General features: G+C 45.5%; 1 protein-coding gene across 1 annotated transcript; it reads left to right on the top strand.

Moving 5' to 3' along the window:
* Positions 1-15,197: 15,197 nt before the first annotated feature.
* On the top strand, positions 15,198-51,154 carry LOC149874105 (cell surface glycoprotein CD200 receptor 1-A-like). Its single transcript, XM_090056367.1, has 7 exons — positions 15,198-15,429; positions 31,835-31,942; positions 37,053-37,361; positions 39,102-39,356; positions 41,071-41,176; positions 43,889-43,940; positions 45,405-51,154. The coding sequence occupies exons 1-7, from the start codon at positions 15,360-15,362 to the stop codon at positions 45,516-45,518; spliced, it is 1,014 nt and encodes a 337-aa protein (XP_089912493.1). The 5' UTR covers positions 15,198-15,359; the 3' UTR covers positions 45,519-51,154.
* Positions 51,155-72,089: the final 20,935 nt, after the last annotated feature.

The following is a 72,089-nucleotide window of genomic DNA, read 5'->3' as shown; positions in this document are numbered from 1 at the left end:
ATTAGCTTCTCTGCTTAAGACTTACCCCAGTTTTGGGGGGCTAATTTTGTGGGAAAGGTGTGTGGTATGAGTAAATACAGTATTCACCAGGGGTGGGGAAAACCATATACTCCCAAATTCCATCAGAAGAAACTTCATTATAACAGACAGCAAAGAACTGTGAGCTTGTACGTTGGAGTCCTTCATTAGCCACTTCTAAAAATCCCTTCAGTAATAAAACAGTGGTTTCCACCTTGCAGCCCACAATGAAGTCTGTCTAGAAACTCTGCATCCAGTACTCCTTAAATCTGAGGGAACCTACCTGCAACCCTTGTCCCTATGCTCGCCAAGGCTTTATCCAGCCTTATTTCCAGGTAGCAGTGACTTATCTAATATTTATTTCAGATAGTTCAAATAATCTCTTAATACTCCTGCATATGACCCTCTGTGCCTGCAATGCTCCCAACAGTCTCTCTTTGGAATGGTACCCCGCAATCAACAGTATCCCAAAACATGTTCATGTCTTCTTCTGCAGTCCCCCACTTAATTCAACCTCATCTTGTCATTCAGCTGTATTCTCTTCCTGCTTAGGAGATGTGCTCCAGACCTCCCCATACCCATTGTGCATGTTTCAGCCCAGTGCCCATACTTCATCAGAGTCAGACTCTACCGACCCCTAAGCCACATCCTCAGTGAAGGGAGGCAGGTATGGGAGTGCTTCCTCAGAGTTGCTCTTATTTTATTTGGTTTCTACTGGTCTTGCCAGTTCCTTGTACCATTTCAGAGGTCTTGGCACCCTGCTACACTAGGCACAGGGTACAGGGCCTTGTGTGTTACCTGTTCCCTACAAGGTTAAAAGGAGGGGTTTACACCTCACTGGAGATCCTCCTTGACAAATGGACTACACAGGCTCTGCACCCACCAGTTAGTGGCTGAGTGTGCTACAGGGGCTGAGGAACACTTCCCCTACAAATTGCTCCTCCAAGCTGTTGGGACACCAGGAAACAGAATGGAGAGCAAGAAGCTAATCTCTCCCTAACTATTGTGGGAGTTCAGGAGGTTAGGAAGTGTAGATGGGAGCAGGAGTGGACCAGAGACTCTGAGAATATCAGAATACATAGGTGGGCAATGGAAGAGCCTGGTAAAATGGAAGACAGAAGCAAGAAAAAGTATTTTGATACCAGATCCCCACTCCTTGCAGAACACAGGATGGACCCACTCTGAACATGCATCAGAGCTGGGCAGGGAAGGCAGCTGTTATCTGTAGGATTCCTGCCTCCTTTGTGGCATGGGGATGTAGGTAAGTACTAAATGAGGCAGAGGCCTGAAGAAAAAGGAAATTCTCCTGGTTGTGGCAGGTGACTACTGCTCCTAGAGCAGTGGTTCCCATCCTTTTTAGATTTCAGGCACTCCTCATCAGACTCAAAGGCCCCCGTTCTGGAAAATGCCAGCTCTTAGTTTTCACTCCTTTTTTGACCACGGAAACATAATAGCACAGGTCTTCTGTTGCAAAGAACTCAGAAAGAGCACAGTGGGACAGAATATTTCTAACACTGTGGATTGTTATTTGAAATTTCTTGGTTTATCTTGTGAATCATGACTGCATACATAACAGTGCCAACATTGTATGGTACCCTGTGGCACCCTGAAAGGATCTCAGGGCACCTCAGGGTAAAGTATTCACCTGTGACTACCAGTGGTATATTCTCCATTTACTGTCCATTGGATTTGAGACTCAGAGCTTTAAGTGGCAGAAGTGCTAAATACTAACTGCAGCTACCGGAGGCAGTCATGGAAATACGTGGGGGCCTCTGTGATGCAAACGGTTCTGAAAAATCAGGCCTCAGGGTCACAGGTTGGCCACTGAATACTGCAGTCCAGTTCTGACCAATTTAAAAATCACATTAAGGCTTAAAAGCACTTAGAGCCCCAGGAATCTTCTATGGTAAGAAAGTTTTGTGATACCTGATTCAATGGCAGATTTGTATGGTGCAGGGGGCCAGTTTCAAGGAGACAGATAAAAAAGGTAGCAGTGTTCAACATGTGCACAGGAAGAGACAGCGGGGGGGGGCATGGAAATAGTAGAAAGTGATCATGAAACTAAAGATGATATCATGAAGCAGACACACAAGGGCAGTATGGATTCAGACATCACCTAATGTTTGAGTACCTGACTTTGCAACCTTTTAACATAGTTGGTTTTGGAGGTTTGCAGGTGGTTTAAGTATTGTAATATCTTAATAGTAATGAGTCAAATAAGCAATCCAAGAAGGGCCTTGTAACCAAATGCTTGCATTGCCTCCAGCTCTCCCACACTGAAAAGCAGCGAGCATAAATTCAAGCCTCTCCCCTACACCCTCCCCCCTGCCAACTTTCCCCTCTCCACACATCTTCAGCTATGAAATGGCAGATGTGAAACCACAGACTTTGTCACCTTGTATAAGCAATCTTGGACAGGTTCACCAAAATGCGTCCACATCCTGCTAGTGGGTAGGACTTTAGCCCTTGAAGACTAGCAAGCTGTCCAGCTGAGGTTGCTTATATACCCTGTTACCTCAGTGTCTAATGACCTCACCATCTTTACAGCATTTACCCTCACCACACTGAAACTGCTTGAGCCCCTCACAGTGTCCCCCCGCCCCTCCCCATTCAAAACAGCGAATGCACATGATACAGCCCTGAAGTTTGTGGCAGTGGGAGCTCAGAAGGATTCTCCCTGTAATGGCTGCTCTCCTAGGGTGGGGCCAATTACTGGTTGTAAGAACAGGCAGCCTCTTTTGCCAACTCTCTGTACCCCCCGGTTGACACCAAATAAACAAGGAGGAAACCTGATTGATTTGAATGCAGAGGGCAGAAAAATGCAGAGGCTAGAATGGAAAAGTCTGGGACAAGCAGTCTGGTGAGCCTAGGTCTGGGGGCAGGTTGGAAAGAAGCATGGACAAACAGGCCAGTGCAACTGTTAGGTGCCCAAGGGCCTTTATGATGCCCCCTGCAGGGCTCTTCATCCCTGCTAGGCTCGCTCTCAAAGACCTTGCCTTCTCACCTGGACAGAAGTTTTATGAAAAGGAGGCTGCCCGTAGAGACTGGCAAGCCAAAGGTGCTCACATCTCTTTCTGGCAGTCAACTCTCCAGACTGAGCTGGCCTTAAGAGCTAATTGCATAACTCCATCTGCCCAAACATCATGCCCCATGCCTCACAGGTGTTTGGGGTCACCAGTCAGGTGGGACACTTGTCCCCAAGTCTCCAGGCCACCTCAGTCCTTCCTTCCCTTGTTGGGGTTTCAGCCTTCCCAGCTTCCACCCTTCTACTCTGGGTGGTCCCTTAGCCAAGGCCCACTGTGCTAGATCTGGCTTTTGGGCCCTGGGGCCCTCATGCTCCACCCCTAGCTGGGCAACTGGATCTCTAAGCAGGCCTTGAGCCTGCCATAGGCAGGGCTCAAGAATAAACCACTGGTGCAGGGCTGCAGGGCTCAAGAATAAACCAAAAACATCTCAGCCCTCTGGAAGACACCCAACTCTTCGCAAGGTTTAACATAAAATAAAGGTCACCTGTCTACCTAACTGAGCCTCCCTCTGCCCCAGGTAACACTCCCTTATTCTAAGGCCTGCAGATCAGCTTCCTTCCTTCTCCACTGCCATCTCAGGAGACCTGCCATCAAGACCTCCTCACTCCATATGTTCAAGGCTAGACTGAGCAGCTCAAGCTTTGGTATTATATAGCTCAAGGCCAGCCCTTCTTTGATCATGTGACTCCCTTGTCAGCTGATCTGACTCTAGGGCTGTTCCTTAACCCCTGATCTGCTGGCTGCCTGTGCTACAGGGATCCTGCCCTTAGAAGGGCCACGCAGCTTTTCAGTAACAGGGCAACATTTCCCTGTTCCAGGCAGTTGTGTGGTCACCCTCTCACAGCTGCAGCAGTTGGCTGAGCATTGTAGCTTGTGCTTCACCTAGCAAGCAAGCTGCTGCTAGTGTCTTATGATGTGGAAATGATACTTTTGTAACCTGGGCGGTACTCCAAGAGGTCCCCCCCTCTCCAACTGAAGGGCTCAAAGCAGGTGCACAAGCACTGTGGGAGGTGTATGGACTCTCCTCCCCTATAGAGCAGAGCCAGACCACCAATGGGGACTTAACCATATACCTTTTAATACTGGGAACAGAACAGGCATAAATCAGAGGGTATAGTGGACACTGCAATGCCCCAAAGGGGCAGGATTCAACAAAGGTTAGACACTTATAATCATTGACAAAAAACAGGGTTAACAAAATATAAGACACAAACAGCAGAACAAACAATACGGGTTGGTGAAACATAAAAAGGCACAAAATGCCAAATGACATAGGGCCTTGGTACCTGGAGGGGGAGAAAGGGGGGTGGGGAACACAATGGCCCTTTTCCACTGCAAAAAGATTTGCTTCTTGTTACCTCACTCACCCCAAGTCACCTCAGCTGGGACTTGAACCCCAATCTTCCATGTGGCAGGAAGGGACAGGGCCACACAGCCACCACTGGTAGCACTGCTCCAGCCTGCTAGGGGACTTGACCTTCCCAGAGCCCCGGCCTCACATCGAGCTGCCTGGCATCTGATTGGAGGAGCTGGAGGCAGAGCTGGGACCCTCTCAGGTCGCTGCTCAGATCCTTCCTGGAGCAGGGGGAGCCTCTCCTGCTGGCTGCAGCCTCTCCCGGGGGATCCTGGAGCCCAGTAGGGAGCCCACGCTGCCCCTTTTATCCCCCTCCAGGTGACCCAAGGGGCCAATCAGGGGACATGGGGGGGAGAGGGGGAGTCTCTGGGGCCTGACTGGTACAGCAAGGGAATCCCAAGTCCTCCAATCATCTTTTGCCCTTTCAAAACCCCTGGGCTAGGTCACTGCCAGCCAGCCCGTCACACTTTCTTTACAGGAACTTATATAAAGAGCTACTTACAGTAAAGAACAAAGAGTCTTTCTAGTGCCCTTGCGAGGGTCTGACCTTGTGTGACACACGGTAAGTCCTCTTGGAAACAGAGTGTCCGGAGAATGTGGCATTCCAGGAGATGGTTTGTTATACCCAGAAGTTCCTGCCTTTGACCTCACCCAGAATGTCTCATGCTGTGATGCCACGCTTCCTAGGTACTCTGGATTTACAGGACTTCCTCTTTGTCATACAGTTAGTCACAACTTTGGAAAAATCTTTTTTTTTTTTTACATTCTGCTTACCAAAAACAAGGCACAAGTTTTATTTGGGAGTGTGTTGCATGCAAGAAGATAAGTTATTTCCTTTTGTCAACTTTGAAGTTGCCACAGAACAACCTGGAGTGTCCCCTTTTTATCTTATCAGATAAGGAGAGCAGGCACTCCAGGGGCTATTCAGTTCCTTTCCTAAACTGGTTTGGTTTTTAGTATTAGTTGCTTTCAATCTGGGCAGAGATGGAACAGGTGAACTTTGTTTAGTCCGACCGTTTAACCATTTGAACAGGCTAAAAATGCTATGTCTGCTGTAGCTTCTTGGGCTTTCTTTTGGATTGTGGCTTTTGGAATTAGTTTTAAGCTGGAATTAAGCTCTTGTCTGCTAGTGCAAATCCAGAATCACTCTACTTCAGTCAATGGAGTTCATCTGGGTTTTCTATAGCTGAATTGTGAGCAGCAATGCAACATACTTCAGTTACTGTTGCTGGGGCAACCTTAATTTTGCATTTCCTGACCTGTGTTCTCTGATTAAAATCTCACCTTGTAGACTATATTTGCATTTTTTATTTGTTTGTTTGCACAGAGAATACATTTCTCCAAAGGGGCTAATGAGCAAAATAAGCAGTGTGAAGCCTAGAGGGAGAATGTGACTGTGCCCTTCCAAAACAGCTAGCAGACATCATTCACCACACATTGAGTGGGCGAAATCTCACTGTGGTGCAGCGCATGAATGCAAGAATTTTTATGCAAGCACATGCAAGACTCTAGTCTTGTGCTTTTAATCAGCAAAAAAAAAGAAAAAAGGAAAAGATTTTTAATGAAGGTATCCTATTGCAAGCATGGGATGAGTCCCCCACTTTGCTGAGCATTGAGGTCCTACAGTGAGAAAGAAAAAAGGAGAACAGTTGTAGAGGTAGAAAAGCCAACCAATGAGCAGAGGCAAGAGTTATGCTCTCTGATGGCAGGGCCAGCCAGAAACCAGTTGCCCCAAATATTGGAAGAAAAGAGAGGGGGTTGTGCAGATGTTTTGGGTGAATCTTCTTTCTGAGCAAAGACTTTTCAATTGCAAGTTACTCTGTACAGGTCAAGTGAGGAGAGAGGGATGTTATGTGCAGGGAGAAGTGATTCAGAAGAGAAGTACCCTTCTTGTGCAAGTGTGCATGATAGCAAGGAGTAACCCCAGCAGGAGAGAGAATGCTGAAGAAAAGTTCATATGCTTTTCCCCCTTAAAACTCCTTGTTTTATTTGGTCACGTGACTCTTTCTTGTTTCATGGGCAATTGACCTTTGAATCTTGATGGCCTCTGATGCACAAAGAGAGGAAACCATTTTGTGTTCAGCTCCACATCTGGTGTCACAGAGGTGGGAAACACTAAGACACTTTACCTTTGTTCTCTTTTTTATTTCAAGTAAGTCATTCAGCCCTGAAGAATCAGTTTGTACTTCATGCCCAAAGAGACAGAGCCAGCAAGCTCCTGGGTCTCTGGTGCCTACAAGTTTGTGTCTTCACTTGAGCCATACAAAGTGGGTATAAAGAGTTCACATCTACTTTGCACTAGAATAAAGAACCTGGCATGTCAGAGATTTGGTTCCCTTCTCACCTTGCTCTTCTGGTGGATCTTGGATGCATTCCAGTCCCATCACTACCAGCTCTTTCTCTTGAAGCACCAACAACAAAACAGAGTGTTTTAATCTTTGCCAGTCTGCCACATGAGCCTCCTGGAAAGAGTGACCGGACAACTCACTCTGTCTTGAACTTCTTTTAGGATACTTGAGTTATCCTTTTTTTTCCATTTAAGCCAGCACTCAGACTAGACCTCTAGGTTGTGATACAGCACATTGGGAAAGCTGCTGACTTGTTCTCTAGAGCAGTGGTCTCCAACCCTTTTAAGTAGGAGATCACCTTTGGCATTTAAAAGCAACCTAATATCTACCATGTGTTGCTGCCACCCCCTCACCCGCTCCCAGCAGGTAAGTCTGTAGGGAGGGAAACAGGGGACAGATCAAGGCAGAGGGAGAAAGAGTTATTTGGGGGTGTGCCTCCCCAGCAGGTAAGTCCCACCTGGCCGAGGCCCCATTCAGCTTACCACTGCTCCTGCCTCTGCAACACTGTCCCTCACTGCAGGGGCCTCAATCTAGCTCCTACCCTTCTCTCCCCCACGGACTGACCTGCTGGGCTGAGGCATGTGCGTGCAAGTATGCGGGCACTCAGGCCCCCAACCCAGCCTTGGATCAACTCCAAGAGGCTCTGAGATCTACTGGTGGATCGAGATCCATTAGTTGGTGACCACTGCTCTAGAGGCTCAGGTTTCCTTTGGAAGAAGAGAACATCTCTAGCATTTAAGGTTGTACAGGAAGCCTCATAGATATGAGCCAAGTGAAAGCAATGGAGAGGTGCTGATGGAGGCTGTAGAGAGTTTGGCACAAGTGCTGTGGGAGTGGTGAGGCAACCCCTACTTAACGCAGTTTTGCTTACCGTGGTTTTGCTATAGCGCTCATTTAAAATATATACCTGGTTTCACCTAGCGTGCAGAGCATTTCATTATAACACTCAGCACAGTGGGGAGAAGCAGTGGTGGTAGTGTCGTCATCAAGTGAATTGGTGAGTGGCAGCCAGCGGGGCCAGGGCAGGGTGGCAGGAGCCCGGGGTCTGCTCTGGCACATGGTGCTGGAGCGAGTGGGGAGGAGCGACAGTGGGAAGGGGCTGATGGGGGCTGGGTAGCATAAGCATGGAGCCCAAGCCAGCAGGGCCCAGGGTGAGGTGGCAGAAGCCCGGGGTCTGCTCCGGCATGTGGTGTTGGAGTGGCTGGCAGGTGGGGAGGAGTGGCAGCAGTGGCAAGAAGGGCAGGCAGGGGCATGAGCACAGGGCCCAGGCCGGCACTCGGGGCCTGAGCCGGCAGGGTGGCAGGAGCATGGGGCCTGGGCCAGTGCAAGCCAGAACTCAAGTACATGTGCGCAGTGTCCCTCACCCCAGGCCACAGTGGGGCCAAGTCTGTGGAGCCCTGCAACCCTGGGCTGCAGCCCATTACCTGTTCTGCTCCAGGTACGCACTCACTCACGGGGCAGGGACACCATCCTGAGCTTCCCCCCACCCTGGCCAGAGCCCCACTGCCTTCTTGCCATTAATCCCTGGGTGGGTGGGTCCTCGACTCATGCCCCACAGGCGGGGCAGCTGGGGCCGTGCACGTCTGCTGGTGGCCGGTGGGTGCGGGCCAGCAGGGGCCATTGCAGCAGTGGAACAATGAGGCTGGGAGGAGCCCGCGCAGTGCTTTGCTGGGAGTGGCAGGGCCAGGGCTGGCAGGTGGTGCAGAACCAATGGTATTTATTTACATGAAACCCTGAGATTTGGTTTTGGCTGACCTTGAAAAAATCAACTGAGCATGCCAGCTAAGAGTCTCACCTGATCATGTGACTTCAGGACCTGGAAAAACAGTAAATGATGTGAGATTAAAGGTAAATCCATGAGACATGGCATGCTGAGTATGCATGGTGCATTGCACAGAGGATGTAGGCATGGTCTGTATTCTGAGGAATTTTCCAGCTGAGAAACTGAACTCCCTTTTGGTTCCTCTGCTCCTGGCCTGGGATGAGTCTATCGAGAGCAAAGTGAGGAACAGGCCCTTTGAGTAACCATTCTCTGAAAAGACATGTAGAGATCATGAAACTGAAGGAGGGAAGTAAAAGACTGTCTGAGGTGCTGATGACCAAGTGGGGAACCCATCTCAAGATCCGCAGTTCTCTAGTAAGTTTTTTATTCACACCTCTCAACATGTGAAAATGTAGCTGTAATCCTGCTGGGGTGATGAGTTTAATTTACCGAGTGGTTAAAAAATTAAGATAAAAGGCCGGAAGATAGACTGTGAGTAAAAGAAAAAAGAGGCAAATGAAAAGACCAGGTAATGGAGGGAGAAAACATGTATGAAATAGAGCAGTACATAGGGCTGTGGTACTTCACAGCACTTTTCTGAAGCGTTGGGATCCCAGTCTGCTCGCCAGCTCTGCCTTCTGCCTTCTGACTCTCCATCTGATTTGTCTCTCTCCTTCCGCAGCCAGGGGATTTTCACATTTTTCTCCAGGTTAAAAGAAACTGGAAACTTCACTAATAAGTAGGGATCTAGAGCTATATTATGCACTTTAAGACTGAAGAAAAAAAATATTGGAATGCGCATGCATTCGCTATATCATGTATTATATATAACGTAACAACAAATTAGGCAAAAATAATTCAAAGATGTTATTTCATTAGTCCTGGAGTCAGTTTAGGAGTTAAAAAAACAGTCTGCAGGGCTGTGAAATGGGACATAGGTGACTAGGAGCAGTGAACAAACAGCAGCAAAGAAGGATAGCTGGAATAGTGGAACCATAAAAGACCATTTAAAAGGGAAATGGGTCATTAACACCTATGCAATGAAGGGTTTAGAAGGAATCAAGCAAACTAAAATGAGCCATTAAGTCAACTGACTCTGTCACTGCTGCCTGAATAGAAATACTGCTGCCACTGCCAGGCAGTTGGCTTTAAACTTTAGGTGGAGCAGGAATCAAAGGAGAGCGCAAGTGTACCAATACTGTGCCCTGCTGCCCCAGATCCTTCCCCACTTCCATCAGACAGCATGCTTGTCCCTCCTAAAGAGATGCAAGAGAGGCAGAGAGATCACTTCCTGCCTTTTGTCTGTTCAAAAGCATCAGAGTTTGCCATCTGTCCTAGTACACGGCTCCTGCACGATTCTCCCCAGACTCAATGAAAGATGAGGTTGGTTCCAGTTGCCTTAAAGTCCCAGATGAGACACGAGCTAGCGCCCTCCCAGAGGCAGCAGCTTGCTTCCTCCCCCACCCGCTGCCTAAAAAAACCCCAGCTTGGCAGCTCAGCTCATCCTCTGTGACTCATTTCCTCCCCTCAGAGGGATTCAATGGCAGTTTTCTCCTGTTGGCACCCTTCTTCCAAATGGGCCCAGATTCTGTTGCCCAGCCTGCAGCAGTCTCCATTGGATGCCTTTCTAAAAGACAAGCTTTCATCCCATTAGGAGTTACGTTACCACTGGGTGAAACCCCCTGGCCTGAATGATACAGAACAGACTGAGTGAACATGATTAGTCCCTTCTAGCCTTTAGAGTGGCAGGAGTGCAGCTCTGGCAGTTTATACCAGTTCAGAAACTGTCCTTGTGAATCAGCGAGTCTTTGAGACAGCACGTATTTTCATCAGGAGGCACGAAGATTGGAAGAGGCAGGGCTTCAACACCTGATAGCCAAGAAGTGTCCAGAGATACTGACAGATCATTGCACCACACCAGAATTGCTCTGACATGTCTGCAGGGATATCTCAACCTGCACATGTGTGTATATACAGAGTAGGAAAATGAATGTAGTCCTCTACATTGTAGCTTAGAGCAATCCGAACCTTTAGTTGGAAAAAAAAGAAACGGGTTTGAGTGTTTCACTAATTTCAGTTGTGATATTACCTAAAAACTTCTTTGAAATGTGAGGGACTCTGGGAATGTGGACTCCCACCTGTGCCTCTCCTAGCCTCCACTGGAAGTCCCAGATGAAAGGAACCACATTCTCATCAGGACTTTCAGGTGCGTGGGCGTTTCCAGAAATAAACAATATCAACTAACCACGCAGAACAACCAGGAAGCTGCTTCTGAAGCAGCCCCTTACCTTGGTGAAGCTTACTATACTGTGTCACCATCCCATTTCCTTACAGCACAGGGCAGTCAGAACTCACTGTTGTTTTGTAGAACTGAAAAGATAGGAAATGACTGCAGCAAAATATCCTGAAGAGCTGAAGTTGAAATGTTAGGAGGTTTGGGAAGAGGTGCAGGACTGGAATAGCAGGGGCACTTCAGGGCAGAAGTGAGAGGTACTGGTAGAGGTGCTTGGGGAGCCCAGTGCTGGAGGAGCAGGGGAGGCTGTAGGAGTTGGCAGAGTTCTGCGTAGGAGGAGGGAGCACTGCACCTGCCCACACACAAAAAAGGGCTCTACCCAATGCTTTTGCTTTCATTTTCATGACCATGAACAGCACAACTTCAGCATATTCATTTCTTTCTTTCCACAGTGGGAAAAGAAGCTCCTGATGAACTTTTCACATTTGAAAACAAGAAATAATGTTAAGGCTATGTTGCAAAGCATCCACAAACAGGAAATGCATTGCTAAGTACAACTGTCCCGACTCTCTCACCTCTGGCAGGGGAGTGAAAGGTTCTTTCAGTATAGGGTGTATTGTGGGAGTGACTCACCGTACCCTTGTACGTACAGCCTCCTTGCCAAATTCCTAGGCAAAACCTGCATTTCACTGATGGGGTGGTATGTGGACTCTGTGCTGTGAAACCAATGTGGCAATAGCACAGAAACAACTCCAGTGAGTGATGACTCTCTTCACGCATTCATCTTGCTTGTAGACATGACTCCTCCCCGGGTTTTGAGACTCAAGATATGGAAGACAACAGTGAGCCAGATGCTCAGTAGGAATAAGTGAGGATAGCTCTGCTGAAGTCAATGGTGTCAGGGCACCCTTGGCGACACATAGGGGGTGCATGTGCACCGCCTGAGTGTGGCAGTGCACCCCCTGCAAAAAGGCGCTGCCAACAGTACTGGCGGCGCCCGCAGGCGGCCACCACTCGCCCCCTCCCCGCCCAACATCGCCAGCAGTGTCTGCGGGTGGTCACCAACCACTGGTCAGTGCTCGCCACCCGCCCCACTGCCAAGAGCACCATGGCTGCCTGCAGAAGCTCCACATTTACCACCGCCACGCTCCTACCATTGCCAGCGCTGCGACTGGCTGCTGGAGCTCTCCATACCCTGCCAGCTGCTGGGGGTACGTAGTGTTCATGGAAGGCACTTCACTTCAGTTGAGGATTTAGCCAGCTGCTGTTCATGGCATATTCAGAAATATTGTTACTCACAGAAGCTTACTTTCCACCTACACCCTGAGAGCTGAAACCCAGCTTCACATCTGTCACGTTGCAGTAGTTCTCAGGAGTTAGTAGAATAGGTTCTGCTGTCAGTCAGGACTTAACACTGAGCAAAACCACTTCAATCAAGCAGATCAGAGACTGTGCATGGGCCAAATAATATCTGATAAAATAATATGTGATTATGAAAAGACAATGGATCTTATAACCACGATAAAAACCACAGGATAGATCCCAGACTTCTGCTACCAGAACAAACGAGTTGGAAAGGGCTGAGGTAGCAGCACGTAACAATTCTGTTGCCTAGTCAGCAGCTGTCTCCACTGGGAGCCTTTCTTTCTTGAGGGGACTCTTTGCTGCTGTGCCAGGGTAGAAATGTGTGAACTAACACAGTCTGTCTCTTCTGGTGTAGTTTTAAGCCTCACAGCACTATAGGGCACATAGGATTGCAGGGGAGCCAAGGCTGTCCTGATGTCTGAAGAAATGCTATGACAGGGAACATTGCTCTGTTACCTTGAAGAGGCATGTGTTACATAATGCAGAGGCACATGGAACAGACCCTGAATGAAATAGTTCCCTGTCAAGCAACTTGCCTCAGAGTGATCCTGACCTCCATGTCTTCTCTTGCCCTTGGAGACTTCCTCTTCCCCTGGCCTCAATCTTTGTCCGCTTTTCCAGTTCTTCTTCCCTCTCCAACTGCTTCTTCTGTTTTATCACAGGGGATCTTCCTCTTCTTTTCTGCTGTCTTCCCTTCTCCATAACTCCGTCCATCTAATCTAGCTCTATCTCCCTTTGCCCAACCTTAGAGATAATTATGTTATTTGTTCACATACATTACTGATTCCTAGATTAAATGTAACTGCTCAGAAGATCAGTGGCATGTCCTTACGACATGGTGGAAACCTAAGATCAGGGCACACAGGCAGATAAAAGGCAAGCCGCATGTTAAAATGTACATTGGGTGGAATAGAAAATCATTCTAAAACACTGGCATACCCTTCCAGGTTGCGCTGTGCTCAGTTTTTGTTACCCTAAGATACAGCAGGGATACAAGAAGGTCAGAGACAGGTGATAGAAATGGTTAGAAACATTCTTTAATACTATATTAACATGAATATAATATGACCCAGAATATAAGACAACCCCCAATAATTAGAGTCCATATATGAAAAATGTATAAATTTAACATAACTTTACAGGTAAAACTGGAATTGGGTGTTCTTGTCATGTGTCTCTGGATCCTCCAAAATGTATATGCAGATGAGGCACAGGGCAACTTGGTCTGGCTCCACCTTATGGAGAGTAGGGCCACACTAGTCACAGGCAACAGGCTGAGAGAGATGGTGAGAGAAGGATTCTGGGTAAACTGTTTGAAGCCCTGTTTCTTGATGTCTGCCAGACATTTAAGACTGGTAAAGAAACAGGAATCTTTGGAAATGGAAAAGAAAGGCACAACTCAGCTGTAGGAGTAAAGAGGAAGTTAAAAGTTACTTGGTGGAGTGGCTCACTATGACTTTGGGGAAAAAAGTCAGTGCTAAGGGGATCTGAGTGCAATCGGCTTTGCCATTCCTCTTATTTAGAAAGGCTGCACTAATCTGTTCTTGCGGTAAGGTCGCATCAGTATGTTTGCCCAATAGGGACCGTACGTCTTGCTCAGTGTTGGCTGCATTTAATCAGTGTCATTGTTAGTTTCTATTACTAAGCCCATACTGCTTCTGGCAGCAGTTCAATGATAGACAATAGCGCTATCCTTGTATGCAAATATAAGATGAGAAGCTTTTTTCCTATGCTGACTGGTGAAAAAAATTCTTGTCTTATATGTGAGTAAATGCAGTATATACTTTAATACAGCCTGTAAATGACTGTGGAATTCATTGCTATGTGAAATTATGAAGGCCAATTGCTGAGGAGGAGTCAAAGAGCATTAGACACTCATATGGGTGCTGAAAACATGCATTGTAATGTTGGACAGAATAAAAAGAAGTGTTATACATTCTCATGCTTTTGACCATATGCTGCCTTTAACTAGGAGTTGTTATTTCTTCTAGAAGCATATTAACCCACAATGGTCCATTATGGGGTTTCTAGTACCTTCCCCTAAATATTTCATAAAGGCAAATCTCAGAATGTTGGCTTAAGGGGTCATGGACTGTGGAGATCAGTGCTCACCCTCCCATTCAGCCTCTGACAGCTGGGATCCAATCCAGCCTGACTGGTCCTGTCCCCACCTCATCTTCTTTCAAGATGACTTTAAATATGTTGGGTGTGAGGTCTCCATAATCAATTCCTGCTATCTGAGCAAGAAGTATTAAAATAGCAACACAAATTAAATAAACACATCAAAATAAATAAACATGAGGCTAACAAAAGCCAGTTAGTGACGCACAAGACTGCAGCGGCTCAGAGCAATGTCTTGCAACCTGCAAATGGCTAAATAGGCTGCACGTCCCCAGTTCCTTAAGTGACCTGAAAAGTTTCATTTCCTCAGGCAACTCTGAATGTGATGTGAAGGGCAGTGAGGTGGAGGAGAAGAAATGAGTCCTATAGTATAGCTCAAAGATGACCATCTCTCAGCAAGAGGGGCCAGAAATTGTGCTGATGGGGGAGAAATGGCTGCTAGTCCTCAAAGTCTGGATCACTTGAGTCCAAAGCTAGATGAAAAACATGAGAAATCCTTGCTTCTTCCTCATTGTTCAATCTCAGCCCTGAAGACTGGGGTTGGGGGAACCTGTATGTTTAAAAGCAGGATTAAGACCATGGTCCTGGCAGTAGCCAAACAGTTCCTAAGGTAAAAATTGTTCAAAAAATGCATTAATGAGAAGGTGTGAGCTTGTTAGTGCCTCTGGGAAAGCTCTTCTCATCTGAAGTCTTGAGCTCTCTGCCAACACTGGATGAGGAAGATGTCTTCCCAACATCCCAAAGTTTAAATTTGATTGTGACCCAGGCTTGGAGACTCCCTTCTCTTTACCTCATGCTGAGCTCTGCCGTGGAGTTTATCTTCACACTTCAGCCTTGTGAGGAGAGCCAATAAACGGAAGGCAGAGCTGTTCAATCTGTTTCCTCAGTGTAGCGTTCGCTCTCAGCACAGGAAGCCCAGTGCGGTGAAGAGGCAGGAGGAGGAACTTCTCCTGAGCTAATCAGTCAGGAGCACCCAGAGTCCGGGCAGAGCGGTGGGGAGGTGGATGAGGGAACGGCGTCGCTGCCCGGGTAGGACAGGCTGCACAGAGGGAAGCTCCTGGGATCGCAGCTGGGCTCCCACAGGATGGATGGCGTGAAAGAGCTGCATCAGCCCTGAAAAGCAAGAGCTGCCATGCATTTGGTTGGGAAGTGGCGTTGTGCCTTCCTGCTGCTCACCACTGTCGTGTCTATGGTGATGCTGGGTGAGTCTCATTGCTCTTGGGAGCTGTGTTGCTGTGAGGGGTGGAGGGGATGGGAACACGTGAGGGCAGTTTTTTCCGTCATTGTCATCCCACTTTGTGTGGCTTTCAGGAAAAGATAATGCAGACCCTGCAGTAGCAGCAGCATTTCTATCTGTTCTTCTTCCATCCTGCTGCCTGTGATAACAGGCCTGTGGTCAAAAGGGATCTGCCATAATAATAGTGGCTCTTGTGGTTCCCATCAAAGAAGCCGATTTATTTAGCAAGCCAGGGAGAATGCAAAGGAGGGGTCTGTGAACTTAGACGTTTAGCTGGGGGTCTGTTCAGGGTTTTATGCTGAAGGATGGAGTAATTCCCATGGGGTAGGGCTGATGTCTCATGTTTGCTTCTGGGCATGGGTGGGAGACCCATATGGGCAGTGTGAAGCATATTCCTGGGGGCTGGTGGAAGCTGTTACCATCTGGAGTATCTATGTTGATTTTGACCTAAAACTTCTCAAATGACAGTAACGGGCCACCTGACACTGAGCTCCCTAACCATTTAGGGCCACAGTCTTACATGTATTAGACCAGCGCTCTTCTGGTTCGTGTCCGTGGGTACTAGCAGAACCCGTGTCCTTTGCCCAGGAGCTTAGCACAGGGACTCTCATAGTACTGGAGGGAGCCAGTTTTGAACACCACTTACAAAAGCTCAAAGTCCCCGTGATAAATACAACTTACCGGCTGTGAGAGATCATGGGTCTAATGTACCCAGCTGGTCAAACACAGGCTTCAAAGTTGGGTCTTGCTTCTCCAAGGTCAAAACACTTCCCACAGGCCAACCTCAGCAACCTAGTGAGGTTGTCCCCGTTTTGCAGGCCCAGAGAAGAGCTTGGTGACTTGGTTCATGTCATACAGTGAGCTCATTTATGTACTTGTTAGATTCATAGGCTGCCCTTCCTACATATCAGTGGCAGGGACAAGGTCCCTGGGTAGAACTGGTCAGAAATCAAGGATTTTTTTCTCTCTCTTTTTCTGTTTAAATGGACAATCTTGGCCAAAGTGTAAGAAAACCACATTTGGTGACATTCGTACAGAGTAGCTGGACTTTTTGTTGAAAGATCAAAAATGCTAAAACAAACCATTTCTAGCTGCATGCAGAAAGATTTTCATCTGCAATAAATTCTTTTTATGTTTTGCCTTTTAATGCAAGGGCAACCTTTTCTGTGGAGGCAGGTTTTCAGTCCAATTCCTTTTTTCCACTGAAAAAATCGTTGGATGAAAATTTTCTCTCCTGCCTTATTCTCAAATGCATAACCCTCCAGTGTGGAAGGGTAGGGGCAGGGGTCTACTCTGGGCTGCTTATCTTTGGAATCCATGAGCTCAGTGGACCACCCAGCTCCAGCACATGTGCACCTATCCCAGCTACTTCTGCCCCTAGGGAGCTCCGCGGTGATAAGATGCCCAGAGAGAATGAAGGTCGGAAGGAGAGGCTGCAAATACAGGTTTCCCTTAATTTATGCAGGTTCAGTATAGGCAAATTTGTTCTTATGCAATGACCCTTTTTATACCCCAAGTTCATTGTATGTGAGGTATATTCACTCTTATGCGATTGGCATAGGTGTGCTCCCCCTTTCCCCAAGCAGGTAAGTCTGGGCGGGGAAGGGAAAGGGCCATGGGGTTGGGGCCCCACTCACCCCAGCCCCTGCTGCAGCTGCTCTGGGAGTGGCCAATGCCAGCTGCCTGCAGCCACTGGGCTGCATCGTGCCCTGAACCCCTTCCAGCTCTTCGCTTGTCCCTGCACACCCCATCCCCTGGGCTGCGCCGTGCTGTGGTGAAGGCAGGTGGTGTCGGCTGCTTCCAGGTCTGCTGCAGCAGGGGCTAGTGTGAGTAGGGAGAAGCAGAGCCCTGGGGTGTGGCACAGCTTGCCTCCACTCCCCAGCCCCTGCTGCAGCAGCCCCAGGAGTGGCCAATGCCAGCTGTCTGCAGCTGCTGGGCTGCACCATGCCCCAAACCCCCAGGGGCTCCACTTTTCCCCACGGGCAGGTGGTGTTGGCCGCTTTCCATGGCAGCTACAGGAGGAGGCCTGGGGGGCATGGGGCACAGTGAATTTTGGGGTGCCTGTGGCCTGCCCCCAGTGCCGGGAAGAGCCTGGTGCCACTGCTGGCCCCAGCCTGTAGTGGCAGCCTGCTCTCATCGTGCACGCAGATCCAGGTGCACAGTGCAACCCCCCAGCCCTCCTGGGATGTGTGTTGCAGCAAGAGCTGCACCCCACCACCCCACACCCTGCACCCACTGACAGTTCCCTCTGCTCTGCTCCCTGCTGCAGCCCCAGGAGTGGTGGATGGGCTGCGCAGCACACCTCCCCCACCCCTTCTCTAGTCCCAGCCTTACTCACCGCCCCCCCCACAGGAATATATCCCTATTTGTTACTTTATAAGCTGGGTTCCCTTTCTGCAAATTTGATTATGCACAGTTTTCTGGGAACACGCATGTACCATATTAAGCGAGGGAAGCCTGTATTAATTTAGCATATTTTAAATTAGTGCATGGCACAGGCTCAGCCAGTCTTATCTTGCTTTGCATTTGTCTTAATATTTCCTAGTGTCACCAGGGCAGCTCTGCTAGACTTAGCAATAGCAGAAGCACTAGCTTAGATGCAGCAGGCCATTTAACCACCATGGTGTCTATGTCTCCCCACAAGCGCTACAGGATGACGCATTATACAAAGTGCTGGTGGCTGATCTAAAATAGGGATCCCACTGGTTCATCCACTGAGCTGTAATGGGGGGAAATGTTAAAGCATATGTCTGTATAGAAGCTGCCTCAGTGACATCTCTTACTGCATGAAGTGTGGTGGCAGGCACCCAAAATGTTTGCACATGCACCTCCTGGAGAGAGTGAGCATGGAGGGGAAGTGCCCCATGTCGGGTGTTGTAGAGTTATGTAGTAAGTTTCTCCTTTTGTTGGAAAAGACCTTGCCCCACTAGACCATGCTGGTGGTCCCTCTGGAGGACTCTCCCACCTGGCAGGGGCCAAAACCCAGCTTCTCTGGAGGAAACTGCAAGAAAATCTATCAGTGGTAGTCAAGGAGAGCAAGTCACCCTCATGCTCTTGCAGTTTTGCAGACAGAAGGTACTCAAAGCAGTGTAGACCTGGAGTAGCATGGAGGTGAATGAAGCTCCTGGAGTAGACTGCCTCCTGTGGAAATTTATTTGTGTCCACAGCTCCTGCCTGTACCCAGCTCCTCTCTGCAGTCTTCTCTCCTTAAAACAGGCAGTGAATTCTCATTCCCCAGAGTTTGCCAAACTTTCCCCTGCCACACCTGCAGTCCTTCTCTCCTAGCTGACTCCTGCGCTCAGTAAGCCTTGAACTACCTCCTCAGTTAAGACGCTGTGGGAAAAGATTTTGCTAAACCTGCCTCTGTCTGCATTGCACTCCTGCTCTAGTGCCCTTCTCCTGACTGGGCTGGACTCCTGGCTTTGCTCACATTGATAACACAAACACTAACAGCGAGGAAGTCAGATAATGGCTTTTCCTAGGCCATCATTGAATCTGTGTTCTGTAGTATTCTGTCAGCGAAGACTTATTCAGATGATTCCCTACACTCACAGATATATTCTTTAAAGGAAGATCATGGTTTAGAACTTCAGCGTTCACATTTACATTGCCTGGACCAAGGACCGCTGTGCTTCAGTGAGTCGAGTTTTGAAACCCCAGAGGCAGACAGCTTAGAAAATACTGTGCTGACCACAGCACACAAGCTATTCAGTGATGCACACACAGATAAACACGCTCTTGAAACTGATAGCTCCTTCGTCGTCTTCTTCTTTGGAAGCTCTGAGCATTCACGAATTCCAGAAATATGTGATTGTACCAGTCTTGGCATGTTTCTAGACAGTAGCTTTATCACTGAGTGTATTTACTAAGAACATAAACAAAGGGAATATTATGGACAATAAAATAATTGTGACTGATATTTTAATTGCACAGAAGTAGGTCACAAAGAACCATGGTTATCATAGCAACACTTACTCTCTTGAAAACGTGAAACACAAAGGAATCTTTCTTTACGTGGTGATTGAATCTGCTGCATCTAGTCAGACTTACCACCCTCTGCATTTGCATCTAAGTTTCCAGTAGAAGGTGGCACTTTAACAGAAGTAAACAGGACAAAATCCGTGTTGCTCCTCTTTGTGGGGGGCAGAACTAAAACTCTGGTTCAGAACACAAGGGATAATAAAAAAGTGTTCCTTATCTGCTTCTCCAGTCAAAAAGACTGAAGCTCTTTATAGTCTGCTCTGCTGTAAGTTGCTTTTATGCTACCTGAGGATTCTCCTCAGCAGGAGGAAAGACTCACTTTTCTGCTTTAGGGCCCTTTCTACCACTGGAGCTCTGGAGCTGTCAGTCTGATCTTCTGGATGTTTGTCTGATGAAAATGTCAGCCTTGGTGGATATTTTATTTTTTCCTTATAAAATAAAAAGCCAACATCATTTGAAGTAGAAATTTCAAGTAGCATTCATGCAGCTTACCCAGAGAGCACTGCTTCCGTGCACATGGCTAGATCCAGAAATGAATGGAATAGTTCTATTTTTAAAGCTTTGCAGATTGAGTTAATCTCTGCATGGAGGGCAAACATGAGAGATTTCAGCCTTCAAAAGCATTGTCTCATAACAGTGCAAGACAATGAAAGCCGGGGCTGTGAGAAATGGCTGTGTCAGGCCCAACAAAAATAGGAACTGTCACAATGAGATTCACCATCATGTGGGGAGTGGGTTAGCAAGAAAGAAGTTTGCATTCTGTAGACAGCATTTTTGTGTAGTTAATTTTCCTCTCCTGCACAAAGCCTGGTTAGAAGCAGTGTTAGTGCAACAGTAAAAACATACACTCATATTGCACAACTTTATGCAGGCAGAATATGAAAGGCAGCTAAGCAAGTGAACATCACCTCACACCTTACATACTGTCAATGTGCTTGGTTTGTGGCCAGAGCTTCAGCTGGTGCAAAAGGACCTCTCTCACTAAATTCAGCTGAGCAATAGTGATTTTCAGCAGTCATGGATCTGTCCGTAAAAGTGACAGGCAAAACAATTCCATCACTTTTTCTCTGAAGCTATACCTTGATTAAACACAGCCCCAGGCCCATGTTAGATGCTTTTTAATAGAAGTAGATGTCTCAAAATAGGTAAATCTTAAGGAGAGAGTGCAAGTTCCCGGCAGACTGGGCGAGAGGGTAGAAAGGATGAAGGCAGAAGAGGACTGATTAGAAGGGATGCTCAGGTGAGAAAAAGGGATCAGGGTTGTTGGCGGAATAACAGCTGAGAAGGGGGCAGCTGCAGATCTGTGCTGAGCCTGAAGAACGAGCACCAAGACCACGGTGTTATTCTTGGAGTCTGTTGCAGTTCTCAGCATTCTAACATTGGAAAAGCCTAAGTCTGTCTGTCTGCAATGCTTTATTCACACTCTGATTGGTTAATGGAAACAGCCAATCAGAGTGCTCCAAGCATGGGGGATCACTGCCATGATTCTAAAGCAGCATCAAGGAATGAACAGGGAGTGTTCATTGAACAAGGAATGCACCCTGCTCCCTGCAAGAGGGAGAACAGTGTCAGCATGGGCTGTTAGGTGGTAGCACTCCATCCCAGCCCCCTCCCCCACCCGTCATTCTTGATGGGCAATTGGTTAGTGGTATCACATGTACCAGGTCATTCCCATGATCATGCTGCCATGATAGGAAAGTCATGGACAAGGCACAGGAGAAAACCAGCAGTGGGGATGGCTTGGTATAACAGTAATTTCTGGGGACAGATGAGAAGGAGCTGTATGGAGTGAGGGAAGGATTGACAGGAGGTGATAGTCAGGATGGAATTAGAGCAGAAGTGGGCAAAATATGGCCCACAAGCCAGATCCAGCCTGTCAACTGGTTGTATCTAACCTGTAGCTGTCCCCATGGCACTCTGCATGGGGCTGAACCCTGCCCCTCCTGCCCAGGGCATTCTCTGCTGCGCTGCTGCCTGCACCTACCGACAGCACTGCCCCAGCCCCAGCCCCAGCCCTCACCTCAACTGGCATGCACAGCTTTCCAGTGCAGCTGTTCCTGCTGCTGTTGCAGCTTCCCAGATACCATTCAGCTCCCCCTGCCTCCAACTCATCCTCCTCTTCCTCATGCCCCTTCTGCCCTGCTCTGGGCAGCAGGCAGAGTGGGGAAGCCATGGAAATATGTGTCAGGCATCACACACCTAGCCAGGCTGGGGGGAAGCTGCCTGCTCCTGCCCCAGTGCATGGGGCTGCAGCTCCCCACTGCCTTCCACCCACTTGATCACTCAGTGCAATGAGCAGCCACTTGAAGGATGGCTGAGTGGGTGGAAGGCAGGCAGGAGCTGGAGCCCTGTGTACTGGGGCAGGAGCTGCCCAGCACAGGGTAGGTGTAGGCAGGAGCAAGTGGGTTCAGCCCCATGTGGAGTGCTGTGGAGACAGCCCTGGGCCGGATGGGGCAGGCCGGACCACACTTGCATCTGGATCTGCACTGCAGCCCTGGCAAGCTCTGCTTCACATGCCTGTGGGCCTGCCTTTCTTCCCTTCCCCTACCCCTGACTGGCTCTCAGGAGCTAGCTCACAGGCAGCCCCCTCAAACACACATGCACACTCCTCCCACATACCCATCCTACACCCCCCCCACCAATCCCACATTCCCCCCCCCACACAACTCACAGCTTCCCACACACCCACTCCACACACCCCTGCACACACTGCCACATACCCCAAAAACACAATATACAAGAGCAAGACTTATTTTGTGTTTTTATGCAATCCCGTCTAGGTACACTAAAACATAAACCAGTTTTGTATGGTTTATGATTGTTTTTTTATCTATAATTTGTTAAAATGATAACTTCTGAAACATTTTTGTGTATGGGCCTCAACAGCTCACCAAAACTCATTAAGTGGTTCACAAGTCAAAACAATTGCCTGGCCCTGTTTTGGAGGAAGATGGCTGCAGGAGAACAAAAGAATAACTCCAAAACCAGAAAGCTCCTGTCTGTAAGGGACAGGAGCCAAAGCTGACTCAGGATTTGTCCTTATTACAAGCCTCCCAGAGGCAGAGAGCTGCTGCCACAGGGAAGCCACCAAGCAGGTCCCCACCCATGCAGCTCCTGCTAGCAATGTATAGCTCCACTACAGCAGCTGTGCCAGTGAGGGCTGCAGCTGCTGGCAGGTAGTGTTACAGCCTTTACACACTCTTTATGGGAGCTTCCCTGTGGGACAGAAAGCTTCTGTTACTGGCAGAGTAGGCATTGAGCTGTCAGCAGCCACGAGCATGGAGACAGTCACACTTTCATCGGTGAAGCCAGAGTTCTGCTGCCAATCCTACATGGCATATATCCAAGCCTCAAGTGATAGTGAGAGAGATGTAGTAGGTAAAACAGGACTTAGAGAACTTGGCAAGGAATAAGCAAGAGCTTGGATATAAGGATAAGAGTGGGGAGCTGAAGACAACATTAGCATGAGTTTGCTCATGTGTCCTGTCTATGGCTTGTCTATCCTGGCCGTGTGACTTTTGGAATAACCCTGCACATGTTCTCCAACACATTGAACTCCAACAGAGCTCAAGATTCTGCCATTTATCATCCACACTACACAACCGATTCCATTAGTCGAGGCTTGCACACTTTCTCTCCACGGGTAGAGTTGTACTGCACTCACTGCAGGGGCGGCAGCTAATATAGATGCACCCTACAGCAATGCTGTCATGGTCACATAGTAGCAGGGAGCTCAGCCCAGGCTAGCTTTCTGATGGTTAACCCTGCACCTCAGATGGGTTTTCAGCCTACGCTGTGCTCTGAGCTGTCAAGCTATGTTGCCAGTAGCACACAGGCCAGCTAGTTTAAAGCTAGGACAGATATTTCTACATAAGCTGTAGTGACTGCTGTACAGACATATCCTAAGTCTCCCTGCTGCATCTGGGAATATCTTGTTTTTTCTACTGGAATCACATCCCCCTTTCTGATCTGAAAGTAACTGCCTGGTCTGCAAAAGATAATCATGTTTCACAAATTATCTGGGCCACAGCCATTGTTGCTATAACTCCACTCCCTTCCACTGAGTAACATCAGGGACCAGTTACCTGCTTATCTTCTATGTTTTCCCAGCATGCATTTGCCCAGTGGAGAAGTGTCCTAAGTACAGACAGTCAAAAAGCCCAAGGCTGATTCAATTCAGTCTTTGCAGACTAGTCTAAACTGCAGAGATTAAACTGAGAAGCAAGTGAACAGACATTCACTTTTGATTCAGGAAATGCAGTGGCTTGGGCCAGAAGCTGGGGGGAGGGATGGGGGGTGGGGTGGTTGGAAGAGACTATTAGAGCATGCCTCTCAGCCTGCTCAGCCACTGCCAAAGGGAAGAAACTGAAGCTTCAAGACTTTTCCCCTCTCCCTGCTTGAGGGGAAGGTGCATGGCCACGCTGCCTGCTCTTTGCTCGAGTGGGGAGTGGGGTAGGGGGGAAACAGCCAGAGATGGTGTGCTTCCCCCAGGCAAACCCTGGCTGGGGTCCATGGCCAGGGAGGGGGTTTAACCCCACTTCCGGAGCTCAGTGCACTGGCCCCAGGCCCTGCTCTCAGCTGTGTGCATGTGTTCTGGTAAACTTGATACTGTTGAGGGGCTCGAGCCTTTGCAACATGTCTGTCTGTCCCTTTAAAGAAGAGGAAAGATGCCATCTGATAACCCAAGCTAACCTGTCTCTGTTTAACCAGCTATAGTCTGTCACCAGGTCAACATTCCTCCCCCCGCCACTTACCTGTCTGCCAGTCCCTCTGGTCCTCACTGCCAGGATCTGCATTTTGCATATTGGCTTCTATTCTACCCAGGAGAGCACACAACACCAACAAACTCTCCCTTTGCCTGAAGAAGGGTGTTTGTGCCCAAAAGCTTGCAAAGAATTTTTTTCCAAATATTTAGTCTAATAAAAGATATCACATCTATCCAAAGAACCAAAGCTGCTTCTCACACGCTGCCTCTGTGGGTGGACACAAGGCACTGGGATCTGACTACTTGAGTCCAGTTCAAGTGAGAGTGGAGACAGAGCTGAGACAGAACAGGAAAGAGGAAACCTGCTGCAATAGAGGTGAATGAGGGCAAAGAAAAGAATAGGAGAAGGGAAAAGCTCTGAATGGGAGAATATTTGAAGGGAAACCCTTTGGCTGGATGAAACAAAAGATAGCGTGAACTATTTTCTCTGAATGTGAATAATGAATCTAACTTGCTACTGCAGCTAGCAGGAGAGTTCAAGGTTTTCTGGCCACGCGAAGAGCTGTGTTTCCTACCGCTACCCCTTTGTCAACCAACCCCTGCTGCTCTGGCTAGGGAGCAGAGGGACAGAGCCAACCCTGCTCTCTGGAGCAGACAGCCCAGCCCAGCCCAGGGCTGCAGAGCATCCTGGGATGCCAGGGGACTGTGATTTAACTTGAACCAGGATGGAGTCTGGGACAGAAGTTTCATAAACTGGTTTGACCTAAATCAGTAAAGTCCGATACTACATTCAACCAGGTTTATCTTAAAACAGTTTCAGCCATTTTGAAACTGGTTTATGCACACTGAAATTCTGTTCTATTACAGGTTTAAACCAGTTTCTGATGATTTAAACCAGTTTACGTATAACTTGTGTCCCCAGCCCACTATCCATTCAGTTACAACTTACTGAGAGTCATGTGACAGAAGCATTTCAGGAGGCAATTAATCATTTGCTTGTGGTCTATCACAGCCTTCATTTGCTTTACCACTAATTTCAATATGACATAAGTTGCTCTGCGTGGGGGCAGACACAACCCTTATTTCCTGCGGCAGCAATGGGGCTAGCAATGAGCACAAACTATAGTCTTTTACAGTGCAAAATCTTCTCAATGCCTGCAGTTTCTAAATAGGTTCCAAGGTTATGCATTCACCCCAGAAGAAGAGATAATAGTTCTGTTGTGGGCTAGAACTTGAGTAAATGTATAGCACCACATTGAAATGAAATGTGTTTGAAAAGGGAGAGTAGCAGTATCATGTTCTAGATCTCCCCTTGCCCCCACCCACCCAATTCTTGTGGCCTTACAATCATATTTTCCTGTTTCTGAAATGTTTCCCTCTCCTTTTGCTATGTGAATTGCTCCCAGAAACAGGAGAAATGACTAAGCAGCAGGCTATGGGGGGGAAACCAACTCAACTCAAGGTACTGTCAAATGCACAAAATAAACAGCTGGAAAAAGAAGAGAATAATATTCCTCTCCAGCTCTTTCAGTTACTGTAATTTTAGTGTGTGAGGGAGCTGACAAATCTTCAAGGCCAGTGTGTGACTTCTAAACTGACTAGATCCCTTTGAAACAGAAAAAATACAAGCAGAAAAAATGGCCCAACTTCAAAAAGAGATGATAGACTGAGGAGTGGGCCCCTCAAGCCTATATTAGGTAGGGATAGTCCTCGAGAACTGTCGAGCACACCTTACCAATGTGGGTTGGCATTTTTCATTACTGTTGCATGGATTAAACAGGGAAGGAGCAACACTGAAAAATGCCATTGAGTTATTCAAGTTAGTCTAAAAAGTACTGGAGGAGCTGCACAGGTACAGAGACCGGGGTTAGGCTAGAAGGAAAATAAGGTAGTGGTGCTCGTCATGGCTCCATCCACAAGGTAACTCTGCTCAGCACAGTGACCCCTGATCAAGTTACATTTGTGAGAATGGTCAAACTAGGATGGTTCAGCTCTCTCAGATGCAAAGGTCTCTTTGAGTTCCAGTCCCCCTTGGTGGGCTTCAATATGCCGATGGGCTCTGCTGGGCAAGTGACTGAGGGAAAGAGTGGAGATACGCCACAAACACCATGTGGATGGGGCAAAAGAAAGTGATGGCACTCCCTGCAAATAAACAGACCTGTGACCTCCCTCTCCTTTCTTTCATGAGGAAAGACATCCTTAACAATACTGGTGCTTAAGTTATCATCCCTGAACTCTCACCTCACTTTCCCGACTGGGACGGCTCCCCCTCTCAGACCTGTTATTTCAGGCCTTCTGTGGACAGCCCTGCACTAGACACCAAGGGGGAGATCAACCTGTCTGGCATGGCGTGCATTTAAAAAACTCTGATTATGCTGGGGTATATATGGGTTGTAACCATGTTGGTTGAAGAACACAGGCAGACAAGGTTCTTTGGGTAAATCTGGTATCTTTTATTAAACCAACTAAATAGCTGGAAGTTTTTTTCTTAGCACGCTTTTGGGTTTTAAAACCCTTCATCAGGCTGAGGAAGCACCTGTAGTTTGTGTGTGTGCTTTTCCTGAATGGAATGAATAGTAAAGAGGCCAGAGGCTGATATGCATGCAAGAAAGCCAGTCAGTGAAAATGTAACTCCTCAGTTTACATTTTCATTGACTCCTCAATTTACATTTTCACTGATTGGCTTTCTTGCATGCATACCAGCCTCTGGCCTCTTTACTATTCATTCTATCCAGGAAGAGCACACACACCAACTGCAGGTGCTTCCTCAGCCTGACGAAGGGTTTTAAAACCCAAAAGCTTGCTAAGAAAACTTCCAGCTATTTAGTTGGTCTAATAAAAGATATCAGATTTACCTAAAGAACCTTGTTTGATTATACTGAGGAATCTTACCATCTTGACACTATATTCCAGAAATAAATATTTTTTTTCTGTTTAATTTATGTCACTTTGGAAGGGGGTTATGCTACACCAGGAACAGACATCTCACTCAGGAATCAAAGAGCAATGGCAGACCTTAGTTTAATTGCATTATGGCAATTGAGTATTTTTGTTGCACAATGGAAACTTTAGGCAGTGTGCATGGCTTCCTGTGGAAAGGGCAGTCTGTCCAGCAGGGAAAAAAGCAGCCCACTAGCTTGTGCTGTTACCACTGGCCAGCTGAAGGAGCTCCCCAAGCTCTGTGGTGGTCAGCATAGTTGTTAGGAATGCTGGGGACATGTGGGGAGGAGGAAACCCACCCTGTTACTGCCTAACACCAGATCCTGGCACGGGGGAATTCTACCCTGTGCCAGTTCACCTGCATAAAAAACAGAGGTAATAGACTGGCCACGGGCCCAGGATAGCTGTGAAGGCAATGAGCAGAGCCCTGGTTTGCCTGCAGTGATGAAGAGGGAGAGTGGATGCCCAGTCCCCCTCTGCAGATGGCTGCAGGCTGTGTTTGGCAGCCTGAGACAATGCTCAACACAAATGAGCTGCTGCATACTGGAGGTAGGTGAGGTGGGTGAGGAAGCAGTGCATCTTAGGATGCTGGAGGACCCAGCAAATACTTATCACACAATGTGACATGCCATACATTCAAATTAACGAGCAGTACAAACCAGCCACAAGTATTTTCCACATTTAGCAAGTAACATGGTTGTAGCTGGTTTGCCATTTTTATCTCATGATAATTTCTGTGCATGCAGAGCATGTAATAGTTTATTGTATGATTAACTGGTTAATCATGCAATAAATGTAATGTTTGCCAGGGGCCAGAATGTCCCCATATGGAGTTTACATCAGTATAACTCCAATTCTATAATTTTGGCTATATCATTTCGCTGGGATAGCTCTCTCAGTCCATAGTATTAAGGTTTTCTTTGCAACTTTAACAACAGAATTCCGTTTTTTTCTTTTGATGAAAACTGGCATTTGGTAGCATGAAGCACAAGTTTTAGAGAAGTGGCTGCATGAGAGACTGACCACTTCTGAACCCTGTCCCAGACAGAAAGATAAAAATATTTAAGTAAGCATAAAATCATAGAAAATTATGGTTGGAAGGGACCTCAGGAAGTCACGTAGTCCAACCACCTCCTCAAAGCAGGACCATCCCCAGCTATATCATCCCAGCCAGGGCTTTGTCTAGCCGGGTCTTAAAAACCTCCAAGGATGGCGATTCCACCATCTCCCTGGATAGTCTGTTCCAGTGCTTTTCTACCCTCCTGGTGAGAAAGTTTTTCCTCGTATCTAATCTAAAGTTACCTTCTTGCAACGTGAGACCATTGCTCATTATCCTGTTATCTGCCACCAGTGAGAACAGAGTAGCTTCATCCTCTTTGTAACAACCGTTCCTGTAGTTGAAGGCTACTATTAAATTCCCCCTCAGTCTTCTCTTTTCCAGATTAAATAAGCCCAGTTCCCTCAGAAGCAAAATTTCTTCTGCTTCATGGCATACAAGAGTTTCTAAAAGCCTGGTGGGATCCTTCAGTCACCTTATTTAGAGTTGTTTTAACAACCTTGCAGCAGAAAGTGACTGTAGCAAATAGCAGGGATCTGGCCCAGTGATGGGTCTAAGCCAAAACCACCACAGATCTGAGCACTCCCAAAGCAGGGGGAAATTCAAGAGTGCCAAACAGGAAAGAGACGCATTATAATTATTTCTGTTTCAAGAACATCATCCATCCTGAAGGTTCTCATGCAATTCACAGACTTCTTATGCAAAAACATCTCTCCACACAGTATAGATGTGCAAGCACCTCTCGGTAAAATTACCGACTCTCTAACTGCAGCCCATAGCACTATAGAAGAACTTGGGACAGGAAGGGGAGAAGAATCCTGTATCCAATTGGATCTGCTGAGAATTTAACAAGGAGGAATTGGAGTCTGGCCAGCATTGCCACTCCTATAGTGAATACTTGTCTTCTCTGTTTGATGCCTCTCATCTGCTCTGCCTTCTCAAAAGCAATGCACTCTTCATTCAAATAGGATCAAGGGGAACTCTGAGTCATGCTACAGCTTTCCTGTAAAGCTAAAAAATGACTTGATGCGCATGACTCAGGAGATTTTAAGCTGACTGAGCTGGCTGCTGAACATCAAGTGACTTGTGCCTGACTCATTCCTGACTCTTCATGACAGTAGCTGATGGAAAGGAAGACAGCATAGCTTGTCTTCTCTCCTTTTTGATTTCCACTTCTGAAGAAAGCCACACATTATACTGGGGAAACTGTCCTCTGTCACAGGAGGACAGCTCATTAGAGGAGGGTCCAACAACTCAGAAAGCTGATGCTACACGTATGTGTTGAGCTACTGTGCACTATTAATGTACCCAATGTTGCTATTGCCATGTCTGGTCAAATTCACCCACTCACTGCCTAGATTTGCTTAGACGTTTTTAGATGAGGCAGTGGAATGGATGACACTGACTGACATTCTCATGTACCTGACTCTAGTAAGTAAAGGAAAGCAGCTCTGTGTCCTGCATTTTTACAGAACTAAAGCTAAGAAACCATCTTGAAGCATTCTGCCTCTCTCATTTCCTTCCTGATGACATCATCAGAGTCCAAAATAGTAACTCCAATTTTTATACTGTCTTTGGCTGGAGAAAATGTATAGAACTAAACAAACCCTTCCATTTCTACAGCAGTATTTGTATAGCCACAAATGTAGCAGCTTAAGAAAAAGGACAAACTTTTCTGACACTGGAAGTGCAGGTGCTGGTGGGTATAAATGTTCTGAAAACAAAAGATAAAATACAGGCAGTCCTCGGACTTATGACACAATTGGTTCCTGAAAACCACGCCTTAAGTTGACTTAATTTGTAACTCGAAACCAATTTTCCCATAGGAAACAATGTTCCTAAATAAATGGGGCACTTGGAGGGGTTGGACATATTTAAGTTGGTGGGCCACGATGATCTTCACGCAAGGGTACTAAAGGATTGGTAGGTGTCATAGTGAAACCACTGGCGCAACTGTTTGAGCACTCATGGTGCTCAGGACAGGTCCCAGAGGACTGGAAAAGGGCCAGCGTGGTCCCTATTTTCAAGAAGGGGAGGAAGGAAGACCTGGGTAATTATAGGCCAGCTAGCCTCACCTCTATTCTTGGCAAGACCTTAGAAAAAATCCTAAGGATCATATTTGTGGGGGCCAGTGGGTAACACAATGCTAAGGGGCAACCAGCATGGGTTTATAGCCGGCAGATCCTGCCTGACTAACCTGGTTTCTTTTTATGACCAGGTCTCAAAGTGCTTAGATGCAGGGGTAGAGATAGATGTTATTTACTTGGTTTTAAAAAGGCTTTCAAGAAAGTGTCGCACCCAATTCTTATAAATAAATGAAATAGCTGTGACATGGAGTTTTTCACAGTTAGGCAGGTGGAAAACTGGCTTATGGGATGCACCCAGAGAGTGGTGGGATGGGTTGGTTTCTACCTGGAGAGATGTGGGCAGTGGTGTCCCCCAAGGCTCCGTCCTTGGACCAGCACTGTTCAATATCTTCATCAACAATTTAGATCAGGGTGTAGAAAGCACTCTGTCCAGATTTGCAGTTTCGCAGATTGGCAGATGACACCAAACTATGGGGTATAGTAAACACACTAGAGGGTAGGGAGTGAATTCGGGCAGATTTGGACAGACTGGGGAAGTGGATGGATCAGAATAGGATGCAATTTAACAAAGATAATTGCAAATTGCTGGGGAGAAAGAATCTCCAATAAACCTATAGACTGGGAAGTACCATTCTGAGTAGCACAGCAGCAGAAGGGGATCTTGGAGTTATAGGTGATGCAAAAATGAACATGAGTCGCCAGTGTGACAGTGTAATAAGTAAGGCTAACGTAGACATGCTCACAATGAGATATTTTCCCCCACATGCTGGCCAAGAAAATTCCTAGCACCTTCAGATTTAGTCTTCATTTCATGAAGCTATAGAAACAACACTGTGTTACAGGGTACAGTTACAGCAGCATCTGCCCCCAGGACTGTCAGGAGAAGGTCTTCTGTTTGGAATATTATTTTCTCTACCTTCAGAGAACTGCTATCATTCTCAAAATACATAGAAGAGTCACAAACAGGTCAGAATGTGTGATTGGATGAACATGGAATTATATTCCTTTTACAAGTTACCAAGCATTCCCAAGGGGTTTTCCTTTTAATTAAAATGTAATCCTGAGTGATTTATTTTTAGGAATCTTTAAAATATAAAAGACTCTACTCTCAGCAGCATTACAGGGAATAGCAGAATTCAGGCAACATGCTGAATATGAAGCCCCAAGTAAACTTTTCCCTCATAAAAGCCAAGACCAATGGTTTAGTATTCTAAATACTACTTTTCACTAATCTAGCTTTTATTCTATAAAGAAAGTTTTATGATCATTGATGAATTAAGCTTCCCAGGAGCCTGGAAGAAGTTGCTATTGTCCCCATGTAAGAGAGCGGGAAAGTGAAATACAAGGGCTAAGGTTGTGTCTGGAAGAATCAAAATTAGAGAGGTAATTCACTGTGTTAGTTTAATTAGGCATGCCCTCTCCTAAATTCTATACCCCTTCCCATTCATGCCTACACTACAGCCCTTCTGTCCTGCCTGAGGCATGTTTTAGCTGCCTTCAATAGATTGTGAAGAAGTGGATTTTCATCAATCAGCAGACTAAAGAATGCTTTGCTTCCAATCCAGTTACAAGTTGGTTTGAAATTTTTCTTTGTACGCAGGTTCCCAGGCAGGTAATACTACTGAACCCAAGACTCAGCCCAAAGAAGAAAACAATTCAATTCCCCAGGAGAAGCAGGAGGATTGCGAGACACAAACTGTTACTTACGGTAATGTACTTCCTGAATTCATAGCTATTAGTAGGCAAAGTCTTTAGGGCCTTGAGAACAAGGGGCGTAACAACTCTTCTTGCACCACAGCATTTTACTGCCTCACATGTTGCTGTATGGCTGTGGTATAAATGGGAACAAGAGTGCTGCTTGAGTCCCTGGAGGATGAACACAGGTGACCAGGGCTGAGTCCTAGGAATCACTGTCACTTTGTCACAATTCCAAGCTGCAGGGTTTTTCATCTTCAAAGTAGGCTGGGTTGGCATCTTCCAACTTTGTGTCCATACTGGAGCACCCAGTTAGCAAAACTCTTACTCACTTGCTTAATTCGGAGTGTGAACAGTTCAGTTGAAGTTCAGCGGGACCTGTGCTAGAAAGGCAGGAATTCAAATGCTTAGATGGATCAGAGCTATTCTGAACAGCCTGTCCACATTTAAACCCTATTATATACTGCCTGGTAAAAGCAAGGATCACTCCCAGGTGACATCGAACAACACGCCTCACTGTAAGAATATTCAGTCTTGTAACAGTAGATGGGGCCTCTGGGGTGGAGCTTGTCAAATAGCAGTTCTCCCTCTCGCAAGCAGAAGAGAGCAGATAATGAACCTCACCACATATAAAGCAGGCAAAGGTAGGCAGAGGGTGTGAACAGATATAACCCTTGAAAAATTCTAAATACACTCTAAACCCCACAAGTCTAGATGTACATGCCACTTAAAGCTGTTTTAAACTTCCTGACAACATTGGGAAAATGAAGTACTGAAGCATACAGCCGCTTGGTCACCGCAAGTAGTGGGCAACACAGCCCCCTCCTTCCTCTCCCCCTGCAGCAGCTGATAATTACTCTATTGCCATCCCACCCCAAATCAACCTGGGGCCCTGGAGCGCAGGGGTTTCAGCAGGCAGGTGAAACAGCCAGTGATGCTTTCCAGGGCAGAGCGTATAAAGTTGGAGATTTTAGGGGCCTCTGGAGCAACCAGCCTCCTGGAAACCACAAGCAAGGGGGCCACGCAGCTCCCCCAACATCTGGCAATCTTTCCACTCACACGCCCACCCAAAATGAACCTGGGATTTGGCTGAGTGAGGTCCATTTCCTGTCACAGGGTCAGGCTGCACTCTCCCCACCTCCCCCCCACACACCTGTGCATTCGCAATCAGGGAACCACCCCAGAGATTTTGGTGAAGTGTAATTATGTTCCTTATTAAACTCAAACAGGTTTTTTTTATTCTTTTTTTTTTTTTGAGAAAGATCAGAAATTGCGTTTGTAGGCCATGATTTCTTCCTCTTCCCTGGTGTCCAGCCAATCTGGGTCTTCCTCTCCTAGAGAAGTCCTGGGAAAACTCCAGGAACTGACCCCTGGAAGGCACGATGGCCTGAGTACTCCACCACCCGCAGTGGTGTTCTGGCAGCAGTGCAATCCCCAAAAGGTAGCAGTTCTACTTACAACAGGGGTGGGCAACGTAAGGCCCACATAAGAGTCAGTGGCAACACAAGAGCCAGTGGATCTGGCCTGCAGAGCTGGAAGGCTCTTCCCCTGCTCACTCCCACTGAAGAGCTTCAGTAGAGCTGGGCACCTGAAAGCTGCACCCTCATCACTGCTGCTCCTTGCCACCCCTATTCCCTGGGTACCGTGCAGGTGCAGCTTCCAGCTGCTGGTGAACTGAGCTGGGGCTGGGCAACTTCCAGCTGCACTCACACTACAGCCAAAATGTGGGAGGTGCTGGGAGAAGCAGAAGGCCGCATGCAGCTTCCAGCTGCCTGCCCCTGGTGTAGCTCCCCACCAGCTGGAAGCTGTGCCCCCGCATCTATGGAGTGGGGGCCTGGCGAAAAGTGGCAGCAGCAGTGTGGGTGCAGCTCCCTTCTGACTGAAAGCTGCATTCCCATTCCAGCCAGGGAGCAGGAGGCTAGGAAAAGTGGTGCCAGAGCAACTCCCAGCTGCCTGGCCCTGGTGTGGACAATGGAAACACCCCCCTTTCTACTTGTCATGCCATGAAAGCCACCAGACCAGCACTGGAATTGAGTGAGGTTGTTCTGGCTCATGGCCTGACAAAGGCCATTTACAGTACATTTTACATTTTTCATGAGATGAGTTTCCTAGAAGTGCTCTATAGCTATAACATAGCAAATATTTATGGCTAGAGAGTGCTTTTAAAATGGCAGATCACGTGAAAATTTAACCTTCATTTGATGAAGTACCAGACAGGGGCACTCTATAGGGCAGAGTACCTTAGGTTAATTTTGGGTGATAAACCTGAGAAGGTTAATTTTGAGTGATACTGCCTGCATCCTTGTGACTTTGCAAGCTGAACAGGTGCTTGTGCAGGTGAAAACTGGCTCAGCCCCGCCGCCATGGGGCTGGCACAGAGAAGAGACAAAAAACCTCTGTCTCCTCCCTGCGCAGTGGGGCAGGAAGAAGTGGGGTGGGGGAAAGGAGCCCCACCTGCTGCATGTGGCCACCCCCCTCCCCCAGCTACCACTGCTGGGGTCTTGTGGGGAGCCAAGCCAGGTGCACACTGCACAGAGAGCTCCTTTCCCCCCACCTGCCCCTTGTGCGAGTGTCTTGATAGTAGCAGAGGCTGCCATGCCAGGAGCTGGGGAAATGGGGGGGTTGGAAATAGAGCCCCCTGCCTCACAGGCCCAGCTCAGCTCCCCACAAAACCCCAGCTGGGCCAGGACCTTTTGGTGGGGGTCTCCGTTCCTTCCCCTGCCCAAGGCCATAGACAATGGCAACCTCATGGCTGCTGCTCCTGAAGCTGGGCAAGTGGGGGAAATGGAGCCCCCCACCTCATGGGCCCGGCCTTGCTTTGCCCAAGACCCCAGCAGGGTTAACTGGGTGGGATTGTGTGGCGGGGGGGCTGGTTGAACCAGTCAACTGGTCCCCTATCAATGACATTCTTGTTATATCTGTCTGCACACAGACACATGGAGTTCACACCTGCTCACGGACCCCAAGGACTTGGGGTCACTGTTATATTCCTAATGCTGCGTTACTGCCGGTGCAGTTCCAGTAGGGACAGAAGTAGGAGAGCTAGTGGGGAGCAACCACCAGAGCTTCTGACTCCAGGCACTTTACATTTGGTTAAATGATGTGATAGTAAAATAGGCCTGTGTCCTAGCTACACAAGGGCACTCACCTGGCTGTTACTGCCAGTCATGCAACACAAAGATCTCCCAAGAAAAAACCTAACTCAGTAATGCATCAATATTATATAGCTCACTGAAGATGCAGAATAAGTTTGTTTTGTCTGCTGTAATGCAGGAAATAAATCCAGAAAACAGCAATTTCTGTAGGACTGAAAAGGTTGAATTTGCCTTTTTCAATCAATGTTGATGTTTTTGTGGTAGTCTTGTGCAGACATGATATTTCTATTCAGTTTGATAAATACACAGTGCTCATGATGATTCATCCACATGAAGCAGACATATTCAAATATATAACACTTTCAGATTCACAGAGCTAAATCTAAGAGGAGGCTACAACATACTCTCTCTAGTCCCATAAATCCCAGGTCAAATTTACTCAAGTTAGAAGTGATATGATCTTCTAATTGCCAATGTCACAATCTTCACGTGGGACCCAAAAGTATAACTGGGTTCTTTCCGCCTCCATAAGTAGTGAAGGCTTTTTGAGTGGAACTTTATGAAAGTAATGCTAGGGAGCAGGGGTTGGTGGTGGGGGAAGAAGTGGACTGAAAATCCCTCAACCAAGGCTGCCTTGGCTTTACAGATCTACCAACATTAGCAGCTTGTTTCTGGGCATGTCTATACATGCAATGAATGCAAAGCAATAGACTCTGGAGTTTACTGACCTGGAGTTTATTGCTCACAGTCACAGTGCTTGAATGTGCACCCAGGAACAATAAACTCCAGGGCAGTAAACCCCAGAGTTTATTGCCATTTGGACATATGCTGGGGAGTGCAGCATGTTGAGCCAGGTCACGGCAGCCCTGGCTGGCAGAGGGCTGGAAGGTTAGCCTGTCAGCCTATGGGTGCTCCTCCCAGCTCAACATGCTGCCGAAGGGCTGGCTGAGGCACATGGGTGCTTCACCATGGGGATAGCTGGCAGACTGCCCCAGCACAGAAACACCCTTGTGCTACAGCTAGCTGGATCAGAATTTACATGTGCACTGCTGTGGAGTTTTTTATTCCACAGCAGGATAATAATTGTATTTACAAGTACTAACCAGCTGCAGAGTAAATTAGTTTACTCCAACCTAATAGGAGCACAGATGTAGACCTGGCATGTTTACTGCACATCTAATTAGTCCACTGCTAAGTAAACATCTTGTGTAGAAATGCCCACTGTCAGATAAATACATTCATCCAAATTTAGCTTTCAGTAACCTCAGTGTAATTCTGACCTAACTCCATTAAATTAAAGGATTTGGTTCATGTTTATTCTAGTGTACCAAGGCATAATTTGTCCTTGTGGGATGGGGCAAAAATATTGAACAGGTGGGACTTAATATGTTGGATGGTTTTATCAGAGGAATTCTGTCTATACTTGGGCTTATACTAGCATACCTACAACAAAAATAAACCATATAATGGCATATTCATGCTGGTAATATTATGAACTGTTGACCAGGGTGTGTACCACCCACAAGCCTCTCTGATACTGCTGAGCTTCCAGCTATTAAACCTAAACCCCTACTGTGGATGGCACAGTAGCTGCAAAAGGCCAGAAATGGCTGTAGTCTAGAATAGGCTAATGGCTAAGGCTGTGCTCTCCACAGCACCATTTTTCATCACAATTGCTGCCAAAGCCAGAAGAAAACTAGAAGTTACCCCAGGAGCTCCTCTAGCACAGCTGTGCCCACAGGGTCAGCCGGGCTCCACTCCCCACCAGGGCTCACCTTCTGAAACTTGGAACTGTGGCTGCAGTAGGGAGAAGATTGTATGGAGCTGGGGATAATCCTACAGACTGGGAGCACAGGCACACATTAAATTAGCAGTTGCTGGTTGAAGCTATGAATACATGGAACAACTCTAGGATCTGAAGAAGGTCTAAATAAAGTAGTGCAGTGCACTATAAGTCTTTGTTCTAAGACTTGGAATAGTTTCCTAGGTGACTTCTCAAGTGTCTTCCTTTCCCTGTGCCTTCTCCAGAAAACATCAGCGGGTCTGCCAGTAGCAGGATTGTGCTGCTCTGTCCTAGACCTTCATGGGACAGTCTGGTAGCAGTAACTTGGAAGATACGACCATGGAGTGGAGCTCACTGCAGCCTGGCCTACAGGAACGACACACACACGATGAACAGAACAAACTGCAGTGAGAGTCTGGACTGGAAGTCTGAACCAGAGCAGAATTTTACTCTTCAGCTTCCATCAGTGCAACTCACTGACGAGGGCTTTTACATCTGTGAAATGGTAACCGGTGATGGGAACTTCCACCGATGCTACCGTCTGACTGTGTTAGGTAGGAAATACCTTGTACTGTTCTTCAGTGGGCTACATGATCAGATCCAGGCCTGACACTGAGCTCCTCTCCCCATATGAGGATGAGAACACAACCTAGGAGATTCCTGTACAGAAAGAATATCAGGCTGGGATAATCCCAGTTACAATCTGATCTCTAGTTTCTGTGATTACCCCCTCTCCTTTCCTTCTGTCCAGCCCCCTTTCCCTTCTGTTGTCCCTTGCACTCTGAAACTTCACTCTTTGGCTGTGTGGCTGGAAGGGACAGGCTTGAACATGTTTTCTATTTGTTGTAAAGACCCATCCCTGTCCATTCCTCAGAGGCGACTTCTGCCCAATTAAGGAAAGGTGCCAGAGCAACAATCTTAGTAACCAACATCCTCCATTCACAGCAGGCATGACTCCACAGGTAGCAATTAAATTGCCAGACCCATAAAGGAGGAGACAATGAAGTGAAAAATCCACCAAGGGTAGGAGATGTATGTTGTGCTGACCATGTAGTTCTTTTCCCAGATGCCATTTTTTTTAAGGCACCAGTTCCAGCTGGATGCCCAATTACACACATTAATTCCTACAGACACCTGCAGCAGTAGTGTAACTTGGGGCAGGGGTGAGGCAATCAGGGGAGTAGCCCTAGCTTCCTACTTGTGAGGAACATAAAGATAGCAGTCACTGCAGTTGCCAGCTGGCTGTGCCACTGCCACTGCTGCCCAATATACTGTCACATATACTGCCCTATATACTGCCACTGCCTTGTTATGCCTCTAAATTTCAAAGTAAGTGTTGAAATCATAAACAGATTAGTCTTTTCCCTCTGCAGACCTGAGGTCACTACCAGGAGTTTCTCATTAAATGAGCCCGGTGATCTCTTCTTGCTGAGTAGATAGCTGCCTCACAGAATTGATACATAATTTTGGGATAGGAAGCCATTTTTTGCCAGGAAAAGCCCAGGACTGGAAAAGCAGAAAGTATTACTGGGCAGAGCTTCACTGGAAGAACTGTTTGAATGGGTGAAAACTTTAAAGGATTAGCTAACACTATATTGAATCACAATCAACCCCCCGCTTTCAAGAGTGCTATAATTTACCAAATTTATCCCACTTAAAAACATTTGATGATGAATTCAGACAGTCCCACACTCCTAAGATATCCCTTAGTTTACAAAGACTTCTGAACAACAAACAGCTGCACTTAATGCTGTGTAAAAGTTTTCATCCATAGATATCAAATTACTTCAGGACAACACCACTATTACTTGTGTGATACAAATTGAGGAACTGGGCACAAAGAGGAAGTGGTTTGATCAAGCTTATGCAACACCTCAGTGGCACAGCCAGACACAAAACCATGTCTCACTGCTGTTAAGGGAGGAGATTGGGACCTGGATAATGGACAGATGAGCTTATGGTCCTGTCCATTCAGCTTCTGGGGTGGAGCTGGATACTTGGTCAATCAAAGCAATTTAAGGAAAAGGCCCTCAGGAGCACCTTGGCTGACTAGTTCTTAGCCTTCCTCTTGTTGGTGTTCACATGTTGGCCTCAACAACCCCTAGTCCTGGTGTGGATGAAGGTTCTTTTGGTTTTTTTGTTCCAGCTTGATACCAGAGGGCATGTGGTGAAAAGACCCTTGATTGCCAGTTCTACCTTCACACCCATTCTCATCAATTTGTAAGGCGCTTGGGTAGGAGCGAGAAAGCACCATCCTAACACAGCAAATCTTTCCCCTTTCTCATGCCTTGCAGTCCCTCCCAAGGTCACTGTGAATTGTGACACAAGTGGCAATGTGGTGTGCAAGGCAGCTGCAGGAAAACCAGCTGCACAAATCTTGTGGGTCCCAGAAGGCTGTCACAGCGCTACGGACGAATCTCACCCCAATGGGACAGTGACTGTTCTCAGCACATGCATTGCTAACACCACTGCAGACAGTCAAGTAACCTGCTCTGTCTTTCATCCAACGGGAAACCAGAGCCCATCCATAGGCTGCCCCTCAGGTAACGGTGAGTACCACTTTTATTCTGCTCAGGCTGCACTCACAATGAATGAACCCACATGCATCTCTGCCCAGGGAAGCACCAGTGATACTGGCCAGGCTGCAGCAGGGACCTTGAGGCTGAGCTAACAATTCCAATGAGCCCCATAAACTGTCTGGAAAGGGACATCTGGTAAAGCTACAGAAATCCTCTATAACATGCTAGACTGATATGGTACTTCTTCCTGTCCCCATTGTATAGGGGTGTCCAACCTGAGGGCCAGGGCCAGGCAGGGGATTGTTACTTGGCTGTGGAGACTTTCACACCTCTATCACCAATTACCATGGCCCATCTAGATAGTGGCCACAAGTCATTACAGCCTGGTGGCTATAAGGTGATGTGTGAAATGAAGACAAAACCACCTTAATACCCCACAAGAGACAGTCCCTTTTGGTCAGAGCTATGCCGGGAATGCACGTATGGGACCTAAGTCACAGCTGTCACCTGCTTGGATTTTATAATACTCAGCTGAAGGGGAGCAGAATAGAAATTTGTTGGGATACCAGTATACACACCCTACTGGAGGAACAGTTGAAAGCGCAGGACAGCAGCGTCCACTCAAGTGTCCAGCCTTGAAATAATGGATGCACACCCTCATTACCTCAGTTGTGAGGAGATAGCGACTGTGTTGTGTTTTTGCCTTGGAGAGCTATATGCTACAGGTTGAATGATGACTGAGGATCCTGGTTTTCTCTGTTTAAAAATCATAAATTCCCTGATTAACGCCCCCCCCCCAAATCTGCATTTTCCTGTGATTAAAATGAAACATCACTATATATGCAGGTATCAGTTGAACACAATGTTTTATTGATATAGTTACTATTTTAAAGCGATTTGTAAGCCTACCAGTTCCTCAAACACTATAATAAAATTCTAAATACCTATATATTTTGGCATTTAGTTTTGGGTTTTTTATTATGGAAAATCAGAGCTTATCCTGCCCCCTTCACTCACCAGGATGCAGGTCCAGCTGCAACTCCTCCCCCACACTGCTTTGTGGTGCTGAGCAGCCCTGATATGCTGGTGCCCTGCCCCTGCCAATGCCATTGCCCCTCACTCCAAAACCTCAGCCCCCACAACCCCACTGGTAATATTACCAGCATGAGCAGCAGCCCCAGCCCCAGCTCCAGCCCCAGCCCCAGCCCCAGCCCCATCCAACTCCTTGTCCCTATGGGGACCTCAATTGCCCCCCAGACTTACCTGCGGGGCCCTGCTCTCATACTTCCTGGCTGCTGTGTGCTTGTCTACATGTGTGCATATACATGGCATCCCCTGCTCCCTCCAGCCCCTTGCAGGCTGGAACTCCGCCAGCCTTCAAGTGCAAACCTGCCGTTTCCCACATTTTTCTCCTTAAAATGAGAAAATCCAGGTTTTACCATGTTTTTCTGTGGTGAACAGAAAACCCGGATCCCTGGTGATGAGATATACAGAGCCCTTCACAATGACTGGAACACAACCTAGCAGTTGAAGGGCATGATAGACTGCCTAGCTCTGTCAGAGGGTTTACTCATGAGTTTGCACAAGTCCTATAATCTCTTTGTCTCAGGCATGGCTTTTGCTGAGCAGTGATAATATTTTTTTATTATTTTATTTTTTAATATTTCCAACAGTTTATGGTCTTCAGATGGACATAGTAACAGAAATGGCCTGAAATACTGACATGCACTCTTTCTCTCTTCAGAAAAAGGTAATGAATGGGTTATCTGCGTTGCCACCCTTGCTGGTCTCATTATAGGCATCCTGTTCCTTTTGGCTTTCACTTACTGCTATAAGCTGCATCATGGCAGGTATGTATGATATGGTGTTAACAAATTAATTTGCCTAGAACTGAGAGAAAGTTTAAAGTGATATGTGATATTTCAATGCTATGCAAACATCTCTGATGAGGAGCATGTGGTATGGTGCAGCAGAGAAAGGCAAAACAATTCACAGTCAATCTACATGGTATTCATGATCCATCTTTAATTAATTCAAGTACCAGGAGCAGTAGAGCTGCAGCATCATGGAGTTTTGCCTAGGCTAATATGCCCTACTTCTAAGTATGCGTTATAGCTAGGGGTCTACCCAACTCAACGAGGCACCAGGCCAATTTCAGGAGCAGATCACACGGCCAGCTGCCATTTTTGAGGACTTATTGTAGCTGGCACCACCCCCTGTCTCAGATTGGCTATGGGGCCCTGGTGGCCCTGCCCCCCGTGACTGATTGGTGGAGAGGACTCTCTGCTAGGGGGCCCCACCCCTCATCACTGATTGGCTGAGAGGGATGTCTGTCAAGGGAGCCAGAATTTTATTTTTAGTAAGCATGTTTTTTCTCAGGGATTTCACAGAGATCGTCTGATTTTGCAGTTTGCACCAAATCTGCACAATCACACCTTGTGTAGGTCCCTAGTTATAGTCAGTGCTGAAACATGTGCTGCTGGAAGTATACTGCTAGTGGTACTTGAACTAGTAAATGCAAAGCTAGTTTGAGTACCTCATTGCTACTGAGCAGTAGCTTCTAAAAATAACTGCGGGGACAGCTCTGCATCATACCATCAGTTAAGCAACTATGCAGTCCATCACTCATGTAGACATAGCCATTGTGGCCTACCTGTAGAATTGTCCTGCCAAAATGGACAATGAAGAAAGATAAGTTGTTCTTTGAATACTACAATGTCTGTCAGTCTGCTCCTTTTAGCCACCTTTTGGGGAAGATGGGGATCAATTTATCTAGGTAGTAGTTGTCTCCCAGCTGCAGAGGACTAAGCATGACTCCCCTGGCAGGTCATAAAGAGAGTAAAACTGCAAAATTTTCGTTGCTTTGCTGTTTAAAGAACCTCCCAAGGTGGAGCTGGGCTTCAGGTCCACCAGGATGGGATGAAATGACTCAGAGGGAGGCAGTGCCAGTGTAAGACTTTACAAAGCACAGCATAGGAAATTCAGGACAGGGCTCCACGTGCACCAGGAGAGAATACTTCAGTCATCTCATTAACTATGAAACTATGAAACTTTGAAATTATGAAACTGTCTCCTTTCTCTAACCCACTACTTCAATTCATGTCCTCCTTCTTCTTCCAAGGGGGCTTAATTCATGGAGAGAAAATCTGATTCAGGGCATAATACTTACAGAGGGCCTCAACTCCACCACTCTGCTTTCTGCTTGTTCTTAGAGCTCCCAAGCCTTGAGCAGAGGGTGCACAACTAGAGAGCTATGATACCAGGGACATTTTTACACATTGCCATTTGAGCTGCTCAAATGTTGATCAGTGTTAGTGCTAGTGAGTTTGGAACAGTCACATCTTAAGGCTTAAAACCTTCTTTGACTGTCCCCCACCTTCACAGTTCTGACTTGCCACTACAGGGCTGGTGAGCAGGGGCTTGACTAGGAGTTACAGCTGTGAGTTGCCAGTCAGGACTGGTGAGCCAGGATAGGCTCTATCCCTCCTCTAGGTGAGGGTGTGCAAAATGGGCTGGGAGGGGGCAGGAACATGAAGCTGGGAGGTGGAGAGTTAATGGGATGAGAGTGGGTAATGAAATGGGAGGTGGAAAGGAAATGGAGGGGCGGCGGTAAAATGAAGGAATCCAGCCTCTGAAGGATAAAAGACAAATAAGTTTAAAAAAAAAAGAACGGAAAAAAATAAATAAAGAGGAAGTAAAGGAAAGAGTCTCAAGTTTTAATAAACTGAGACTTGGGATTAGGGTGTGGAGGGTGCTGGTTGTACTTTCTGAGGTGTCTAGGAGTGGTGAGGGAAGGTGCTTTTGGGAGGCCCTACTGTTCCTTTCCCAGGGAAGGAAGCCCCAGCTCATGGGGGCCTGATTTGGCCCCCTACTTTGTTCACCCCCACCCCAGCCTCCTATCCTAGACCCATCCATGTCATGTTACCTAGCTGCTACATGTGCTCTGCAGACTGCTTGCACAGGGTTGAACCCCTGGGGGTGGGAAGGTCACATCTCCAGGGGTGGGAGGGGGAGTTGTCTGGGTGCCAGAACCCCCTCCCCTCTGCTCCCCTCCTTCCTGGCAGTATTGTTCAGGGGATGGAGAGTTTGTCCACATAGAACAGGAGGGTGGAGGAGAAGACTCTGCATCCTGGGATGCTGGGGGATTGCAACTTGGGCAGCTCCTCTGTGGGGAGGGGCCACACATTAATGGAATACAAGCTAGGTAACTTGGATCAAAGGAAACCTACCATGAGTGGTGTAACTTTAAGCCACCTAAAGTGTTCCTGAAACTAGTTTCAGGTGTTAATGTGTAGAGAATCCAGGGAGTAAGAGCTCCAGGAGCCACCTGAAATTAATGTGTAGGAAGGACCCAGAACTGCAGAGTCAAGAGCTGCCTAGTGGAGGACCTGGGAGATGATCTTTAGCCTCATTAGAGGACTTAAGGAAGGCATTTGTTAGTGGGCAGACTTTTGAAAAAGTCAAGGCCCCTCTGACTTAAGATGGCTGAGTTCAGAAGCTTAACCTAATGTGGAAGATGTAGTACCATAAGAGCCCATTTTCTCCCCTTTGTCCTCCCACAGGAATTGTCGGAAAACCAAAACTCCTGAAACTGCTCCCACAGAAAATGTTCAGGTAAGGAGAGTGACACCCATCAAGATGTCACCAAATGGGAAACCTGCTTTGCAAGCACTTCTGGAAAGTTTCTTTTATGGAGAGGAAACCAGATTATGGCTTTCACTGGTATCTGCAGTGGCATGCCACAAACTTATCACTAGACATAGTTGCAGATAACCCAGAGGTTATCATAATATGAATCAAATGCACAAAAAGCACTGATAGCGTATTCCCATTTAGGACTTAGACTAGCATCCTCAGCATCCAAAGGAAAGGACTCTTTCAAGTCTCTTTCTCCTCCTGTGAGCTGTGCTGACAACAACTGTATACACTGCTGTATGGCAGCATGCTCTGTACATACAGCACTTGGACAACCAGGCAATGAAAGCTGTGGTTTTCAAAGTTTTTTGTGGTTTTTTGTTTTTGTTTGTTTTTTTGCTGAAAGTAAGAAACAGTATTTTTTAAGGGTTTGTGATATGTCAGCATGTATCACAACTTCTGAAATGGTGGATCTGTTCTGGCAATGACATGTAATAAACTTAATGTTGAAGCTTGAAAAAGGAATTTCAGTTCTACAAATCCTAATCAGTAATTCATATACTTCTTAAGGCCCCTTTATAGCCAGAGTGGCCTTGAAAGGCCTCAGTGTAAATGACCAACCAGACCCAAGATCCTAGCTAACTGTTGTGGTCAAATAAGGCTAGGTAGGAAGGAGAGGGAGAAGTTCCTTGCTCTGCCGCTTAGTATCACTTAGCATCCCAGTATCTGGTTCCCTGTTTTAAAGAGTGGATAGTAGCATTTCTTTTCCTCACAGGAATGTTGTGAGGCTACCTGCCCTGTGTGATGTTCCACTGTTAGGGTAGTGGGGCCATAACAGTACCTAAGAGAGGTAGTAGAATCAACCTGATCTCATCAGGTTAAAAAGCCTGATTTATTCTAAACTTCTGAAATGGTGCATCTGTTCTAGCAAGTCTCTTGTTTGTTACTAGCAAGAAGTGATGTTACATTGATATAAGTGTTAGGCAAAGCACAAACAGTTGCGCTGACATATCACAAAACCCTCATTACAATCTTAAGGAAGCAGCTGCGATCAGGCTCCAGTATGTCAAATGGTCTATAAAGACCAAATAAGAAGCAACCCCTTCCTCAAAGATCTTACAGTCTAAAAAAGGCCAAGATGAAAAAGGTTAGAGAAAGCCAAGAGTTGCAGGTGAAAGAACATCTCAGGTTCACCCAAAACCAGGAATAGACTTCCCTACACAGTAGAATATACTGCATCTTGTTGGTTTCATTTGTATTGCTAGCAGAGCAATAGCCAATGGTGATCACTCATAATTTAATTCTTAAAGTGTTGAAGCACGATGCTGCACTTACTCTCTTAAATTTATGGTAGGAAATATGTTGTTCTGTTCAAAGAGTCCAGAGCTTTTAAAAATCAAATGCAGTCCTCATGCTCACAGTCTTTTATCTTTGATTTACTAGGACAATCATGAACTGGAGCTGGAGCCCTATACCATATTTGTGCAGAAGGAAAATGTGATCTATAACTCTGTGTCTGACCTAACAATGAGAGATAACGTTCCAGTGGGTCTCTGAACAGCAACATGACAGTCCTGCTGAGACTGACTTGGTCCCTCTGTGGGAAAGTGAGAGAGAAAACCCCTTCAGGTGGCTGGTGATGGACAGCCTCCTCTTAAAGGATTCTTCACAGGATTCTGGCAAGCAGGGTTTTCCATCACTGCTAGATACATTCAGACGTGTTTTACTTGCTGATCTATCCTTCTAATCTCCTCTCTCCTATCCTGTCCCCATGTTGGGAAGGGAGAAGGACTGAGGGACCTACTTCCATAATTTTCATTATGAGAGTGTTGCTGACGTGGCTATCCTCACCTCAGGAATCCCAAGCCTGGCAGTCACTCTTCAGCATTAGTTCTGTAGACTTGACACTATACTGCATATATTTGGGAGCAGGGAGGAGGGGTGAGTGAGCTAGAATGAAACACTCATTGTCAACAAGATCACCGTATTCCCAAGTTACCAGCAGAAAGACTGTATTAGTGCTGGTCATCACAGTAGAGAGGTCAGTAGAATAGCTCTGCATCTAGGTGGTCCTGAGAAGCAGCAATGATCAACAGAGAAGGTCCATGGATAAGAGTAGTCCCTGATAAGCAAAATAACTTCTCAGGTCCCCTATGCTATATTTCCACAATTTTTTTTTCTAGTCTGCACTTACAAATTATTTTCATGGGTTTTATCACAATTCTGTGGAGATGGAGCCTAGCTTCCTCTTCCTCCTGGGTGCACGAGCATTAACAAGCTGCAATACAACCATGTTGGCCCGACCCCACAAATCTCTAACAGTGTCAAAATGCTAAAAAAAGAAACAAATTTCCATAATGTATCTGACTGTAATTGTGCAATAATACATAGGGCTATTTCTTCCTGGCTTCAGCTGTTTGTCTTAATTCAGAAGCTTTGCTAGCCCATTTATTATTTATTTTAGCTAATGTAATTATAGATGTTGTTTTACATCTTTGTTTGACTCTTAGTAAACTGTTGATCTAAGCATCATTGCAGTGAAAGGGTACTTCGTATGAAAATGTCTATCCATGGTGAAGAGGTAGTCTTTTAATATAATCAAAGCATCCATTTGTCCATGTGGGAAAAGGCATTTGTCCTCTGTATCAGTGTCTCAGTTTTGACAGGCTGGTCACCCAGTCTCAGAGTTAAAAAAAAAAAGTGTCATCCTCTCACAGTTACTATTTACTATCAGAGGAAAGAGCTATATTGAGGAGGAGCCTGCATAAATTATCTGACCATGTGTCAAGAGACTGACAAGAAGAGACAAGGAGTACTTGGCCCCAGTAGGCTGAGGTTGCACAGGAAGTGGGAAAGCATACTTCTATTTTAGACTAGAAGAGAGGTTTTACTGCCTCGTGATGTCCTAGTTACCTTGTGGGACAGCCTTGTGGACTGCAGCAGGTCATTGCTTGAGAAACACTGCTCTGGAATACTCAACATTTCCTAAAGGAATCAGAACTTGTGGTAGAGGTAATATCTTTTATTAGACCAACTCGATTTTTGCAAAAGAAAAATCTTTAATTGCAAGCTTTTGGGCACAAGCACTCTTCTTCAGGCATAAGAGAAAATATTGTAAAAGTTCTCTTAGATAGAAATAATTTATCCTATATAGAAATGATGCATCTCCTACACATTTTACTAGGCCAAGCTGCTGTAAATAGTCTTAAACACTAATCTGTTCCTTCTAAAACATCTAACCCCCTTTCACCAACCCTTGTGACACAACTGTTTCCCTTCTCTATTTCTGGTATGTCATTGTTCTTAGAGGTGATCTGAAAGAAAGCCACTATTCAAAGTGAAGGAGTACACTGAGCTTGAAATTTCAAATGAACCTTGGGGGCCTCAGCACCTTCCTCTCAATGAATAATAGGATATGGTCACTCATTCCCCTCAGGTTCCTTTGAAAGTACCAGCCATCATAGGTATGGCACTGAACTTAATGGTTTCCCATCCTCATATTGCTAAAGATCTTTTTGCCAGCCTCTATGCGTTCTCCAGTCACCACACCATATAGTCAGCAACATGGCCTTGACATGCTCCTGTGAGATACACTCTGAGCCCGACAGTGTATGCCAGACTTCTCTTGCCATGTACATTATCCTGCATTTGTTTATTCTGGATTTCACCTTTCAGCCTGCTGCCCAGCTGCACCTGCCTTTTGGTACTCCTTACAACCCTGCATGCCCAGGGCCAAGTTAGTTACCTTTGATCTGGGCCTAGAGTCTTGCAATGCTGACTAGCCACTCACCCTGTCATGGCTATATAAATTACAGTTAATCTGTCCTTCCAATAGCAGCTAGTTGTGGCACATGGTTGGATGGCCTTGGTCAAGAGCCACACAAGTAGTTTATGGTTACACGCTCACTCTCCAGTGAATGGCGATTCATAGAAGGGGCATGGGGGGGCATGTGCTCCCCCTGAGATTGGCCCTCACTGGCAGGGGAGTGGGGGCACCAAGAGAAGCACCGACCAGTGCCCCCCATAAGATTGGCACTGGCTGGGAAGTGGGGGCACCAAGAGAACCGCTGGTGGCACTTTTGGTGTTGCCACCAAAACTTCCACGGTCAGCTATCGGCAGCTGGGGGACTCACCCCCCAGAATCGGCAATCAGCCACTGGTGCCCCCCACCAAACTCAGGAGGCACCAGTTGCCCGTGCTCCAATGTTGGCTCAGTGACACAGCTCACACTGTGCTGGCTAACACAACAGCAGGACCCCCTTTTTACTGCTAGCCTAGAAAGTTGCCATTTAGCCATATGATTCTTTAACCCAAGCTAGGCTTAGCTGGACTCTGAACAACAAGGTGTAAGCCACAAATTGACTCCCTTATTCAGAGACTGGAAAGCCAAGATGTTTGACCATGTGCAAGTCAAACATCTTCCCAATGCATTCATCATCATCATCCTTCTTATGCAGAAATTGCCATTTTGGAGTGGAGGTGCTGACCTTCCCACCCAGGTATTTCCTTTTTCTTGCAGTGCCGTGCCCCTTTTTTGCAGCTACCTTACAATGATGTCGTTGAGTTGAATGATGTTCTGTATTTGCAGTTACTTAGGGGCTCAGCCATGCTTGCTTCTAGAAGTAACTCCTGTGTTGCACATTTGCAAGAAGCATATTCTACAATGGGCTGCTCCTTGAAAGAACGTCTCGTGATTTACAGTGTCTCTCTCCAAACCATCTTCTGACGCAACATTTATAGTTATTTAATTCAAGGCACTTCTTGACTGCTGCATTTGATAGCTTCACCCTCCACCTCATTTGGGATTTGCCATCTGCCACCCTTGTTCTACTGCAGGGTCTAGAATTCCTTTCATGAATAGTGGGGCTGGAAGCAATGCACTGAACAGTCCCCAAATTTGTGTTTTGATTGGATGTAGGGCCCTGTTAGTTGCCTAATTGTTTTGTCAAAGCCAGGACTCAGTCACAGATCCTGGGTAATTGTTAAGCACACACTGTTTCCCACTAAAGTAAATGACAAAACTCCCCATGAATTCTATAAATATTCCCCCCCTCCCCCCAGTTCTTTCATTGACTTACTACATACACCTTGAGCAAGTAACATAGCATCTCATTTTAAGTCTGATCTTATTCCCACTGAAATCAATGCCAGAACTCCCTTTGACTATAATGGAAGCAGGATCTAGTCTTTTAACAGTCATCAAAGCAACATGCAAAATGGTGGAATCTATTTGTAAAGCATTTTACTCCTGGGCCAAGAGACACCATATCACCCTTCTCACTCTTTGCGTAGCCTTGCTCACCACTTAACCCATTTATAGGTCAGTTCAGGAATGACACTATCCCTCCATCCCACAATGCCTTCCCACCAATTTTCAGAAATGAAAACTCTGCCCAGAACTCAGTGTCACCTTTTCACTCTTATCTCTTACTACTGAGAGGGCTGTTAGTAACTCCACTGACAGATGTCATAGCCTGATTTGACAGTCGTACAAACCCCAACCTCCTCTTTCCCTCACTAGAATGTAAGCATTTAAGTTGCCTAATGTTGCAACCTAATTTGGAAGACTAGACCAAGGTGAACCAGAATGCCTACTTAAAGCCAAGTTTCTTTCAGGCACATAAAATGCCTGTAGTGTTTCACCCTATGAAAATAAGTACGGGTAAAATTCACTTCCTAGGAGTTTAGTGCATCTATTTTTTAAGCAGAGATTTTTAATCAAATACTGATTTTTACCAGGTTTGGAGCACAGTATTTATCTTTACCAAGGTACCTGTATTTTTCAAGTCACATTGTGGCTTCCTTTCTCCCACTTTTCAGCCTGCTGAAATTCCATAGCTTTGCAGTTGCTACCTCCCCTAGGCCAGTGAAAGATTGTTCACAGCCTCACTGCTGAGAGCTGTGAATTTGCTTCATCTTGAGAGTAGTGGTAGTTTCAAAGGTTTCCCTCCTGTCTTAAAGGAAGTTTGAGGTATTTAGAGGTGTGTGGGGGAAGGGTTTTTCTTTTTAATGTTTTACTTGTTAAATTGTAGCTGATACATCCTGGGAATAAAGAACTTTATAATGGTACTGAGGTGAAAATGTCTGCTCATTGTTCTAAGCTAAGATCTATAAAGTCACTAGATGGCACTAGATACTACAGAAGAAGAATTTGCCTCATAGATCCCACATGCCCACCCTCAGTGTGCTGAAACTCAGTGGGTGCATCTACATGAGACATTTACTGAGTAGTTGATAAACTGATGTGTACTGCACAGCATCTACACATGAGCACCGAATGTGTAGGGCACACAAAACTAATAAACTCTACAGCAGGTGAGACTTGTAAATACAAGTGCTACCCTGATGTGGACTTTTTTATGCGCAGCAGAGCACATGTAGATGTTGAGCCGGATGGCTGGGGTATGAGCCTGCTTCAGTGCAGGGGCTACTGGCTAGCTAAGCCTGTGCTGAAGCAGACTTGTGTCCCAGCCAGCTCCTCCACAGCACATTGATCCCAGTCAGAGCAGCACCAGGCTGGCAGGCTGATCCGCTGGGCCCCTGCTGGGGCTACTGGGACTGCTGTGACACAACTCAATGTGCTACAGTCCAGGCTTACGTGTAAACTGTATGCCTGGGAGCTTCCCAGGAACAATAAATTATGAAGCAATAAGCTCCACAGTTCATTGCTGCATGTTAATGGATCATGTAGGCATGCCTAGTGGCATCAAGACAGTGCCAAAATAAAATCATCAATAAATCCAGCAGCCAGATTCCCCTGCTCCACTTTCATTCTCACAACCCTCCACTGCCCTTCACATTAGGTACTCCAGCACAAAATCTTTTTTAGTGGTTGTATCCTTTCTACTTTCCTTGCCCATGCAACAGGAGATGTGGCCCTTAAGGAATAATATAGGCTTTTAAGGACATGAGTTTATGCCCGTTGTTATTTGTTCAGAGATCTCACCTCCAGCACAGGAACAAAATCAATGTCCCAGCACTGTGTTGATTCAGGGGGAAATGTGCCACCTATTAAACAGCACTTCTATAGGACAACAATTTCTCTTTCAAGATTTCTTATCTAAAATCTGATCGGGTCCCAGTACTGCTTTAACATTTAAGATCTGATAAGCTCATACCCTGGCACGGAAGGGGTATCCAAAGCTGAGCTACTGAAGGCTGAAAATTTACAAACGCTGACACATGTATACAACGAAAACCCAAAAGCCTTAAAAATAAAAATAAAAACAAGTAGAACTCAGTTGTACAGTGTCTATCTTTATTATTTCTATCTGCAGCATATTATTACCCCTCATTAAAAATTCATCATTTCCCATGGAACAGGAAACCACAACACCTTTTACAAGATCATCCATGTGAGAGAAGGTGAGGGAGAGTCTCCATGATCTCAGCTCTAAAAAGCTATGAAATATTTGGTAACTTGGAATAGAAAGAGTTCTTAAAGACATTGTATCTGAAAGATGCATTTCTCCAAAAACAAATTATATCAATCAAGAAATGGGCAACAGCCATTTTGGGAGTAAAGGGAAAAGTACATTTGCAACATTTTCCATTGGTGTCTTTCATATAAAACCAGATTCCATTAATCTCACTCAACCCATCAAGGGAGCAAATCTCAAGTATCATTTAGTCTAGTATATGCTTGCTTCTTTGCTTTGAATGTAAGGGGATTGTATTCCTCAAACCCTGGCAAAGGATGAAAAGAAACCAACTTGGGTAGGTGATGGATGTGAAACCTTACTTTGGTTCCAAGCCTAGCTATTTTTTTTTAAGATTTCCATCCAAAACATGCTTACTTTGGCAGCCCACCCAGAAAACTGTGAAATCATAGCAAATACAGAGTCCAATTCTTACCTCTGCCGACCAGTAGACCAAATGTAATACTCACAAATTGCAGCTGTTCTTATGAAAATTGTTTTGCCAGACTAGAAAAATATTTTTTGCTCTAGCCTTGTCTTCAGTACTTGGAGGAGCTGTACAAACAAGTCTGTGCCTGGAGAAACTGATAGAATTGTTTTTCTGATACCCATTTTAATTGCATCAAGAAAATGTGGAAGGGGATTGTTTCATAGAGCAAAATGATCTGGGTTTTTCAGAACTTGCTGTCAACAGACTTGATGGACAGTTCCAGGGATAAAAGGGTCTTCATTCTTAGTTTGCTGGCTTGAATCCTTCTATAGTCTGGAGGTTATTAAAGATTAGTAATTACTTTATTATTAGTTGCATTTAGTTCCTAAGGGACCAGCCAAGAGCAGGGTACTGTTGTACTAGACACGTCCCAAACACAATGTTGTAGACAGCCCCTGCCCTAAAAAGCTTGCATTCTAAATAAACAGGAGAGACATAGGATAGAGGGGAGTGGTAAAGCATATCATTTGGTCAAAAGCACTTATGGGACTTAGATATGCAGGTCTCACTGAAAGTTAATGAGCTTTGGCACTATTAATCTCATCCTCAAATCTTAACTCCGAAAGGTGAAGAACCAAGCACAGGATAGATAGATTCTCTTTCAAGCATAACCTGTAGAATCCAGCCTGATGCCAATGGCAAAACACCCATTGATTGAGGCATTGACTGGGAAAATGAGACAGAGACTGAAGGGAATTAATCAAGGTGACAGGTATTTAAACTGGTGTGACTGTTTTAGCAAGATTGGAAAAGAGCTACATGCTATCAGAAATGTAGCAAATGTTGACACAGCTGGAGAAAGTGGAAGGTTACCTGCGGGTGAGAATCCATCAGTCCTTTCTCTAGTACTCCACTGATCATTGACTGCCCTCTACCTCCAAAATTGTGTTGAGACACCACCGTAGGGCAGCAGGCAGAAGAAGCCTACACAGCAGCAGAGTCAGCTCTGTTGACAAACAGAGGAGCCTGGTTCTAAGGACTATCAACACACCATCCTTCATCAGCATGGAGGCTCCTACAGGCTCAAACTCCAGTGACTGCAGTCAGTTGCACATTAACAGAAGATGCTCTAGTCAGTGCATGTACTCTTTCCACATTCTTCCCTCAGCCCTCTGATCTGCAGCACCTGGAAACCTGTACATCAAAGCCATATAAGAATTTGATCCTGCAGGATAAATCAAGGGCAGATTAGCTAAAACCTAAATCAAATAAATAAATAAAAAGTCTCTCTGGGGAATCTTATTTGGCAGCTGATTGAGGAAATTTGGCAGTATAAATATTTACAGTTGAAGGCACAAGGATTTTTCATAATATTAGAGCTGGTTCCAATTCAAAATGCATGCAGTTTCACTTAAGAGCCTTTCATTTGCTTTTGAAATCTAACTTGTGTCTCATATTCAGGATTTATTCTTTTTTCATCCTCTCTGTTCCCACCCCTGTTCTATTGCTTTCTTCAGGGTTTGTGCTTCATTGGATATCCCCTGTGATTTTAGCTGTTACCCAAGTATGGTCTTGGGGAAGAAAATAATCCTGTGGACAGTTTCTAATTTGTAATTCATGCCATATTATTGTGTAATATGCATTAATATTATTAGCAGTATTATTTAATTGTGTTGTAAAAGAGCCTAGAAAGCCCAGGCAAGATCAGCACTCCTTTGTGCTAGGCACTGTACATATACATATTAAATGACAGTCACTACCCTGTAGAGTTTCCAGTCTAAAAAGGCAAAACAGTCATAAGGTAGAAGAAAAGAAGTTATTACTGAATGTAAACAGACATAACAATTAAAAATGCCTTTGAAACATTTCAAAGGGCTAACTGTACACATGTTTAAGTACCTTGAAATGTTCCAAAAGTGGCTGGAATGCTCCAAAATATCTCTTTAAATGATGTGCCATTTTGAAGCATTTCACTTTTTTATCATGCCTGTACAGGGACAGTGTTGTGCAAGGTAGGAAAGCCCATGGACAGACAGGGACAGAAAGCAGGGGCAAGGACCCCCATTCCTGCCAGGCCCAGAATCAGGTTTATCCCCCCGCTCTGATCCTAGCCAGAATCCTGCTGACTCTTGGTGTTTCATAAAGGGGTGCTGGTTGGACTGCAGCAACTTGAGTCTTTATTTAAGTGCACAGTATTCAGTACTGCTGCTTCTAGCCATGTTGTGCATTGTGCACTTGATGCTGTTGTACAATCCCCAAGCACACAGAACTTCCTGGGAGCTTACTCGTGTCACTCTCCAAATCATTCCTCCTATAACTTCTGCTTCAACATTCAGGGAACCTGCAGGCTGTTTCATGTGGGACACCTGCTGCTGCCAAACTTCTCCATCTAATGCTCTGCTGGATTGGCGGTGAAGTGTCAGATTCCCAGTGTGGGGCCAAGGGGCCCCTGCTTCCCTCTTTTCCAGAGGTTAATGGGGGCAGGCGGGGGTGCAGTTGCACTCCCCTTTGATACCCATTCCATTCAAACTTTAAAACCAACTGCCTGGGAAGGGCAGCTGCATTTCTATTCAGACAGTGTTAAGTGAGTCAATGGACTTCATGGCTTACTTGCAACTCCTTGCTGCTAATCTCTGTCCACTCCATAGGTGCTATCAACCCTCTATCCTTTTTAATAGTTTTGATTGTTGTGGGAAAATTGCATCTTTTAAACCAAATCTTGAAGCTGGCCTAAACAACCGCTTCTCCTCAGATTTCTCCCAAAAAGGTAAGGTGGATCTTGATCCTGTCCTAACTACCACTAGTTTAATTAATAATCACTAAGAGGAAGGCTTGTGGTACACGAATGAAACTGTGTATTAAAGAAACACAAAACAGCCACTACTAAGTTAGTAATATATATACAGGACAACAGTAACACCAGTAACAATCAACACTACGTATTCCTAAGTCCTGTAAATCCTAGAACCAGAACAAAGGGACAGCAATCACGAGAGAGATTTATTGGACCACTGCCGTTGGCGGCTCTGTCTGCCTCTTCAGACCCAGTGCCAGTGCTTACCTTACCCTACTACTGGTCACTGGTCTTATACAAGGATATATGACAGAAAGAAAGCCCACAAAAGTATCCCTTCCCAAGGAATGGGGGATACTCACCAACTACTCAGTGAGGCCGCTACCAAAGCCCTTATTCACCTGATGGGAAAATGTCAGGGAGCCAACCTCTGACTGAGTATAGCAGTGTTTCTGGGGGTCATCTCCGACTGCTGCAGGGATCCTTGCTCCTCACAAAAGGCCCAGATTTCGTAGCAGATCTATACCCACTCATACAAGCTATCACTCTCTCTCAGTCCCCTCAATCACTGTCTATCAAACCAGTCCTTACACGTATTCCTGTACAATCTCTCTCACAAGCGTACCCTCATCACCACACACAGAACGCCACACACACACACACACACACACCCCCAACCCCTCCCTCACAGAAACCTTTTAAAGGACCAGTGTGCATGGCACTTTGGATGACGCACTTGTCCCCAAGATGTGCACACTGCACTCTATCCATTATACCTGAGAGGTGTCGTATGGAAAATTACAAAACTGAGGACCAGAATGACATCATTTGTCCTACTTACAGACTCACCTGTGAATGACCTTACCAACTTGAACTGTCCTGGTCCCATAACCTAACATGAGCCAGCCACGAGCATTTTAATTTGCTCTCAACATGATGTTCCACTACTCAAAATATCCTTTCTTCTGCAACTTTGCTAAAAGCTTTAACTCAGATGTGGTATATTAAATCAGGGCTAGACATGGCTGACAATGAAGTAATGGAAGCATTGTCAAGATGCTCAAGAATCTTGTTCTATGAATCTGAATAAGAGATGTACATTTAACTACAATGACTACAGGACTAATGGCCCAATATCTTTTGACTATTTTGACTACTTTTTTGCCTAGTTTTTTGTGGGGTTTTTTGAACTGTATGTATAATCTAGCAAATGAGTGCATATTCGACTACTACTGTTTGTTTTTGCTTTGATCTTAAGCTGAATAATATAGTGCTAGCCCCCTAGCATATGAGTAAAGATTCTAGTTTCTCTTTAACTGGAGACAGATATATGCTGTCTATGTGCTGATGCAACACACCATCTGCACCCCTGTTTTCCAAATCCTAGATCCACCCATGCACTTCTCCCCCACTCTTCACTCTCCCTCCCCTTTACCTTCCATCCCTGTGATGGGAATTGGATATGGGCAATGCAGCTGCAGGTCACAACCCTTGGCTGGCACATGCTGTTCTTTTCAGCCAGGGAACAGCACAGAGGCATATACTTCTCCCCTGACATAAACATTTCATGCAGAAATGTTCTAATGGTTACATCCATGTACATGCATTTTCACTAATCACAACTCCATTTTCCCCTAATCTCTCTCCTGAATCTAGTAGGAAATCAGTAATTAAATAATATAGTCAGGTGCTGCACCTATTGGGAATCAGAGATTCCCAAATCCCTAACAGGTGTAAAGCGCAAAGGATGAAGGCATTGTCTCTACTGGTGTAGCAGTGGTGCAGTGCATCTAAGTTGGGGTCTGCAGTAATGGCAGTACATGAGCAAAAGCCTGTAACGTAGACAAGCTCTTAATCTCAATCTCAGTTAGCGCTAGGCAGTCCTCAAATTACTCAAGAGCCTTTAAATGATCATATGCTTTCTAGGCCTCATCTCAGTGATCTACATCTCCTGGGTCTTCAAAATGGCAGCTGCCCATAGAAGGACAGGCTCCTGTGATATTCTGTCACTTCCCATTTTGAAAACAAGTTTCAAATTAAAAAAATATATCATTGGGAACAACTTTCTTTGACCTCAAAGAAAGTTCATCTGAAATAAAAAGTAAGAATTCACTGGAATGCAGGAGTAGAGGAAGGGATCCTATATTATCTACAGCATTTTGCTCCTTCCTGGAAGATAACATGGGACATAAACAGCCCACACAGGGGATTTTAGCACCCCAGGGGAGGATACAAGTAATCCCTGTGGAAATCAATACGAGGTTTTAATGTCCTGTGGTGGGAGAAAAGGGTTCAAAGTACATTGTCGCAATAGCTAAATCAAAATGCAAAGAATGGGAAAGTGTAGAGGAATGGAAATTTATGCAGAAGACTGGTAATGGGATGCCAAGATTTTCACCAGCAATCCAAAACAGCAGCAACTGAAAGCTGTTTCCATCTGGTGACCCATACCCAGCTCACAAAATCACCACCACTACTGGCACTTGTTGGCCCTCTTGCTAGTAGCCTTAGCCAGGAAGTCATGGATTAGACAGGCTTGCAACAGAGACTGCGCTACCTATTCATACCTGCAGATGATTCCTTTATTGAAAGAGTTGAGGCACGTGGGCAGGAGGCAGCTAAATTTCACAGCTACTGCATGTGAATAAAATGATGGCTTCACTCTCACTAGGGGGATCACTTTAACACTTTTTAGCAGCACTGCAAAGAAAACCAAGATAACAGCAGACATGGACTCAAGTGCATTGCAGGGTCAAAGCTGTGTTAACTCTTCCTAATTAATTAAGCACCAGTCTAATCATAGGAATCATAGGGAAATAAGGCTAGAAAGGACCTCACAGGTTAATCTAGTCCTTGTTAAAGAGATTTGGGAAACAACTAACCCTAAGTTAAGTGCTTTTAAAACACAGCCATCAGTGATTCAAGCTGGTTCTAAATTGGAAGCATGTTATCAAGGCAGCCCTGCATAATTCACAGACTTGGAAAACTACAAGGCATCCTTGTACTGGACCCAGCTTTTTTGGCAACAAAGTAATAGTTTTGTAGGATAAATATCCCCAGATGGCTCTCTCCACTGAGAGGCTTCAGAAAAATCTCCTTTTCTCCCTGGTGCCTCAATGGTCCAGGAACGTAAACAAAACCAGGTGACACTCTTTTACCAGTGAATCATTTTCCTCTCAGCTCCTTCTAACAGTCTGCCCATTATGTCTCAGATTAGATGACCGCTGTTCCCATGGGAGCACTCCAAATGGACTAATTGAGTAAATCAGTACCAAGGAGCAAAATTACTAGGACATACACCCTCAGAATTATATTATGATCAGTTGCTACGCAGGGCTGGATTAACACATAGGCACACGAGGCATATGCCTAGGGACCTGAGCTGCAGGGTGGGGGGCCCAGTTCTTCCTTCTGTGGCAGGTGCCCCCTGGGTGAGTGGCTAGCAGGCCAGGGCATGCCCCAGTTTGGAAGCAGCACCCGGCTCAATCCAACTCCCCCCCAAGCCTGCCCACATGCATGTATGGACGTATATAAATATGTATATTAAATAGGGGCCCACAAGTTTGTTTGACCACTAAAGGGTTAATCCAGCCCTGTTGCTGAGTCTCTGTAAGGCATAGAGAGCTAACCATTTAGAGTAGAGAGTAATAACCTACAGCCCATAGGCTGTATCTGGCTTGGCAAGCCATTGTATTCGGTCTACAAAGCCAAGATGTCAGTGACAATTCAGTAGCACTGTGGTGTGGGAGAGCAACAACAGCAATTTGGCAGCAGGTTAGTGGCACTGTGACAGGGTGGGAATGGTGGCAGTGGTGGCATCCAGGTAGAAGTGGTGACCTGCCTTCAGATCTAGCTCTGTTAATTTGGCCTTCCACTCCTAAAACATTGCTGATTCCTAATTTAGAACAAAGTTCTAGTTGCCTATACACAGTTTGCTGAGATGGGACACAGAGAAGTGCGTAGACACTTCGGCGGGAACAGAACAGCTCACAGCACAGTTGGATCTAGGTTATAACTAGAGCTCCTACACGCTATAGTAATAAGAATAACTGGTGGAGTAGCCCCCTAGGCTGCCTACACACATGCTTGTTCATGTTCTAATAAGAATGCTCCAGCATAACTTCACTGTCACATGTATTAAGCACCTGCACATTTTTAAATAGCCACAAGACTGATTTATTTAAACCTTGTTGAATTGGCTTTAGATAAGTTCTGCAACCATTTTTAAAATCTGAGCAGGCTTAATACACATGTGGGTGATCCACATTGGTGATGCATAGGGGGTGCATGCAGGTGCACAGGCATCTGAGATTGGCTGTGCACCCCCAGGAAGTGCCAGCCGCGAAACCAGAAGTGCTGGTGGAAGTGCACTTCCGGTTTTGCCACTAGCTTAGCAATCAGGGCCAGCAGTCAGGCGCTGGGCCAGACCCCTCCTACACCCCGGTCAGCAATCTGGTGCCCCCCCCAGACTCAGGAGGCACCAGTCGCCCGTGATGAGTCATTTTAATTAAAGCAGCTGTCCAGGAACTGCTTTAGTTAAAACACCCCACACCTACCCTGAGCATGTGTATAGGCAGCCCTACGTAGTAGCTAAGTCATTTAGCAAATACACTTGTGAGGCATTATTACTCACCTTAGGAACAGGGCTGGCTTGAGAGTATATGTAATAGATCTTATAGAGAGTGCTTGATGTTCCTTCCTGGAGCAGCAATGGAAAGAAAGCACAATACACTATTTCCCAGTAAGCCTCAGGCATGTGCTTTCAATATAGCCCTGGAGCAATTGCTTAGTTGCTACCTTTCTATGAGTGTCTCATACTAGGAAGCTCAGAATTTGACAGTTGCAAATAATAAGCACGCTACTCCTTCCAAAACAAAATTTACTGCATGCTAACCCCATAGGACTGAAGCTTCAAGTCTACAAGACTACATATCATACAGCAAAAAAAAGGCACAAACAAGGGAAGGACATGTGCATGGTGTGGGGCCATATAGTGGATTCTGGGGGAAGAGAAAAACAGCTGATCCAAACCCCTTGGAGAAATGAAAATGTTCGGAATCTGAATACGGATCCAGATGCCTAACTGGCACTAATCTCTGGCATGGCCTGAACCAAAACTTAATACAAATTTGGGCCCATGCAGAAGAGTTATGGTTGGAGAAATGGGTGCATGACCTGGTTGTCACTACAGAGTAGGGCTCCCCAGTTGTTGGAGGTGTGGGAGCTTTTGGCTGCTTTCAATCTTCAATCTTGCCAGGATTCATCAATCTTGCTGGGATCCTTTGACCCCAGCTGACTTCCTGCCCCTGGGGCAGGGGGATGGACTCAGTGATCTTCCAAGGTACCTTCCAGCCCTAATGTCTATGAAATCTATAAAACCTACCTTATCTCAGCCCAAGGGTTGATTTGTCATGAAAGCGGCACTAGCACTGATGCCTGAAAACCTGCCCACCTTTAGACTTGTGAGAGGTTCAGCTCAGCCAATCTGAAGACACTTGGCTAACTTGTACAGTGCATATGCACTGTCTTATAAGACCAAGGTGCATGCATTCTGTGACGCACAAAGGGAAAGAGGGAAACAAATGCACAAGGGTCAAAGCAATTACTTTCTATAGCAGCAAGTTCAATACTATTTCCAGAAATGATCTGAAGGTATAATCAGCATTGATCTGTTTGTTTTATCTTCTCCTGGGAGCTATTATGTGACCTTAGCAAAATATATCAATTTTAAATAACTCAGTGTGTGAGCTTACAACAGACCAATTCTTTTCAGGATTCCTCAGGGAAATTGCACAGTTCTCCACCATTATGAATGAATGAATAGGCCTTAGTTGTACTGCAGTAGAGCAATTTGTTTGAATAATGTCTGAATACACACTGAGGTAATACCCGTCCAAACCCTAATGGTGTTCTGAAGGCAGGAATTCACATTTTAAGAGAATAGAGTTTATTTACATTTACAGAACAGTTATGGTTAGAATAGAGGCTGTACAGATGCCATTGGAAGAGTTCATATTTATTCTCACTCTGTGATTCCAGGGCAGACTTCTTTAATTCATAAGTCCAAAGGTGATATTTCTAGCAGCCAGTTGTAGAACCCCCTTTAGATTCAAACAGTCTCTCCTCCTAATACCATAGTAAAAAGTGTGCCACTGGATTTAACTGTAAAACACCTGCATACAGCAAGAAGAGAAATGATTTTGCAATTGAGGCAGAATCATTCAATCAGTCCTTTACCAAGCCTTACTTTCTTCCTCAACCACTTCTCCTCTCAGGGACAAGATATCTCCATGATGTGGAGCACAAGCCATGTATGCATAAAAGTGCCATTTTTAGCTTGGGCTTTTATTTTTACGTTAATGCCATATAAAACTCCTCCTCCTGCCAACCCCTCCCTGCACCTGGCCCCTGCCCTTTCTGTTGAGAGATGGTAAGGTGTCCAGAAGAAGATCATTCTTTGCTTCTTAGATTTCTCCTGTGAAAGACTGCATGCAGATCCACTTGAATGTCTGGATGAGGTTGACTTGGACATCCACACTTGTCATTTTGTGGCTACCCATCATTTTATTGCAAGCAACGTGTCTCCTTGCTCCAGTACCAATTTGTTCTGAAGGGAACTCCCCACCCTGATGTATTTCTGTAGAAACTGCAGTTACATAAGTGTCCTTTAAAATTACATAAAGTTCCAAGCCCTGACTTCAAGAGTGTCTCTGTTAAAAAAAAAAGAAAGAAAAAAGGAAACATATGAAATCTTGTTAAGCACTGAACAACAAAAACCTACATTGTATTAGGCCAAGTCTTGAAGGTCAAAGAAACCTGATGATAACCAGCTATTCACAGTCACTTGATAGAAACTAACCCACATTTACCATTGGCAGAACGTCCTGTTTAGCTACAGTGTTTTTCAGGCCTACAAAATATTGAGTTAGGTGCTTAGTTTTATACAAAATACATATTCTTTGGATTCAACCAACTCTAGGAAGTGAAATGCAGCTAGACCATATGGACATCTCCAAGGGCCATCTGCTTACTAGACTATGCTTTCCTTATTACAGGGGCCAACATACACACACACACACACACACACACACACACACACACACTTATATTTAATTAGTTCACTGCATCGCTGAGGTTTGTCTCTTGCCGCTTCTTTATTGCTACTTTAGCAGAAGTGGAGATAATGACAGCACTGCTGAAGCATGATGCTGTAGATAAGGTCAGGATGGAATTTCCATTCTCAGCACTGCAATCACTTATAACTCTCACTCAGAACCAAATCCCCTCTGGGCAGTCCTTACTGACGTTTGGCTCCAGCTCTTAAGCAAATCTTTTCAAACTTTGGAAAGTGTGAGTGTAATCATTTGGCTACTTAGGAATTATCTGAAGCGAACAAAAATGTTTCTCGTCTGTTAAGAACATTGTTCAGCTCAAAAGAGCAGAGGCATCATTCCAACACTCCACAATCCTTATCCTTTTCCCTTTAGTATTTTACTTCATCTGATTTGGGGCCCAGAGTCTCCTGAGAAACTGTTTGACAAAAAGAATACAAATGCAATGCTCAATCTTGCTGTGGGATAGAATCTCAATGGGTATTATTTGCCTCATAATTCAATTCTGTATCTGACAGGTTCTGATAAAGCTGCTGGCGACAGCAGTTTTTCTGAGCCCTTGAAGTATAATCTGTTTGCTGCAAGGGATTAACTGCAGAACAGACTCTGACTATCAGAGAAGAGTGTGCTTTGTAATTTGCTTAATTTATATTCTATAAATAATAAAAGTTTCATGGCAAATAAAGTAACACAGTAGAATTTCACTAATTCACATGGGGAGGAGGGGAACAGTATGAATGACTGCATTTTTCTCATTCTTGAATACATGAACGACCACAGGAGAATAAAACCCAGGTAAATAGACCATGAAACGAACCTTATGCCTTCTATAATCACATCTAGTTTATTATAATAATTTAGAACAGTGGGGAACATCCTCTTTGGCAGGTGTGCCACAAATTCAGTCCTGCATCCTCCCTAAGTGCCACTCCAGTCTTCTTCCCCTGCCCAGTCTCTGCTCTGCTTTCACTCCCTGCCCGCTCCCTGATCTCCCATGAGCCACACAAAGAGGCTTCCCATACGTCTTGTGACGTGCTGCAGGTTGCCCACCCCTGTCTAGAAAATGCTACTAAATAATCTATGGTCCATAAAACCAGCAAACTTGTGCCATGATATCTGCCTGCTGGACTGATGACCTCATGCAGTAAAGAACTGAAACCCATGCATATGTCCTATTCCCATTGAGGAAAGCACTTTAGAACATGCTTAAGACCCACTGACATTGAAGGCAGGTAGGTATGTGATCTAAGTTGTGTATGTACTTTAAATTCTTTCCTAGATATGGATCAGAGCCTCTGTTATTAAATTTTTGCTGACATGTTAGGAGCGGTCACCAGTCGACTGGATAGATATAGAGATTACTGATTGATGACATTCTACTCGTTTTAGTTATTTTAATTTGTTTTACAGCCCCCCTCCCCAAGTACATGAGTATGAAAAAGCCTTGTTTCCATTAAGTATAATGATATATGAAGACTTGTTTCTTCAAGAGCTATAAGGTAGCAAAGGGCTGATTTCCAGTCAGAGCCAGAGGCATAACAGGGCAGCTCTGCAGCCTGAGCAGTGACAGCACTTGGGGCAGTAGTGGTGCTGGGCTGCCAGCAGCATGATCATCCAGCAGCTGTGGAGGCTGCTTGTTTTGCACCCCCCACACCAAGTGGGCAACCAAGGCTGCTGCCCTAGTTGGCCTTCCATAGATACACTACAGGTCAGAGCCTGTCACTGTCTAATGCTTGTGGACAACAACACTTTAGAACATATATAGTCTCCTTAGAGAGAGATTAAAAGACAACAGGGCAAGCTCTTGATCAGTGATTCTCAACCAAGATGCCATGGCCACGGGGCACCACACAATACTGAGCACTGTTATGTGTGCAGACATGGTTCACAAGATAAACCCAGAGATTTTAAATAGGAATTTGTAGAGTTAAAAACATTTTGACCTGTTGTGGATTTTTTTTACTTCTTTGCAACAGAAGAATTGCTCTATTCTTTTTCTAGTCAAAAAGGAGTGAAAAGTAAGATCTGACATTTTCCAGTTTCCAAGTGGTGCCTTGAGTCTAACAAGAGGTTCCTTGAGTCTAAAAAAAATTAAGAACTAGTGCTGTAGTCCCAACACCTAGGCCTTGTCAGTGCCCCTCAGCTTGAGTAAAAATGGTCCAACAGGGTCTTACTGGAACCATACTTCTAAGTTTGCTGGCATTTGAATAGCTAAAGACCCCCACATTTAATGTGATTGCATTGATGTAATGTTGTTATTGTCATTAGCCTTGTTTTAGGGTAATAAACTTGGGGGTTAGATTTGACCTAAGTGTGTATCTGCCTGCGTGTTCTTTCCTGCCCTTAAAACTAAAGCAAATTAAGGGATATAAATTTAATGCGGGTGTCAGCGGTTTTTCAGCAGCCTCAAGTAAGGTTTGCTGGTGTATTATCAACAAATAAGCTCTTTGAGTCTGATCCAAAGACGAGTGAAGTCAATGGGAGACTTTCAGTAGCTCTCAAGGGGCTTTTGATCACTCCCTAAATAAGGATATGTTGCTATTCTCATGGGCTGAGGATATATATAAAAACACTGATGATAGCCTGAATAAACACTTTATAAACACTTCTCTGAAAGTGCTGTGAACTCTGGAGAAAGCTGGCATACAGCAATGCATCCCATCTAAAAGAAAGAGGCAGAAAAAAATTGTAATATTAATTTATAAACAAAAAACAGTATTTAATATGTCTAATAATTAAAAAAAATATAGATACATATTTTCTGTTCTGATTCTAGAAATCATCTACTGCAGCTGCATTACCTTGTACTCCATCCTCACCAAAATGGAAGAGGGAAAGGTGGCTATTGCAAAAGTTTAAAGGTCAGAATTGTATACATCTTTAAGACTGCAAATAGACTTGTGTGGCAAAGACCAGATCCAAGTGCCCCTAACTTTGGGGTATGTGGGGGTGCTAGGATTCAGACATTTTGTCCTGTCTGCAACTGACATTTTAAATATACACTTTTTTTTTTAGAAACAGCCAAACATATTTTACATATTCCAGAGTATATCATAGGCATCAGGTTTGAAAAATATTTACCTTGTGGCTAAAACTGGCCTTGTGGTTTGTTTATCTTTGGTTTTCTCAGTCTGGTCAGGTCAGGAGCAACAGAGAGGTTCCCTAACCTAAATTTTACAAGCCATCTTTTCTTGTAAACATATTCCAGGTGAAAATATTAATTCCAGGGTGATTTACTGAATGGCACTGGACTTACTCCTTCCACTGATCAGTGGAAGCTGTTTCCTTAGTTTTAAGTAAGACTCATTTTGGAAAGGATGAGGACCTGAGTCACTGCCACTATTTGAGCAACCGTGTACTAACGATAGTAATGCCCCAGTCATAAAAATAAGCACTTGCTTATACCACTATTCGATTCTTGAAAATGACCCAAGGTGTGAAGTTCAGACCTGAAACCCAGCAGTCAAAGCTGTTTGGAATTGCAGTTTGGGCCTGAGCTCATCAACCTGAATCTATGCAAGGCAAACTATGGTGTATTTAGCAACAGCTGCTACATGCTTCTTCTTTTTTTCATGTTATAACTTTTAATCTAAAGACTTCTATTTCCAGAGACAGAAAGCCATTTTGTATTCGAGTCAATACAGAATAGAGGAAATATGCTCTGCTTTCACAGGGAGACTTTGTTTTTGTCCTTTCGTGTTTGATTTTCTTCTTAATCAAATATGAAGTTAATGATGAATGAAAGTATCTGTGGGCTCTTCATGTACTGAGAGAAAGTGAGACTTAATGTGATGTGGATGACACTAAAAAAAAGCAAAGCACCATGACATTAAAAATCTAAAACAAACCAAAGAAGCAGTAAAGAGATTTTCTGGGTCAAATAAATAAATAAAAATAATCTTAGGAAACATATAATGTCCACTTTCAGAAATATGCAAAATTTCAAGTTCAATAAAAAAGCAGAACAATTGAAAATACACGTACACATGCATAATGCTTACACAGCTAAACACACTGGATCAGTTATTTCTAATTTCATGGGTAAATTCAGCTTTTCTCACTACTGTCTCTGCATCTTTCCACAACAGCAGTGCTTTCCTAAAAATGATCTGGCATAACTATCGTCTTGTTTTCCTTCAAACCCTGCTCCCCTAAGCCACCGCCCTTGTGATACTTGCACATAAATAGGCAAGGAAGTAAGGGCAGACTTTAGTGTACACAGATATAGCTGATACACATGAATTAATTTTAAAAGGAATTTTTTACTTTTAGCTTCTCTCATTCCTCGGAGTCTCCGACCAGCAGAGACTCCCTATGCCTGAAAAAGGGTGATTGCATCCGAAAGTTTGCTAAGAACTTTTTTCCAGTGACTCAGTTGGTCTCATAAAAGATATCACATCTACTCAAAGAACCTTGCCTTTGAAGGATAGCATGTATACATTTCTCCAGCAACAAAGAGCAAACTCACATTTGATCGCCTCCTTTCCTCCCACCCAACAGATGAAGTGGCTACCTTAGGTCCTACTTGAGTAACCTGCTAACCATGGACAGACCCCTATGTTTTCACAGAACCCTACTGACTGCGTTGGGCTCTGTCAGTGGAAAGGGAAGCAGCAATAGGACAAACTGTAAACCCTTCAGAGCAGAGACTATTTGTTTCTGAATGTAAAACAATGCATCTCATGCCACAGGGCTCTGATCCTAACTTGGGTTTCAGTGTGTTAGAACTGAAAAGATCCTTTTACAGTGTGTGATAATTAATGATGAAAGCAGGCATAAATAATTCAGTTTTACTAACAGAAAACTGTGGGAAGGAAGGATTAAAGTTGCAATATGGGATGTAAATAAGCAAGGGAGAAGAGCTATGACTGAAGTGGGAAGCTGTACTCTGAGTGCACTGATTGCTACACAGTGAAATGGCATGTCAGCCTCAAAGGGTGGTTACAACCAGAAAAGTGATAATGTGAACTTTATATAGAATTTACTTGTTCAATATACCCATTCCCTCTGGTTAAAATCCACCCCTAGGCTGCATCCAAGGTACCACTTAAGTTCCCCTTAAGCTCTCAAACACAGGCCTTGTGAAAGCTCTCTAATGGCTTTCATCCTGAACAACTTAAATCTTGACTGTTAGCTTTGCTGACAAATAAGCTTTCACTTTCACCAACCCTGCAATTATGGTGCAGTGAACAGGGATATATTTTGCAGTGAGCATTGTCAAAACCATTGTCAATTCATTTCCTGCAGAAGGCTTCATGCTGGTGATGCGCAGATAGGGTTAGAAACAGTCCAGCTAGATTTCCAGATCCCGGTGGCAGCTGGTAGCATGGATGATTAGACAGATCATGATTTGATTCATACACTGTCTTTGGAAGATGCTGAAGGAAAATATGGAACTGCTTTGGCTATGTTAAACTTCACTGAAAAATGGATTTTAAAAAAGCATTAATCTCCTTTATGGAAGCAGTTAGCTGATATATAGGCAACTCCAACTTGATGTGGGCAGGGTTCAGATGTGTGTGGTGGAGAGATGCAAGACAGAAAGCACAGAAACAGGCCGGGGGGAAGAAAAACAGACGGTGCCACAGAAGTACTGATAATGTGTTCTGAGAAAGACACAGGAGAGAGAAGGCTTTTTCTTTGGGTGCTAGCTGAAATAGTTTAAACAGTATGAGCAGGGGGAATTGCAGGATTTAGACAAGTGGGGTGCAGCAGATGCCACAGGCATTGCCCCTCAGGCCATGAGGAGTCCCTGGGCTAATAAGGAACATTGTGGGGGGGCAAAGGGGAAGGGAGCAGAGAAAAGGTGCCTGACCATCACTGCTGCTGTCCCTAGTCAGGGGATCTTATTCAGATGCTCCCTGCAGCCCATAGGTGAAGTAGGGCAGGAGCAGCTCGGGGCTTCTCTGCACCTGGGTCAGTGTGGTACAGTGGTGAGTGGGTCCCTCCTCCACATACCTGCCTGGCTGTCTGTGGTCCCCTGTCAATCTGGGGGTGCCAGCTGCTGTGCAGGGTGCCAGGTTCAGCCAGGGACACCAGTAGCAGTGGGTGGCTCCCTTCTTCCTGCCCCTGCTCCCTGTCCAGATCCATCAGGTATCCCATACAAGCCCAGGGGCTCTAGCTGCTGAATGAGACTGAATGGGGATACTAGGCTTGTCAGGCAACAGCAGCAGCAGCAGCAGGCAGGTACCCTTTTCCTGGCCCTGCTCCATGCTGGATCTCCTACCCACCACTGTGTCACACACTAGCTGGTAGCAGAGGTGGGAAGCAGGAGCTCCTGCTGTCCCAACTGAGCCCAGCACCCTGCCAGGTAGTCCCTGCTGTCTACGGCTGGAGCTGAACAGGGGAAGCCCCGGGTCCCCTCCCCACCTGGGAGACAGTGGTGGTGACAAGTTGGTTCACCTGTCCTGCTCCTGGTCCTTGCCTGGCCCTCTGGGGTGTCCCCCACCAGCCTGGGGCTCCAGCAGTGCTCCATGGTCTCAGCTGAATAGTGGTGGCATTACCTGATGGGGTTTGAGCTACCTGCCCTCCAGCTGCTGCTACTGGGGCGCAGGTGCAGGCCTAAGCTCCAGGTGCTGGACCTGGGGGATGGGCTCCCTGTACCCTGGTTGGACACCCTTCACCCCCAGAATTGGCTCCCTAGAAGCCCCTAGTCTTGTGTCCCCTTCAAATCAGCTCCTGGAGCTCATGCTCTGCTCACCCTGCCTAGATATACTAGTGTCCCTCAGCAGGAGCCCCCGCCCTTGCCCATGCCACAGGAGTAGCAACTGGAGTACAGGGAGCGCAAGCTAAGTCACGTAATGCCACCCCACTTCACACTGGCCCATGAGGAACTGGGACCCTCCTCCCTACATCAGTTTTATAAATTTGAATAAGAGATGTACGTTTAACTAAAATAACTAAAGGACTGATAAAATAATATCTTTTAATTATTTTTGCCTTGTTGCATTTTTAACATAATATATAATCCAGCTATTAGTGGATATTCCAATAAAATTATACTTGGTTTTGCTTTAAACTTGAACATATATATATATAATATATATATTCTAAACTTAAGCTCTGCAGGTTTATTGCCCTCTTCCACTTCTAAATAATCATTTCATTTATATAATGAGACCGAACAAAAAAAGGGTTCGGTCTATCATTTCACTTAAGCATTCTGTGGCTAAAAGCTTGTCTAAAATCTCTCCCAACTACACAGTTGGTCCAATAAAATATATTACCAAACAAACTTTGCTTCTCGCACATTCCCTGGACCATTACAGCTACAACACTGCAATGTTCCTAACAAAAAAAAGGCATATAACTACAATCCCACAGCATGGTGGACAGGTTAATTATCACAAGGGGGTTAACTGGTCCTGTCATTTACTGTTTCAGGTTTAGGAAACAGCTCCTGCATGGAGCTGCCAAGCAGGGTGAATTTACCGTGTAGACATGTCCTCACTCATTCATTTTCATGGAACTGTTGACTGAATAGAGGCCATTTCCACCTGAAGATTGTCAGACATGGTGTCACTGTTTCTTACAGCTTCTTTGGAAGAGGACAGAGGGAAAAGTGATCTCTGAGACTCCACAGGACTCAGTCATCAAAGGCTGTAAACATAAAGATCAGTGCCTGATCTTTGTTCAGATTCACTGTGAACTCCAGATGTTGGCTCATTTGCAATACACTTAAATATACAACAGCCTGAGCAACAGGTAGAATCTTGTTCATTGTCCAAGACAGAAATTCATTTCTGCTTATTTCTTGCATCAAGTAGCCAGTTCTAAAAACAAGTTAAGCACACACACACCAGAAACAGGAATAAGAGCCTCAGTAAGCTTATGGATGTGTATGAATAGCTATTACCTTTCAACGGAAAAATATTTATGTCTTCTGCTAGTGTTTTACTGCTGCTATAGCCCTACTCAAATAACATTACTAAGCAAACTGGCAGCCTCCAGCTAGCAATAGGCTGAGGAAATGGAGAGTTCACATTTAAACATGGCTCACCTGTCTGTGGTCTAATAATGTGGAGGACTTTTCAATCCCAAAGTAAACAAAGATATCAGGAAAGCAGATGGGAGGCACCACAACCCTTGCCAGGAAAGAACCACCAATAATAATTTTCCGGCACTTAAAAGGGAAATCAGGGCCCTCCTGTTTTTATGACCAGTTTACCACTGAATTTCAGAAGGGAAAGGGCCTTTCAGTAATGGAATCAGACAGTTGCCAGACAAACTCCCCTACCCAGCAGCAGGGGATTAACAACACTTCTGTATTAACAGTTTTGGGGACTGTAAGTGTGAGGATGAAGAATGATATATTTATGATGTTATTGTAAGTGCTACATACTTGTAAACTGTGATTCCCATAACTCTTTTGACTGGCATGGCTGCTCTCCACTCCCCAAAATTATAGCCTCAGAAAGCCTGTAGACTTCAAGGACCAGGTTTTAAGCTCCAGAGTATGGCATTCTGGTCTGGAGAAGGAAGAAAAAATTTCTGAGGAGATATGGAGGATCTTTTTCATATGAACTTTAGTGCTTGTTTGACAGCTCTGCAAAAAAGAGATTTATATGCAGAACATGTATGATTCAATCTTCTCCCACACTGCCCTAGTCATGTGCTTCAGCCCTGATTATGAGAGTCACATTGAGAGGTGAGAGGGTACACTTCAGTTGCCATTGTCCACTAAGTGTAAGTACCTTAGCTAGGCCTCACTCAGGAAGCAATTAGAGGTCATTGTCACCATGACTTCTGCAATTTGGACAACAGTTGTCTGGGAAATGAACTGAGATCATAAATCTGCCATCAGTGATGACAACTCATGGGTAACCACCAACCTGAGAGGGATTTGGATCAAGGACAAAGAAAGGAAATTTTAATAGCACCTCTAGGAGAAGATAAATTCCATTAACACTTGTCAGCACCCAAAGCTGCCAAGTTGCACACCTTATTTATTAACTCAGAACACCTGTTATCTAGACTGAAACGAGCCAGAGTCCAGGAACCCCTGCCAAAAGTTGTCTTTGAATTCTAATAATTTAGGTCTGTAAAATCCCAGTGACTATAGATTAGGAAGCATATTCTTAGTGGCTGCTCATAAAATAATCACTGAGATACTGTGGCTTCCTTTCACCAAAGGAAAGTGGAGGGTAGAATAAAATTCCCTAAACCCTCCTTATCTGGATTCCAGCTCACCAGAAACTGTGTGTAGTGTGAACTTTTGTTGCTAACCGCATGAGAGTGTGTTGGTGAGTGGGAATAGGCAGGGTAGGTTTGCACCTTATAGACTAATTAAAGCAGAGCTATATGTAACATAAGCATTCATGAGCTCACTTTAGATGCTGTAGAAGGACATGCACAGAGCAGCATATAACATGGAGAGACTTACTGGAATACAAAAGGCAGGAAGGCAGGAGAAAGGGGAGAAGAGGAAGAAGGAGCAGTGCTGGGAGAGGCAAACAAGCAAACAATAAACCCATAGGAACAAAGGAGTCCCCAAAGTTAATCCAGGTAATGGGATACGAATCTGGAGTCCATTTAAGCCATACTTGACACAATCCAGTCTATTCCACAGGTTCCCATTCAAGCTGGCTTTTTAAGTTTTGCTGCCTAAAAACAACTACCATGAGGTGAGAGATAGAGTGTCCAGGGTGGGTAAAGTGTTCTGCCACTGGCCCAAGTGTCTTTCTGGAGCTGATGCAGAGGGCTGTTCATTCATTCTTACATTCAGGGATCTCCCCATCAGTCCAATGCAACCAGCACAGGGACACTGTAAGCAAGTGATGGCATATAAGACATTTCTAGAGTTGCAGGTGAATGAACCTTGGACATTATAATCCATGCTAGCTGATCCAGTGATGATGTGGTCTGTATTAATGAGGAGGCACAGCTGGCATCTGGGTCTGTTGCAAGGCCTGGTGCCTTGGAGAGAATGGGAGTTAAGAAGCCTGTTGCTGGAAAGATGCTCTTTGAGGCTGAGGAGCTGTCTGTATGTGAGGATGTGTCCCCACCATAGCTACCTTGAGACAGTCATGTTTTTCTAGGAGGGGTTGGAGGTCATTAAAGAGGTGTTCAGGATGGGGGCTGTAGGTGACAACTAGAGGGATGCTGTTATTTTTGCCTCAGGATTGGAATTGTAGCAGGTGGGAGCAAAGTCCAAATATGGCTTTGTTGATCATTTTGGGATTGTGCTGTAACTGTAGGAATCCCTGCTCCAGATCCTTAAGGTGTTCATCCCCGCCAGTGGAATCAAAGCAAATCCGGTTGTAATGTAGGGGACCACCTGGACAGTGGGGACCACCTGGCAGGGTGCTGGGCTCAGTTGGGATAGCAGGGGCTCCCCCTTCCTGCCTCTGCTACCAGCTAGTGTGTGACACAATG

This window comes from Crocodylus siamensis, chromosome 1 (genome assembly GCF_052110815.1).
Source record: "Crocodylus siamensis isolate JL-2025a chromosome 1, ASM5211081v1, whole genome shotgun sequence".
Taxonomy (NCBI): Eukaryota; Metazoa; Chordata; order Crocodylia; family Crocodylidae; genus Crocodylus; species Crocodylus siamensis.
This window is presented reverse-complemented; position numbering and strand designations above follow the sequence as displayed.

Excerpts from the sequence above, each read along its gene's own strand:
- LOC149874105 (XM_090056367.1), top strand. The coding sequence starts at position 15,360 with ATGCATTTGGTTGGGAAGTGGCGTTGTGCCTTCCTGCTGCTCACCACT. Across the intron at positions 31,943-37,052 it reads GACACAAACTGTTACTTACG|AAAACATCAGCGGGTCTGCC; the intron begins GTAATGTACTTC and ends TGCCTTCTCCAG. Across the intron at positions 37,362-39,101 it reads CTACCGTCTGACTGTGTTAG|TCCCTCCCAAGGTCACTGTG; the intron begins GTAGGAAATACC and ends CATGCCTTGCAG.